We start from the raw sequence: 72089 nt of genomic DNA on the forward strand, positions 1-72089 counted from the left end.
TCAGAATAATTATCAACCGCCAAGACCGATTTACAATCAAAACCAGAATTATAACCGAAATATTCCATACAACAACCAACAAGGTCCTAGCAATCAACAAGTATCCAATAATACTTACAATCAGCAAAGACCTAATTTTCAAAACAAACCACCACAACAAACCGATGATAAAAAGCCGAATTTAGAAGATATGATGACGAAGCTAGTTGAAACTCAAACGCAGTTTTTCACATCTCAAAAACAAACAAATGAACAAAATGCTCAAGCATTTAGAAATCAACAAGCTTCTATTCAAAATCTGGAACAAGAAGTAAGTAACCTAGCAAGGTTAATAGGTGAAAGAAAACCGGGAAGTCTACCTAGTGATACAAACGCTAACCCCCGGAATGAAACAGCTAAAGCTATTACCACAAGAAGTGGTACAACACTTAAACCACCTGAAATACCTGTAACTTCTGATGAAGCTATTCCTACTCCACAAGAACCACAACCTGATCAAGAAAAGGAAAAAGAACCGGTAGTTGAAAAGGTTAATGAAAATAACACAGTTAAGGATAAACCTTATGTTAAACCATACCAACCACCACTTCCTTATCCGAGTAAAATGAAGAAAGAAAAACTTGAAGCCGAGCAATCCAAATTCTTGGATATGTTTAAACAGATAAATGTAAATCTTCCTTTCATTGATGTGATTTCAGGAATGCCAAGATATGCTAAATTCTTGAAAGATCTAATCACAAATAGAAAGAAAATGGAAGAACTCTCGGCTGTTACTATGAATGCTAATTGTTCAGCAGTGCTGTTGAATAAGATACCAGAAAAACTATCTGATCCAGGAAGTTTCACAATTCCATGTTTTCTGGGTAGTCTTAGTTCAATAGAAGCATTGGCAGACTTAGGTGCTAGTATAAATCTAATGCCGTATTCACTATACGCTAAACTAGACCTTGGAGAATTGAAACCAACCAGAATAAGCATACAACTAGCCGATAGATCAATAAAATATCCTAGAGGGATAATGGAGAACATGCTAGTTAAAGTTGGTACTTTAGTATTTCCAGTAGATTTTGTTGTTTTGGACATGGAAGAAGATTCTCAAGTTCCTCTCATATTAGGAAGACCATTCTTAAACACGGCTAAAGCAATGATAGACGTGTTCGGTAAGAAACTGACCCTAAGTATAGAGGATGAGAGTGTTACCTTTTCAGTTGATAGAGCAATGCAACAACCACAATCTGCAGATGATACATGTTATTATATTCAAACTATAGATGCACATGCAGAATTATTAGAAGAATTTCCAGAATTACAAGGAACAGGAGAATGTTCTTTAGGAGAAGGTAATGAACCAATTGATGAAGCTGAAATGTTAGCTACACTTATAGCTAATGGATATGAACCAACAACAGAAGAAATTCAAATGCTAAAAGAAGAAGACAGATATCGATATAAATCATCGATAGAAGAACCTCCGAAATTAGAGTTAAAGCCACTTCCAAACCATTTGGAATACGCTTATTTACATGGTGAATCTGAATTACCTGTAATAATATCGTCTTCTCTTACTGAAAATGAGAAATCACAACTCATTTCTGTGTTGAAAGCTCATAAACCAGCCATTGCATGGAAGATTCATGATATTAAAGGAATAAGTCCTTCGTATTGCACACATAAAATCCTTATGGAAGAAGGTCATAAAACGTATGTGCAACGCCAACGAAGACTAAATCCTAATATGCAAGATGTAGTTAAGAAAGAGATTATTAAACTGCTAGATGCAGGTTTGATATATGCAATCTCTGATAGTCCATGGGTAAGCCCAGTTCAATGCGTACCTAAGAAGGGTGGCATGACTGTCATTACAAATGAAAAAAATGAGCTTATTCCTACTAGGACTGTAACAGGATGGCGTGTATGTATTGATTATAGAAAATTAAATGACGCCACCAGAAAAGATCACTTTCCCTTACCTTTCATAGATCAAATGTTGGAAAGATTAGCCGGAAATAGTTACTATTGTTTTCTAGATGGATTTTCCGGATATTTTCAAATTCCAATAGCACCCGAAGATCAAGAGAAAACCACATTCACGTGCCCTTATGGTACTTTTGCTTACAAACGCATGCCATTTGGACTTTGCAACGCCCCTGCAACCTTTCAAAGGTGTATGATGGCGATTTTTCACGACATGATAGAAGAATGCATGGAAGTATTCATGGATGACTTTTCAGTCTTCGGTGATACATTTAAATCATGTCTAGTTAATCTGGAACGAATGCTAATTAGATGCGAAAAATCAAATCTAGTACTTAATTGGGAGAAATGCCATTTCATGGTTAAAGAAGGTATCGTTCTTGGACATAAAATTTCAAAAGAAGGAATTGAAGTGGATAGAGCTAAAGTAGATGTAATTGCTAAACTTCCACATCCCACCAATGTTAGAGGAGTTAGGAGTTTTCTAGGGCATGCCGGTTTTTACCGACGTTTCATAAAAGATTTTTCTAAAATTGCCACTCCTATGAATAAACTCCTAGAAAAGGATGCGCCATTCATCTTTTCAGATGAGTGTATCAAATCTTTTAATATTCTTAAAGAGAAACTCACTAATGCACCGATCATGATAACACCAAATTGGAATCTACCATTTGAACTAATGTGCGATGCAAGTGATTTTGCAATGGGAGCCGTTTTAGGACAAAGGATTGAAAAATGATTTCAACCTATATATTATGCTAGTAAGACGTTACAAGGAGCACAAACAAACTATACAACTACTGAAAAAGAACTCCTTGCTATTGTCTTTGCTTTTGACAAATTTCGATCATATCTCGTTCTAGCAAAAACGGTGGTCTATACCGACCATTCTGCTCTTAGATACCTATTTTCAAAACAAGATGCTAAACCAAGATTAATACGTTGGATCTTACTCTTACAAGAGTTTGATATTGAAATCCGAGATAAAAGAGGAGCAGAAAATCTCGCCGCTGATCATCTTTCTCGTCTTGAAAATCCCGAATTAGAAGTTCTAAATGAATCGGCCATACAAGACAACTTTCCTGATGAATATCTATTGAAGATAGATTATAAAGAAATCCCATGGTTTGCAGACTATGCAAACTACTTAGTTTGTGGATTCCTTGAAAAAGGATTATCGTACCAAAGACGAAAGAAATTCTTCAGTGATATAAAACACTATTTCTGGGAAGATCCACATCTGTTTAAAAGTTGTCCCGATGGAATAATACGCCGATGTGTATTTGGAGATGAAGCTAGTAAAATTTTAAACCATTGTCACACAGGACCAACAGGAGGGCATTATGGGCCTCAACTAACAGCAAGAAAAGTTTATGAAGCTGGATTCTATTGGCCTACAATTTACAAAGACGCACACCTTCTTTGCAAATCCTGTGATGCTTGTCAAAGGGCCGGAAAAATAAGTCAACGTGATGAAATGCCACAAAATGTCATCAAAGTAGGTGAAGTATTTGACATTAATAGTATAGTGGTTAGTATTCCCGCCTGTCACGCGGGTGACCCGGGTTCGTTCCCCGGCAGCGGCGCCAAAAATACTTAATGTCAAAGCAGAGGGGTATAAAATACTATTAAATTTTAGCAGGAAATACTATTAAATACGATACAATTTTACACAAGATATTTATTTATTTATAGAATGGATATACTTAAACCTTGCTACAACACTTATAGGCAGTGTACCTAATCGTACAGTAGTGTAGTTTTTAGTAAGTCCGGTTCGTTCCACAGGGAAATCTTTAAACAAAGCTCAACGCTATATTAGTTTACTTTTATTAAAAATACAAACATATATATAAGTAATATTATTATTATAAAGGGGAGTTTTTACCGTTTAATGACCGGTTTGTCGATTTTAAGATTTTAGTCGCAGTTAAAACCTAATGTAAAATATAAAATAAATACAAGACTTAAATTAAAACTTAAAGTAAATAACGATAATGAAATTGCGAATAATAAAAATGCGGTAAAATAAAATTACGATAATTAAAAAGTACGATAATTAAAAGTGCGATTAAATAACAATAAATAAAAGTGCGATAATTAGAAGTGCAATTAAATATAAAATAAAGGAAATTAAATATGAAATAAAAGAATTATGCTTATTTAAACTTCCGTAATCATGATGTTTGACGTGTTGATTTTAGTTTTATGCCCATGGGTTAATTGTCCTTTGTCCTGGATTATTCAATATGTCCGTATGGTTTTTGTCCATAACAGTCCATCAGTCATAAATATAAAGTGCGAGTGTCCTCATCAAATTATTATTATACCCGAAGTTAAATATTCCAACTAATTGGGGATTCGAATTGTAACAAGGTTTTAATACTTTGTTTAATGAATACACCAGGTTATCGACTGCGTGTAAACCAAGGTTTTACCACTTTGTTAACAATTACACCAATTACCCTTGAATGTAATTTCACCCCTGTTTTGATTATTCTAGTGGCTATTAATCCATTCCCGTGTCCGGTTAAATGAACGATTATTCGTACATATAAATACCCCGCCCATCGTGTCCGATCGAGTGTATATGGTAATTTATAGGGACGCCCAATTGTAAATCTTTATATTAACATTAACAAACTTTCATTTAGTTAAACAAATATAAAGCCCATTAATAGCCCATAGTCTAATTTCCACAAGTGTCGTTCTTTTGTCCAAACCCCAATTATGGTACAAAGCCCAATTACCCAATTTTAGTAATTAGCCCAACATCATGATTACTTCGTTTTAAATAAGCATAATAATAACTTAGCTACGAGACATTAATGTAAAAAGGTTGAACATAACTTACAATGATTAAAAATAGCGTAGCGTTACACGGACAGAATTTCGACTTACACCCTTACAACATTCGCTAACATACCCTTATTATTAGAATTATAATTAAAATTAAAATATAAATTATATATATATATATATCGTATATATTGAGAGATGAGAGAATTAGAATATGAAATTTGATCAGAATTCGGTTTGCTTTATAGCCAGAGTTGAATTTTGGGGCTCCGCGACTCGCGGCAAAATGCTCTTCAAACTCTGCGAGTCGCGGAGGTAGAAATTACAGCTCAGTCCTTGGAGTTTTCTCTGCCGACGGTTTTTAATATATATATATAATATATATATAATTAATATAATTAATTATATATTATATTATATTTATATACATAGTTAACTTGTAATTTTTAGTCCGTTGCGTCGAGCGTTAAGAGTTGACTCTGGTCCCGGTTCCGGATTTTCGAACGTCCTCGCGTACAATTTAATATCTTGTACTTTGCGTTTTGAATCTTGTACTTTTGTAATTTCGAGACGTTTCTTATCAATAATTGGAACCTTTTTGATTGTCTTTTGTACTTTTGAGCTTTTTGGTCGTTTGCGTCTTCAATTCGTCGAATCTGTCTTTTATCTTCACCTTTTATTATTTAAACGAATATCACTTGTAAATAGAACAATTGCAACTAAAAGCTTGTCTTTCTTGAGGAATAATGCTATGAAATATATGTTCGTTTTTAGTAATCACCTGAGAATAGACATGTTTTAAAAGGTCAACATAAAGTTGGTGAGATATAGGTTTAGTGCCGGCAGCAATATATATATATATAGACCACAAGATTTCGTATATAAACAGTTTAATAAAAATATTCTAAGTGGTTGAGCACTTGGTAACCATACTTAACAATTAATCACGTCGCATATTCCCTTTAATATGAAATCTTACTACACTGTACCAAGTGTAGTCACGAAACGAAGTACTGTGCAACCGTTGAATACTGGTCGTCCAGTCCGGTTGGGGTTGTCAGGCCCGATAGATCTATCAACAGGATTCGCGTTTACAATACCGCTGTAAATATTAGTTACCAAGCTACAGGGAAGTATGCCAGTGGTACAACTCAACGTAGAATATATTTTTCAGTTACTTGTGTCCATATCGTAAAACATAAAATACATGTATTCTCATCCCGAAATATTTAGAGTTTAAAAGTGGGACTATATACTCACTTTCGTCTTGAAGATATGTAATTTTGACTTGGTCTCCGATTGATATCACAAACCTAACCATATATAATATATCAATACCTTTTCTTTTTAAACAATCGTCACATATATATACTTATAATACTTTTAATAATTCCTTAGTCCGTAGTTAGCAGTTCGATGTTAGTAATTCAATTTTAAATGGTTCATTTTTAGGTGATTAATAAACCCCCAATGAAATAAATAAAAACCCCATCGTATATGTATTGGTCGAGATTAATCTTGACCCACGGTACCGGTGTTGTCAAATGACGTGTTGCGTACATAAAGTACCGGTGTTGTCAAATGACGTGTGGCGTACAATCATGGGATCTTATGATTAATCTTCTCGTATTGTTTACGGGTGATCCTGAACCATATAAAATTAAATTATGAGTACATATATATAAAATATCATGTTATTTTAGAAAGATGTGATTTATTTAATTTTTTTCCAATTAATCACGTAGCTAAATTAGTCTTGGATATCCGATTTCGTTTTGGTCATAGTTTCTTCGTTACAACTCCGTTTTCGTTGGTTCAACTTGCCACTTCCTTGGATCGAGTCCCTCTTTAAGAATATGAACTGTAAATACCTTAGTTTGTATTCGAAATCACAGGTCATAGGTCAAACTTTGGTGAAACTTATGAAGTTAATCATTTTCCATCATGTAAACAACCTTAAATGATTATTTTTCTAAAAATACTTATACTTTGAGTTAAATCATAAAATTTTTATGCGTTAACATATTCATAGTAAAAATCATTTTTCCAGAAAATAAACCTCCAATTCAAAGTTTAAGATGGTTTTTAATTATCCAACCCAAAACAGCCCCCGGTTACACTCCGACGTCGTAAAAACAGTTTTTAAGGTGTTCTTTGAAAAACCAAGTTAAACCTTGTTAAATTAGCATATATTTAAGATATATTACAGGTCTTGAAGTATTTTAAAAGTTAAGTTAGAAGGATCTATTTAGTTTGCAAACAAGTTTGAAAACATTCAAACTATGTTCTTGTTGTTAAAATTTTATACCACAAAATAAGATAGCTATATATATATGAATCGAATAAGGTTATGAACATAGTTACTACCTCAAGTTCCTTGGACAAGGTTGCTGTAAAAGAGGAGTAAGAACCTAGAACCAAAAGGGTGATGGAATTGGATGAAAGATTGGAAGTAAGTTTGTGTTCTTGGAAGGATTTCTTGAAGTGTTTTTGTATGGTTTTCTTATGGTGTTTAAGGCTTGTTTCTATGGCTAGATCTTCTTGGTTTCTTGCTGAATGGTTATGGAGTTTAAGGCTCTTGAGTGTGTGTGTGTTTTTAGCTAAAGACTTGAAGTAAAAATGAATCAAAATTTGGAAATGGATGCATGTACTTATGGTGGTGGTGGCGTGAATGATGGGGGAGACAAAGACAAAGATCACATGTTGTATTCTTGTATAATTATTGATGCTAGAGGTTAAAATGAGTTACCTCTTGGTGAGGGCAACAATAGGAGCTGATTAGGTGGTGATTTGATATGTATATACTAATAGTAAATACGTATAGAAGCTAGGTATGATACGAGTACTTATACTCTAGATATACGTATAGAAATTTTGTGAAAAATGGAATGAGTATTCAAATATAGCTATCTTTTGTGAATACACTTATATTGTTTTATGTATTTAAGTCTTTAAAAGTGATTAAATACATTACTTATACGATATATGTATAAACATTATAGGTCGTAAATATTTAAGTCAAATAACGTTACGTATGGTTATCGGTTTGAAAACTTAAGTTAGTAGTTTTAAAATATACTTATAACTTATTGTTATTGATACAAAATAAGATATTAAAACATTCTTTAATCATGTTAAATATGTATATATACATATATATGCACAAACGTATAATTATCATATATTTTATAGTTCGTGATATCATCGGTCAAACTAGACGGTCAAACGTTGTGTAAAACTCTTTTCGAAAACATAAGTCTCAACAATTTGGATTGCTTATCATGTTGGTAAGGTTTAATTTATATATATATTAATCTTATAAGTATAGAACGATCGAAAAAGTGCGGGTCATTACACCATCTATATATATATTTCGGAACAACCGTAGACACTCTATATGTGAAGGTGGGAGTTGGCAATACAGGGTCGGAGTTGATTCCAAAATATATATATACTTTGAGTTATGATCGACACTGAGACCGGTACACGGGTCACGATACGTATTAAGTAATTCAAATATTATATATCTAATTTATATATGAATTTATTGGACTATTGGACAATCGGACTATTGGACTGCTAACTTTGGACAATTAAAATGAATTAAAATATTGATTATAACATATGAAACTAAACAATTCTTCAAGTTTGCCACTTGATTCTATCTTAAACCTCATTCGTATCTTGGCGATTACAATTCGTATTCACAACTTTTCATGATTCTTGATTTCAAACGCCTCGATCGAGAAGTTGAACCAGTCGCACCTCGTCTACGGAAGAAAGATTCCTGCATATGGTTATGCACCTGAAAACTCTCGGAAACTGAATCAACACGTAGCAGTGTAAATTCCTTTAGTGTTATTATTACCCAAAAAACTTTGCAATTTCTTTCCAAATTAGCCACTTTTATCACAACTCCACTTTGACTTCTCAGTAAAACTAGTCTTATTATCATCTCGATATATACACGTTGTTCTTCCGCCATCGTTATCAGAGAACCTTTTATATCCCACGACATCATCAGCAGATATACCAGCAGCTCGTTATCTCTTCGGCGGAATCCGCAATTAGTATTTTGAAAATCTCGTAGCACTTCTCCAGTTATACCTATAATATTTATTCCCAAGAAATTCACACTTTGAATGTGAAGTTTCTGAAAACACCCTGAACTATGAAGTAGTTCTTAAAATGCTGATGAAGCAGCAAAAACTGTAAACGACTTTAACAGTCAAAAGTTTGACGATAAAGTACAGTATGTTGGTAAAGTTCAGAAAAAGAGAAGGTTGGAAACTGGAAAACGAATTGAGCAAAGTATGAAGGAGGCTGTGGATAAATCACAAAGAATAAGTTTGACTTCAAAGAATTCAAACGAGTCAGTGCCTGCTGAAACCGTTAGTAAGAACCCTACTCATTATTCTAAACCTTTCCAAATGATATTCTTCATCATCATCTTATCTTAGATATTATAAGATATCTTCATATCTTCCGTTATACATATTCTCCATATTTCTGGAGATATTTTCACAACTATTCTTATCTGGGATCATTTATCTCTCCATAACATATGCGTTACAACATAAAAGAAACTGTGTTAGTTTCTAAGTTCTAAAACCTTCAAATTTAAAATATGAATGTTTTGAAGTAGTGTTGGGAACTGATGCATGAATTAGTATAATATAATGAAACTTGATCAACTTCATTATATTACAGTAAGTCATGTTAAGTTTTTAATGGAATGTGATGATTTACAGTACCGTCATCATGTGCCATGTTACACGGCTCTTACATTCTGTCCAATTTCCAAACGTATTAGGAACATATCGTCTTGATAGTTCTATCTTTCCAAGATATTCTGGTAATTTGACAACTCAAAATCGTGACATTACCATTTCTTTCTAATAGCATTAGCTATGTTTATTTCAAATTTCATACCTACGAATTTCGGATCATTAATCGCTTGACATGAGGACGGGAAGAAGAAACGAAGGACAAAACCCCAAAATAGAAATTGGAGTATAAATAGCAGCAAATAGGAGAAAGCATTAACTGTGGATGACAATGATTATAGAAAACAAAAGCAAGGACATCGAAGTATAAGGGAAGATATAAAACCCAACAACCACTCAGAATTTACAAACCGTGTATATTGATGCAGCTAGCAATATAGAGACACGGGAGAACTAGAAACACTATGAACACAAGAGTATAGTAGAAGTAAATAGATTCTCTGGTGGTAGATGAAAAAGAAGAATGGCAGATGTGAAAATTAAGAGTATATCAAGGATCAGAATGGGATGGAGTATATTGGCAAATGTTTTAAGGTATGAGTTGAGGGAACAAGAATAGAAGATGTGAAGTATGGAAATAAGGAAGAGAAGGGGGTGAATTTATAGTGAAATATCCGACAAAGAAATTTACCGCATTAAATCAAAGGAGATCCTGAATCGTCGAAAAACCAAATCTTATTACATAAGATTTTCTTTAAATCCCTTAAATTCTGGAAAATCAATCCTAATCACGTTATCGGTTAAAACAATTCCATATTCACTCATTTCATTCTTTTGTGATAGCTTTACTCATGCGCTTCACATGATCAAATCGTTTTATCCATATCTTCCAATAATGATAAAACTCTGTTATCACCTCATATTCGTCATGAAAACATTCCTATTGTTGTTTATGACAACCTCCACCAAATTTCGGGGACGAAATTTCTTTAACGGGTGGGTACTGTAACGACCCAGGAATTTCCGACCAAATTTAAATCCTAATCTTTATATGTTTCCGACACGATAAGCAAAATCTGTAATGTTGAGTCTGGAAAGTTTGAAATCTGTATTTATGTAACCAATTACCCTTTAACTATTTTCTACGATTCACGAACCGTGTTTATAAATGCTAATAGTATTATCAAAGTAAATATATTAATATTAATATTAATAATAGCATGATATAAATATGTAACCAAATAAATATATATAAATAAGAGTATATAGAATTAATAACATTTAATTTAATTAATTGAGTTAAAAATATTAAATATTAAATTCTTAATAAATTTAAGATTATGATAAAAACCTTAAATATAAATATTACTATAAGAATGATTAAAATTATTATTTAGTTGTAATTTAAATATTATTGGTTATTATGAATAATAATTAATTACTTTTATAATTATAATTACAATTATTAGTAAAGTCATTATTGTTATTATCAAAATTATTACTAGTATTACTAGTATTAATATATTTATAATAATTAGTTTCAAAAATTAAGAAATTGACATATATATACATATATATATATATAATTACATATACAAATATTGATAAATATAAATATATATGGACATATATAACAGTTATAAAAATAATAGCTTTTATATATATAAAAATTCGTATATAGTATAGATAAAAATATAGATATAAATACGATTAGGATTCTATCTGTTTCAAATCCTTTTCCAACTATACCTAATTGATATTACTGTATCAAATTGATAGATTTACTCAATAATGTCCCAACACATGTTAAAACCCGTGATTTTCTTTTTATCTCTTCTCGTTGTCTTCTTTCCCTTCACAAAATTCCTGTCGAGTTCGTTTTCTATTATAAAAGCAATCGGGAACAACTTTTGTGATTCATTAATCATTTAAATCCATCTGATAATTATCCCTAATGCCAAAAATCGAATTAACAGGAAGATAAAAACTTATAACAGATATATCTCCATCACATCTCCCTCAAACCGCCGTCCACCATCGAGAACCCCACAACCCACAAACTTAACCATCATCGTGCTTGTAACTACCATATGTGAGCACTTGCTACTACTACTGTTTCTTTTTATATTTGTTCAACACCCAAACGAAACCCACTTGTTTTCTGTTTCAATCGAACACCATAATCTTCAAGTTTCGGTTTCATGTTGCAATATCATCGAGCTTTCACCTTACTTCATTGTGAACCACCACCTATCTTTTCTCCTATTTTTCTTCATGAATCCAAAACACCCACCAAATCACCGAATCTATTTTTTTTCCCCGCCTATTATAAATCATGAATCAAAACCCACCATTGTTGATACTCTTCACTGCTATGCGACGATGACAATTAAGTAATAATTGGCCAGCTAAAGTTTTGGAAACATGGGTGCAGTGATTATGAAATACTACCTTATTAATATTTTTATGCAAGTGGAGTTTGTTGATATTTAGTGGCCGACACATTTTAATAATTAGAACCCCACTTGAATTGATTAGGGCATGATATTATATTGTTGCTAAGTCGTTCATGTCCTCTCGCAATCCAGAAATAATTGTGGGCCGATGACAAATAGAATTGTTAATGGGCCGAGTAACTTTGTTGTTTCAATTGTCCGTTGGTTCTGGAAACTGGTATACGAACTAATTAAAATAGTTTATGTGCCAATTAAATCTTAAAGGAACGGATAGAGAGATGGTTGGAATGTTAGTGCGTCAGCCAAAGGTCGAGGGTTCGAAACCAGTCCCTGGCGGATTTTTTTTATCAACAATAAAAGCTACCACAATTAAATGGATATAGGTTTATTGCTGGGCCGAATAATTGTGTTTCGAGTTGGGCCGAGTAAATTCTACTTGTGTGTTGGACTGAAATATATGATCTGTTGGGCCACTAATTAATTAAGTGGTTAAATAATTTAACTCGGTATTTAAAACTGAAATTAGTAAGTAGAGCATGGGTATGGCGAGTTTGGTTTGTTCGAAAGGTCGAGGGTTCGAGTCTCGCTAGTGGTATCTTCTTATTTTTTTCAGCCTATTTTGAGAGGTAGTAATTTTTATCATTATTATTATTATTATTATTATAATTGTTATTATTGTTAATATTGTTAGCATTAATTATTATTATTGTTTCTAACACTATTATGATTATGAATTTTTCATTATAGGAATAATTATAACTAATAGTTATTATCATTAATATTATTTTTACTAAAATTATCCTTTTGTAATCTTTAAAAATTATTATTTTAACATTATCGTTAATATCCATATTATTATTACTAAAATAATTATAATTATAACAATAAAGGTTTTAATGACGTTGTTGAGACTATAAGTATGTCAAAAAAAAAAAAACTATATATATATAAAAGTATATACATATTTAAATTACAAAATCTAATTATATTAATATTTTCATATATAAAATGAAAATATACAAATAAATAATGAACTTATAAATTATTAATAATAAATAGATTTACTCGATTACAAATATACGTTTTAATATATATATATATACTAATGATTTAGGTTCGTGAATCCAAGGCCAACCCTACACTTGTTCACTGATGTTATATGTATTTTTACTACAAAATACAGTATGGTGAGTATATAGTCCCCTTTTAAACTCTAAATATTTTGGGCTGAGAATACATGCGCTGTTTTTATAAATGATTTAAATTATGGACACAAGTGATAAAACTAAATTCTCGGTTGAGTTGTACCATGGCATATCTCTTTATACTTGGTAACTGCTAATTACGTGAGAAGCGTAAACGCGAATCCTGTTGATAGATCTATCGGGCTGACATCCCCAACCGGGCTGGACGACCAGTATTTAACGGTTGCACAGTACTTCGTTCTCGTTACTACACTTGGTACGGTGTAGGGTTTATTTAAGAGTATGCTGCTGTGACTTTTAGTTAAGTATGGTTACCAAGTGCTCAACTGCTTTTCTATACACGAGGAGTGTATTATGTATAAACTTAAAATCTTGTGGTCCATAGTTATAACGCTGCTAGCATCAAACCTATATATCTCACCAACTTTATGTTGACGTTTTAAAGCATGTTATTCTCAGGTATGAAAGAAACCTTTCGCTGTGCATTAGCTCATATTAAGGACATTACTTGGAGTCGATCATCGCAATGGAACCAAATGTTGATGACATCGTCCAGGAGGATTAGGACGGGTTGTTAAAAATAAACACCAAAGAACTGACCAATATAAAGCACAACATCGGTTATAAATGAAGTAACTAAAAGTATAGTAACAACGGTTTACTAATTGTTCGAAACATAAAATTGACACTGCATAATAATTACATACGTAAAAGAACTGAACTGACCAATATAATTCGCAACTGATTCTAGTGTTATGTATTGAGTTGCTTGAATGGTCCGAGAGGTAACAGAATATCCAGAAGGTGATCGAAGCGAACCTGCAATATAAAAAAAAAAAAACCCAAGAATTTGTCATTGAAATTATATCGTTTTGCCTTATAAAAATCAACAACAAATATTTTATCATGAGTTATAAATTCTCAAAACAATAAATTGAATGTCGATAGTAAACAAATAGGGTTATGTGACGGGTACCAAACAAATAATAAAACAGACAATAAAGTAACGATAATCACATATATGTAACCAAATAAATGTAGAACTGAAAGTTTTGTAAAACAAATTCAATCAATTCTTTATTATTTGAGATAGATAAAAATTATTACTAACCATTGTTAGTAACATAAGGCAATGGCGTTCTGATCGAAGCTCCTTGCAGGTTCTCGAGCATGGTCATGTGAAGACGGTAACAGGGACAAACCGGTATTAGGCGAATGTAAAGATGAACAAATTTGATATGTGGGATCAAAATACATATTGTTAAAACCATAAATATACGATTCTTAACAATAAATACAATACACTTACTAATCTATACATTTCAACTTCTAAAGTAGGCTAAATGATACCTGTGATCACAAGATGACCAAAAAAATCTTCAACTGATATTCATACAATGAAATTTAAATTAAAGATAAAAGGGTACCACAAAATTAAATTAAATTGATAAAGCAAACATAGCAGAAAGCATATATAACTAACAAAGTTATTTATTAATTATAAAATGAATAAAAGAATGATTTCAGAATTAATTTTTTCATTACCTGAATTTGATGTTGGAATATGATTTTGAGTGACAACAACATTCGTTGCTGCGGTAGGTTGTTTTCCATATCCCCATCACAAACAAATTAACTTTTCCGTAGCAGGTTTAGCGTTCAATGAAACGTTAAAAGACATCGTATAATTGAAAGCTCTTCAGTTATCTCCGATCTGTAAGTGGTATAGTGAAAAGCTCTTCACTTAATTGAAATTGTAAGAAAGGAATAAAGCCTCTACGGTTTAAGAAATATACGATCTTAATAAATTAGAAACTGAAACTCCATTGTATTCCAATAGATGATGAACAAATCATACACAACTATAAAAAATTAATAACTGAAAATAGATGCGAATGAACCAAGCGAACAACCTTCAGATAATCGAACAAAATTAGGCACTGAATAAGAATATGGTGTCGAAAACTTGGATCCTTCATGAAGACAAAAATATGTAAAAAAGATGAGTGTAAACGATATTAAAAGCAAATAAAATGATTCATTAACATAGAATTTATACCGCAAGACCCATTATATTACTACCAGTAAGATACTTTATGTTATAGGTTGCTGCTTCATCTTCAAGATTGTTAGCACTACCATCTTCATCACTACCATCTTGTCCTGATTAACGGCTGGAAACCAAAACAATATATCTAAGCTTCATTGTCATTGTTCTAAAATTGTTCCTATATAAAATAAATATAAGTACTCTTGGGGACAAACGATCTTTCAAAATTACAAACAAACAATAGAAAATAAGAAAAATATATTAACTTAAAAAATGCTAATTATAGAGAAGATAGATTTGTTTTAAATAGTAGAGAAGATAGATATACAAAAATGTCTAACGTATTTAAGGTCCAAAGCGGCATCTAACACTAACTTAGCTTAGACATGGTCCATGTTAAGTAAGGATCAAATGATAAAACAAAGTTCATCTCATTAGCACGGTTAGAGTCAAATGTGAGACTTCAAAAAAGTTATTGTCACGCCATTCTATTTCAAGTCCTGATGATATTTTGTAGACTTAATTTCACGAAATTCCAGAATTTATGTACTAAAAGCATATCATAGTGTAGTTAATAGCGAGTCCCACAATTAAAAACGAAAAGGCGAGCATAAATACACTTGGAAACAATTGAAATCTGAAAAATCAAATCGGGGAATTTTATAACTATAAACTATGTAATAGAAGGTTGTATAAAGCTTACTTGGTTTAAAACATAAAAAGCACTTTGAACAGGGTAACGATCATCCATAAAGTCCAAAACACATAGAGCATTTACGTTCTAGGAGTCTACCTTGTATTCAGAAAAAAAAAGTAGAATAGATAAAACCCTTTTTTCAAGTACGTAATAACATTTTTTCATCATGAGCTAATTACTAATAGTATTGACATCCAAATACCCCAATTTTGAGGGTCAGTGAACCAAAAAATGAAGATTAACATCACATTGAATAAGATAGAGTTTGATACCAAACCATTTGATACCATTTGAAAAGAATTAAACGATACGTACATTTGCATCCTCCATCTTCAGTTGTAGAATTTTTTCTCCTGCCATTGTTAAGACCAAACTCTAATTCACAATTATGGGAAAAAAAAAATGTAATCTTTAAGTAAACACGTGAACAAATAATTTAATTAAAAATGAACTTTATCATTATATCAACCAACGCATGAACAACTGACTTAAAAATATAATGAATCGAATAATTACCTAAAATTAGTTGATCAATGTGTGAATCAAATTTGTAACGGAATTAGGCGTCAACTGCTAATGTAAGGCAATAGTTAACATTAAGACTTATAATTCTCTTCCTTAATCTCATATAATTGATAACACTGGATGTAGAAAATGAAAACGAATTGCGAAACGAATTAAGAATCAAATCATGTTACTGACTAATAAGAAACCCTAAATGTAATGACCCGCACTTTTTCGATCAATTTATACTTATAAGATTAATATTTACATAAATTAAACCTTACCAACATGATAAGCAATCCAAATTGTTGAGACTTATGTTTTCAAAGAGAGTTTTACACAACGATTGACCGTCTAGTTTGACCGATGATATCACGAACTATACAATATATGATAATTATACGTTTGTGTATATATATGTATATATACATATTTAACATGATCTAAGGATGTTTTAATACCTCATTTTGTATTAATAACAATAAGTTATAAGTATATTTTGAAACTACTAACTTAAGTTTTCAAAACAATAACCATACGTAACGTTATTTGATATAAATACTTATAACCTATAATGTTTATACATATATCGTATATATAATGTATTTAATCACTTTTTAAAGACTTAAGTACATAAAACAATATAAGTATATTCACAAAAGATAGCTATATTTGAATTCTCATTCCATTTTTCACAAAATTTCTATACGTATATCTAGAGTACATGTACTCGTATCATACCTAGCTTCTATACGTATTTACTATTGGTATATACACATCAAATCACCACCAACCAGCCCTTGTTCATGCCTTATGTATAAGGTAACTCTCTTGTTCATGCCTTATGTATAAGGTAACTACTTTTGATGTTTAGTATGACTAATTACATAAAAATACAACATGAAATTTTGTCCATGTTTTTCCATTAATCATGTTTTTATGGCCTTAAATACATCTTCCATTTTCAAATTTTACTACCTCATTTCTTTAACCAAAAACACACTCTTAAGAAACTCCATAACCATTCAGCTAAAATCCATGAAGATCTAGCCATAAAAACATCACTTAATCACCATAAGAAAACTCTTACAAAAACACTTCAAGAATCCTTCCAAGAACACAAGTTTACTTCCAATCTTTCATCCAATTCCATCACCCTTTTGGTTCTAGGTTCTTACTCCTCTTTTACAGAAATCTTGTCCAAGTAACTTGAGGTAGTAACTTTGTTCATAACCTTATTCGATTCATATATATATAGCTATCTTATTTTGTGGTATAAAATTTTAACAACAAGAACATAGTTTGAATGTTTTCAAACTTGTTTGCAAACTAAATAGATCCTTCTAACTTAACTTTTAAAATACTTCAAGACCTGTAATATAACATAAATATATGCTAATTTAACAAGGTATAACTTGGTTTTTCAAAGAACACCTTAAAAACTGTTTTTACGACGTCGGAGTGCAACCGGGGGCTGTTTGGGGTTGGATAATTAAAAACCATCTTGAACTTTGAATTGGAGGTTTATATTATGGAAAAATTATATTTCTTATGAATATGTTAACACATAAAAATTTCATGATTTAATTCAAAGTATAAGTGTTTTTAGAAAAATGGTCATTAAATGATATTTTTGTAACAAAAATGATTAACTTCATAAGTTTCACCAAAGTTTGACCTTTGACCTGTGATTTCGAATACAAACTAAGGTATTTACAGTTCATATTCTTAAAGAGGGACTCGATCCAAGGAAGTGGCAAGTTGAACCAACGAAAACGGAGTTGTAACGAAGAAACTATGACCAAAACAAAATCGGATATCCAAGACTTGTTTAGTCACGAAAATAATTGGAGAAAAATTAAATAAATCACATCTTTTTAAAATAACATGATATTTTATATATATGTACTCATAATTTAATTTTATATGGTTCAGGATCACCCGTAAACAATACGAGAAGATTAATCATAAGATCCCATGATTGTACGCAACACGTCATTTGACAACACCGGTACTTTATGTACGCAACACGTCATTTGACAACACCGGTACCGTGGGTCAAGATTAATCTCGACCAATACATATTCGATGGGGGTTTTATTTATTTCATTGGGGGTTTATTAAACACCTAAAAATGAACCATTAAAATTGAATTACTAACATCGAGCTGCTAACTACGGACTAAGGAATTATTAAAAGTATTAAAAGTATAACAAGTATATATATGTGACGATTTTTTAAAAAGAAAAGGTATTGATATATTATATATGGATAGGTTCGTGATATCAATCGGAGACCAAGTCGAAATTACATATCTTCAAGACAAAAGTGAGTATATAGTCCCACTTTTAAACTCTAAGTATTTCGGGATGAGAATACATGTATTTTATGTTTTACGTTATGGACACAAGTAACTGAAAAATATATTCTACGTTGAGTTGTACCACTGGCATACTTCCCTGTAGCTTGGTAACTACTATTTACAGCGGTATTGTAAACGCGAATCCTGTTGATAGATCTATCGGGCCTGACAACCCCAACCGGACTGGACGACCAGTATTCAACGGTTGCACAGTACTTCGTTTCGTAACTACACTTGGTACGGTGTAGTAAGATTTCATAATAAAGGGAATATGCGACGTGATTAAATGTTAAGTATGGTTATCAAGTGCTCAACCACTTAGAATATTTTTATTAAAATGTTTATATATGAAATCTTGTGGTCTATATATTTATATCGCTGCCGGCATTAAACCTATATCTCACCAACTTTATGTTGACGTTTTAAACATGTCTATTCTCAGGTGATAACTAAAAGCTTCCGTTGCAACATGTTGAATTTAAGCAAGATCTTGAGTATGCATATTTGTGTCAAAAATAAAACTGCATATCCGAGGAATTGTAATGTAAAATATGCTAGAAATCGTATTGTTATCATCACATGTAAAGTTTGTAAGTCTAAGATTATCGCTAAACGATAATCATCTTTATATTGTCTAAAGCTTGTATTAACATAAGAGTTATGGTTTGTAATGTAAAATAAATGCAGTTGTTCTTTTAAAAATGTCGCATATAGAGGTCAATACCTCGCAATGAAATCATACGTTATCTAACTCGTTCTTATGGTTAAGGACGGGTTATGACACTAAAAATCCTAAATTTTTAAATTTGATTATCATTAGCACTATAGAAACAAATTAAGAATCAGTACAATTACGTACCATGGATATATTGGTTCGAAGGTTGATCTCAAATAAACCTTCAATTACCTTCAATTGTAAAATCGTTATGGTTGATTCAAACAGAAACCTTCAATTACCTTCAACCTATATCATACGAACCTTAAAGCGGAATCGATAAAAATGACTTCTTTTCAAGCTTTAACACTCGAAATCTATAATCGGCGTTCTCCAGAGAAGCAGAAGTATCAGATGAATTGACTGGTTGGAATCGACTAACAGTGATGAGCGGAAAGGTTTTAGGGAATTTGAGGGTGATTAATGGTAAAGAGGAAGTTTAGAGAGAAACCGTAAAGAGGGAAGGAGGTAACTTTCGTTCATTATTTATCAAATTAACAAATAATAGGGTAACGGGGAAGTTATAAGAATAACTGTAAAGTTTTAAGAAGTTTAAGGGGAAGTTTTAAGGGTAAAATAGATAAATACAATTAGTCTTAACTAAGATACAATGATCCAAGGTAAATCTTAGCCATTAGATCATCTTTTTTAATGGTTGCGATTTAATTTGAAAGGGGATTTTTGAAAGTATTAGTTAATATAGGCTTTGTTTTAATAGTTAGAGAGGATTTTTACAAATGTTATATAAATCAAACAAAAATGTTAAATTCAAAATTAGAAAAAGAAAAAGATTTTTAAAAGTCAAAAAACAAAACAATAATTTTGAGACCGAAGTATACCATTGTTGTTGCAAAACATGTGTATCGGCAGGGACATGTTAGCCCTGTGTTGACTTTGTCAACTCATCCAGCGGTCCCCGGTAGCCCACTGGAGCCTGGCGAAACACCATCACCCATTTCCCCACAGCATACCATTTCCCCACAGCATACCATAGTGAGATAACCCACAAACTATGACAATGTAGGTTAAGTACTTATATATGCTCTTGATAATGCATATTAGTGATGCTCCATGAGTTATTGGCTTATTGCCATTTTAAAATTATAAAAAAGGAAAAAATAAAATAAAATTCTTCACTTATCAGACAATAAAAGTATCATATACTAATTACATTGACAAGTCCACAAGTTAGATTCAGGCTTAATGAACATCAACTTTTGTGATCACCATTTTCATCATCATCATCAAGACCACAATGATCTTTTGGATCACCACTAACCTCTGGTTCACCACTTTCAGAACCCGAGCTAGCTTCCATATCTTTTTCAGGTGAGTCGAGTTGTACACACTCAGCAACTGAGTCAAACGGTGAGTTACTCTCCGAGTCATCATGACTCCTATTCGTTGGCGTCAAATCACCTTTCTTAACAACATTAAACACAATCCCATTATGAATCCTTTCAGGTTGCAGTAAATCGCCCGCAGCAACCGTAATACTACCACTACTGCTACTATTACTGTTATTATTATGAACTCGATTAGGGCTATCTCGTTGATCCAACTCGGGATCGGGTGGCAACACTCGTAAATTCTGAAAAACTCTCATTTTCGAGTCGGTATCTAGATTCTGAACAAAGTCAACGAACTGGTCAGCGGACGTTGTTCTCATCAAGGGGCCACCGGATCTCGTCCACGTATTAACCTCGGTGGTTTCGGATTCACTATCGGAACCATCATGAGCACGGTGGGTCCGCCAATTCCGATGGAACGCTGACGTGGCGTCTGCCAGGTCATCTTCGAGGGACCCGGTTGAATTCTCGCGTGCGATACAGTTCCATGACGGGATTCGTTTTGAAGCGTTGAATCGAACTGAAGTTGTTGTACCGTGTGAAGCTGCAGCTGCTCGTTCTGCGCTGCGTTTTAACCGACGCATGTGATTTAAAATCGCGACGCACTCATCGAGTGCGAGTTCGATACCGCAATTTGCTTTTATTGCCGAGAGTTTTTCCCATGTGCATCTACGACCTTGATTAGCGGCTTTCTGAAGCTCCAAATGAGACGGATTTTGTATGATTTTTGAGTACTGGCAAAAAAAAAAAAAAAAACATTTGAGTTGCTTAACACATCGATAGCAAAGCCGATTAGGCAGCAAAAACATATAAGGAAACAGATTAAAGGTTTTTTTTAAGGTTACCTGTGCTAAGGTTGCAGGCATAACGACGGTAACGTCACCTTCCCAATCTTGAGCAAATAGTTTTGCGAGTCCACCTAACGGAAAACCGAGTTCTAATACTTGATTACATCTGTGTTTTACCTCCATTTCAACAAGATGTGCAAGCTGCATGATGAATAAACCAAAACAGAGATATTTTTAAACAGGTAGCAATTTCGACTAACGAAACGGGTCAATTAGTGTTATTTTTATGCCTAACAGGCCAAATGGGACAGAAACTTATACCCTTTTCCTGAATATCAAATGGGTCAAGTCTACTTTTTAAGAACAGCTCAATCAGTTCTTCCAAAATCCGTTTAATTATCGGTCAACGTTGGTTGATGGGTCAAATACGGATTTGTTGGTCAAAGTCAAAATTTGTCAACATATTAATATGAATTTAAACTAGAATTTTAGAGTTTTTGTACATATGAATAATGATGTTTATGTTTTTAGCCAATTATGTTAAAAATTATGTTTATGGTTTTCATCTATATTTACACATATAACTTTGAATAAAGTCATTCATGATTAATATTCGATTTCTAAAGTCCCAACCGAGTACTCCATGAGTTGCGAGTTTTGAAACCTTGGTGATTTCTACAACCGCATCTAACACACAACAGAGATATAATAAAATCCGGAAAAAGGTGTTTCAGGTCAACAGATCCAGTAAACCCGTTTCGACCTGTATCAGAAAATACCCATTATGATCCAAATAAGTTTTAACCCGTTACCCAACCCATCTGCCCATTTTGCCACCTTTAACGATTGAAAATGACAAAAATAAACCCTGCTGTTGCCTGACTGATGTTCACTCATTAACGGTTACAATATCATTTTCACTATATCGGTCACTAAGGAATATCTAATCTAATACCGATTAATAAACCAGGAAAAAATTAAAAATATACCTTTGCTGCAAAGTTGCCTCCGTACGCTCTTATAAACTCTTTGATCCGTAGTAAAGGTGCGATATGTGGATTCGCTTGACTTACAATAAAATGATTCACATTGAACAATTCTTTCAATTGAATCATCGGTAAATCGATCTCCAAACTACCGTCCCTCCATCGCCTAACCGATGTACCATTAGCTTCTTCCGGGCCCCAATGAAAAGGCGGGTGATACGGGACAATTTCACCACTCCTATCTTTCGCCATTAGTTCTTGAGCTTCAAAAAGGCCCGGGAACGCACAAGAAGCCGTCACCGCACTCCATATAACTACATTTGGTGATGTCAAGTAGTTCAAACATCTCGGGGGCTCGTGTTTTCTTGGAGAACATACAGTAATTCCCAAAACACGCCCCGTCATATCATACGCTTCTTGAAATGTAAGATTATTCGTTAAGTTTCTTAACATAACTTGCAAATGTCTAATGTCATGAAGGGCTCCTTGTGTCATGATCCTTTTAAAAACATTAAAAATTCCACCCATTTGATCAAAAAATTGCAACGAATGCCACGAATCTTCGAAGAAACTTTGAAGTTCGGGCCAAGATTTTGTAGCTACAACCGCACACATTATCGAACCAACGCTAGACCCCGCAATTATCCTAGGCATAAGTTTATGTTCTACTAATGTTTTCACGACACCCACGTGAAAAGCACCAAGAGATGCACCGCCACTTAAAAGTAAAGCCGTTCGACCAAAAGCATGTCTCGTTTCATGCATAAACGCGAGTTTTTCTTCCAAAAGTAACTCATCGGATTCAGAATCACAAACCATTCTCAACTGCATCGAAACCTCATCAATGTATTCTTTAATAAGTCTCGGTACTTGATGTCTACCCTTATGAAGCTCAGGATTACACATATTGCCTAAATTCCTAATCAAATCGGCTCGCATACAAAATATGATATCTCTAAGTGAACACTCTTGACGCCTATGTCTAAGTTCTAAAAGTTTATTCGTCACAAGCTCTTCATCGTAAAGATCACGTTCATTCAATTTAGGTGTTTCTTTATCCAACATTTTAGCAGCATGAGCCCATTCTTCATACGTTAACGCAGCCCTCATCATATTTCTCCAAAACTTACGTTTATATGCCATTTCGGCCTTCACTTTCACATTCGTATAACGTTTTAACAAAAACGCTATTAGTGTTATCATTACTAGTATCCCTTGAGGGTTTCGGGGATGTAACCATGATATAACAGGTGAAACAACATCTGATACATAAGTACTAATTCTATTGAAGTAAAATAACAACACATGGTATATTTGATGCCTTAAATGTATCATTGATTTGCAGAACAACACTCTGAAAGCAATTGTCCTGCCAAATATAGTGGATGGACCGATCGAAAACCGATCAACTGTAGCCTCATTACTAATATCCATTTCTTAAGTACAGCTTTTATCCAAAGATTAATGATCTCCAAATCACTATATCACAAAATTAGCCCTAATTTGAATCTGTTCCAATTTTCAAATCAAACTTCTTAAAATTGACTAAAATTAACTATGTTGCAGACTAAAGATCGATTGAATTCTACAAATCAAAATAAAGCTAACCTAGAAAAAATTCCAATTTCCTAAATTTGAGCTATTGTTGAATGAAATTCAAGGATCACGCAAAGATTGAAACTTTATTGAAAATTAAGGCAAATTACAACAAAACTAACCCCAAGAATTGATGATATGTGCTGAAATTGAAAGGGGATCGTGGGAGAGTGGGTAAGAATAAAACCCTAATTCAAAGTTCAGATTTTGATGAAGAGTGTGATAGAATTGAATGATTTGGCAGTGACGTTGAAGAAAGAATTGAAAATGAAGGTATGGGATGATCAAGATAACGATATATATGAATTATATATAAATAAAAATGTATGATAACGTGCACATGTATCTCGTCATTTGATTTTATTATATAAAAATGTGAGTGCGTATTCAAACAGAATATTATTCAAAGTTGTGGTTGCGGACAAGAGAAGAAATAATGTATGTCTCATCGGTGAGTGTGCAATAAGATAATAAATTTTTGGCATTGAATAAGAAATTTCGGGGTTGTGTCAAAATTAGGGCAAAATTAAATTAGGGGTTTTTTCGGAAACGGTTTGGTAGTTTTGGCGCCATTAAATATGCCTTACAACAAGTGTGCAAGTATGAACCGCATAATCGGATATTTATTGAACTCGAATTGAATCGAAATAGGATTATTTGATTTTGGTTACAAGTGTATACCATGTTGACATGAAATTGAGAATTTAAAATGTTTAAGGTTTAGAATTCTTGATCTTGGTTTATAACAAAATTGTGTAAACTAACGTTTTCATATTAATGAAAGGACTAAGTTGCAACTAAAAGACAGTGATCACGTGGATGAGAGAGTAGTTATGGTTCTTATGTTTGGGAATATAATCCCTCTCTTTTATGTTATTAGTTTCTAGCAATAGTTGTTGTATTTTGGTTTTCATGACCGAGAGTTTATCTCCGTCATTGTATGCTTCTCTTGATTGATTCATCGTTTTGATGAAGACATCGCTTCTAATATATTTTAATTTTTACGTCAAAAAAAAACATTCCATTTTAATTTTAAGATACACCCAACTTTTAATTTTTGAGAGTTCTATTTTTATTTTGCAAGTAGTGATGTAAATGAGCAATGAGGTGAGTCTTTTAGTTCAACAAATGCATTTAATCTATGTCACGGTTCTCGATTTCATATTTTGAATCTCTCGACTGTGACTCTACCCCCTCCAGTCACCAGCATCTCGTTGTTGGTCACGTAACGATGTTTTTTCTCTCCTGTTTCATTTTCATTTGTTTCCTTCTCGCCGTCTCGGTGTTTCTCAGGCGATTTCGTCTCCATTCCGGTCACAATAACTGATCTCAAGTGACGAAATCGATGGTGGCAACTGAGTATCGGGCTTCGTTGGAGATGTTCTTGGGTGATGAGTGTTAAATGTTTTTCCTCTAACCTGATTGGACAAAGGTCACCTTTTTCCAGAAGATTATTCCAATCCGCATTCAACACTAGCAAAGCAACATTCTTGGTAAAAAGAGAACCAAAAATGAGAGAGAAAGTGAGAGAGAGAGAGTGTGGAGAGAGAAAGTGAGGAGTGAGAACATTTCCGGGGGTGGCACGGAGGTAAAGCGAGGAAATTACAACGGGAAACTTCAAGATCGGTTAATGGACCTATTCGGAATCCATCTGACTTCCTTCATGTTTTTCAACTTTCCGGAAAGTTGGAATGTACCTGATTTATGGCGTTCGTTCAAGCCTCATGGGGATATTAGAGACATCTACATGGTTGGAAGAAGATTAAGAAACGGACAACGCTTTGCTTTTGCAAGATTTGGCAATGTTAGCAATGTCGATATGTTGCTTAAGTCGTTGGAAAAAATCAAATTCGACAACAATCAAATTAGGGTCTTCATAGCTACTGATCGGGACCAACAGAAAGATAATCATCATGTTCCCAACACTAAATGGTCAGACAACAATGGTCATAATGGTGTCAGCAATGCTTACCGGGATGAGAGAAAATACAATGAAGTAACACGAAAGTTCAATGGAGATTTGAGGGAGAAGTTGAAGAACAGATTTAATGAAGATTTGAGGGAAAAGTTGAAGAAAAGAGACCTTAGACACAATCATACAAAGAATAAGGATTTCAGGGATGAGAATGTCACGTTGGATAGGAAATTTAGATGGACGGTAAATGAGGCTGATCGGTCCACTCATCTATTCAAAAGAGCCATCATCGGTTCAGTAAAAGATTGGAAACTAATTCATCAAATCGTGTATCTTGGTAAAGCTGAAGGGCTAAATAATTGTATCATCAAATATGTGGGTGGTCTCGAATTACTATTTGTGTATTTGTCTACAGTCGAAGCTGAAAGGGATCTACATAACAAGAACCATATTATTCATAAATGGTGTCACAACGTTCGTCCGTTAGACAAGACATACAAACAGGAAGCTAGACTGGTGTGGATCGATATATTTGGGGTTCCAGTATTGGGGTGGAATGAAGGTGTATTCAAAAAGTGTGCATCCTTCTGGGGCGATGTTATTGACACTGACAATTGTGTTATTGATCACGACAACCAAAACCTTATATGTGGTAGTGTGCTAGTTCTTACGAAGGCTATGACTAACATTGATGATCAGGTGGATATCGATATTGGTTACGGTTTTATTCGTGCCCATGTTAAAGATGAAGATACTTTGGCAACTCGTTGAGGATAATTATGGCGAAAAGGAGGTCGGTTATGATAACCCTACAAACTCGGACAAAGAAGATCTTGAAGATGATGAGTTTATAGACGACACGTACGACAACTCCGATGATGACATTCAAAATTTCATTTATGATTCCGATGAGGATGATGATTTACCTCCGAAGAGTAACGAAAAAGGTGTTCCCAACCAACACACCGGAGATCTCAAATCCGGCAATTTCTCAGGTAACAATCAGCATAGTGGAATACCGTTAGTGGAAGACCAAGGATCCGAGATTTACGGGACAGACATTCTTTTTGAAAACTTTAATGATGATGAGTGCATTGGGCAGTCAAATGAGTCTTTCAAGGATACAACGGGTGAAAGCAACCCTAACCCCATTCAAAAAAAGTATGCCACGGTGGATTCCACAATACCAATTAATGATGAATCCTTGGTTAATTCTCCCCAGCAAAGGGCCCAAAATGGTAATAATCTTGATGGGCCATCAAAAGAAGAATTGGGCCTCAAAACAAATTTCGGTGTTGCAATGCCTGGTGGGCCAGAAAAATTTAAAGATAATATCTTGCCTAAAAGTGCAAGCCCATCCAAATTAAACTCAACTACTTCTACAGATAAAGTCGATTGTTCTGTGAGACACAGAAAGACTTCAAGGATACCTAATCGCAAGAAACATGGCGATAAGAAGAATGTTAATTGCTGTTGGACAAACATAAGAAGGTGGAAAACATCCTCACGCATGATGAAATTAAAGAGCTCGGCTAGGAAGTTGGACCCTGATCACCCAATCCGATCCAATTGCTCTTCTTGTGCAGCTAAATCTTCTTCTTCCAATGCCTGCTCAACTGAAAAAAAAGGTATCCCTTCAAACAGTCCATCTTTCGATTCTCTCAATTCTGTTGAGGTGCGTAATTACGGGCATAAACTAGGCCTTAAATGGAAGGAGAGAACTAAATCTCTCTGACTTCTCTCCCTTCCTATCTCGAATTTTCTGTCTTTAATGAAGATAATCTCTTACAACATCAGGAGTTTTAAAATTGGTAGTCGGGACAGTCGTTTCGGGTGGTGTAAAAATTTGATTCGTAAAGAAAAGCCTGATTTCTTTGCCTTACAAGAAACAAAATTACACCTTGTTGAGAAAAATTGGATCAATTCACTTTGGGGTTCATGTGATTGTGAGTTTATTCAGAGGGAGAGGATAGAAAAGTCAGGGGGTCAATTAATTATCTGGGATTCGAAAATTTTCGAGGCTATTAGTGTAATTAGTCTAGATTTTGCAATTGGCATTCGTGGCTTGTGGAAACCCTCTGGTACCAAACTAAATATTATCAACATCTACGGGCCACACAATGATCTTAACAAAAAGAAACTATGGGAAGATATCTCTGTTCTAATCGACTGCGGTATTGACGAAACGTGGCTACTATGTGGTGACTTCAACGAGGTAAGAGACAAAAGTGAACGAATTAACTGCGAGTTTGTTGATTATCGGGCACAGTGGTTCAATAATTTCATATCGAGCAACAGGTTACTAGAGATACCATTGGGCGGGAGAAACTACACTAGAGTTAGCGATGACGGGCTAAAGTTTAGTAAGCTAGATCGCTTCCTTGTTTCGGAAAATTTCTTCTCTTCTTGGCCAAATCAGTTGGCTATTGCTCTAGACAGAAATCTTTCCGATCATTGTCCAATTGTATTGAAAGATGGAGAGAAAAACTACGGGCCGAAACCATTTAAGATGTTCGACGCGTGGCTTGAAGAAGAGGATATTGATCAGGTCATCAAAGACGCATGGGCTATTCCGGTTGACAACATTAATCGAAAAGACTGCGTTTTTAGGAATAAACTCAAGAAAGTCAAGGAGGCCTTAAGAGTTTGGAGTAACAACAAGTATAAGCAGATTGAAGGGGAAATCAAACTATTGAAAACTACGGCTACTGAACTTGAATTGCAAGCAGAGACGGGTCCTTTGAATGAATCAGACTTTAATTTATGGAGGGAGTCACGAAAGCAGTGGCTTGACAAAGAGAGGATTAAAACGAACATGCTCAAACAAAAGGCGAGAATCAAGTGGGTACTCGAGGGCGACGAAAATTCAAAGTATTTCCACTCGGTCATCCGGATGAAAAATAATAGAAGCAACATCAGAGGACTGAAAATAAATGGGGTATGGAACGAGATTCCATTGGACATCAAATCCGCTGCTTTCAACCATTTCAAAACAATCTTCGAGGAACCAAGAATAGACAGACCATGTATTGAAGATCTTGTTTACCCTACTATTACCACCGAGGTCGCCGAGGCACTTGAATCAGTGTTTAGTGATAAGGAGATACATGAAGCAGCCCTTGATTGTGGTAGCACGAAAGCTCCTGGCCCGGACGGTTTCAACCTACGTTTCTACAAAAAATATTGGGAGCTCATCAAAGGCGAGCTCATTGAAGCCATTGAATGGTTTTGGGCAAATGCTGAATTCTCAAGAGGATGCAACGCATCGTTCGTGACACTTATTCCAAAAAAAGCCGATTCTCTAACTCTCGGTGACTATCGACCTATTAGCTTGATTTGTAGTTATTACAAGATCATTGCTAAGATACTGTCGAACCGTCTACGAAAGGTAATCCCTTCTCTTGTGGGCTTTGAGCAAAGTGCTTTTTTGAGAGGTAGATTCATCTTAGATGGAGCTCTTATTGTGAACGAGACTATCGACTTCTTAAAGGCTACCAAGCAAAAGGGTATACTTTTCAAAGTTGACTTCGAAAAGGCGTTTGATTGCTTAAATTGGAACTTCCTCATGGATGTGATGAAATGTATGGGATTCGGTGTTAGATGGAGAAAATGGATCTTTTCATGCCTTAGCTCATCCTCCATTTCGGTTCTTGTGAACGGGTCCCCCACACATGAATTCTCCACTAGTAGAGGGGTTAGGCAAGGCGATCCATTGTCCCCCTTCCTTTTTATTCTTGCGGCGGAAGGTTTAAATATTTTAGCAAAAGCGGCCACGGATAAAGGACTTTTCAAAGGGGTGGAGATTGGAAATGACAAAGTCCTAGTCTCGCATCTCCAATATGCGGACGACACCATTTTTATTGGCGAATGGAGTAGGGCCAATGCTTTTAGTCTTCGAAATTTGCTACAATGTTTTGAGCTCGCATCGGGTTTAAAGGTCAATTTTCATAAGAGTTGTTTGTATGGTATTGGGGTGCGTTTCGAAGAAGTCAACTTTGTAGCTAACCGCATTGGATGTCAAGTAGGGAATTTTCCTTTCATGTACCTCGGATTGCCAATAGGTACTAAAATGACGAAGCTCAAGGATTGGAACCCTATTGTTGATAAAATCAAAAGTCGACTTTCGGATTGGAAAATGCGTTCGATGTCTTTTGGAGGAAGATTAGTGCTCATCAAATCGGTTCTTAATAGTCTCCCGTTGTACTACTTCTCGCTTTTTCGTGCCCCTCCTTGTGTGTTGAAATTACTTGAGAGTGTGAGGCGCAAATTCTTTTGGGGCGGGTCGTTTTCGGGGTCAAATATTCATTGGGTTAAATGGGATAACATTATTACATCTTATGGGAATGGGGGGTTAAATATTGGTTCGTTAAAAAGTAAAAACTTATCTCTTCTGGGAAAATGGTGGTGGAGGTTTAAAACCGAAACCGATGCTTTTTGGGTCAAAATTGTTCGTAGCATTTATGGTTCGAGTGGAGGCTTGGAGTTAGGGAGTGACAATAGTCATTCCATAGCTCCGGGGCTCTCGGGTTTGTGGCGTAATATTATCAATGCAGGTGCTGAGATCGATAGTTTAAATGTTCCCTTCCGGGCATCCTTCATCAAACACATAGGCAACGGGTCTTCCACCTCTTTTTGGGGCGATCGGTGGCTTGGCGACTTCAAACTCAGGGACAAGTTTCATAGGCTGTTCAGATTGGATCGAGACAAAGAGGCTGCGGTCAGTGACAGGCTAATTATGCAGGATGATGGGCTGTCTACAACTTGGGATTGGTTACGTTCTCCATCGGGTCGAACTAACAGCGAATTACTTGAACTAATGGAACTTCTTGCAGGGTTCAGACTTAAAATCGATGAAGCAGACGGGTGGCGTTGGGCGCTTAGCTCTAACAGCAGGTTCAATGTAAAAGACCTCACGAAAGTAATTGATGAACAGGTAATCTCGGTCAGTGGTACACCTCAAGAAACGATGCGAAACAACTTCGTGCCAAAGAAAGTCGAAATTTTTGTGTGGCGTGCATCGAAGAAGCGTCTTCCGGTGAAAACTGAACTCGACAAAAGAGGTATCGATTTGCACTCTGTTAGATGCCCTCTTTGTGACGATGATCTAGAGTCGGTAGACCATTCTTTAATTTTTTGCAAACACTCCTTGGAACTATGGAATCGGGTATTTGGTTGGTGGAAATTGGGAAGCTTCTCAAATTATAGTGTTGGTGAATTACTTCGAGGTAATGCTCCGGTCTCAATGTCGGAAGTTGGGAAAAAGATTTGGCAAGGGATCGAGTGGATTTGTGCGTATTATATATGGAAAAACCGAAACAACAAAGTATTTCGTGACAAATCTTGGACATCTCCAATCGCGTTGAACGAAATTCAAGTAAAATCTTTCGAGTGGATTTCTCAAAGATCAAAAGGAAGGAAATTTGATTAGCTAACGTGGTTGAGCGACCCCAGTGTTTACCTTCATTCCTTGTAATTCGTTTGCTTGTAAATCGTTCTTATAGTTCGGTTTGCATACTCGCGAACCTCTGTGTGGTTGTGCTTTCTTTCTGTTTGTAATTCTGGGGGATTGACAAACCATCCCCAAACTGTGTAACTCTTTTGTTGAGTAATATATAGCCTTGCATTTCAAAAAAAAAAAAAAATGTTTTTCCTCTTTTTTTTCCCCGGTCCAGTTTTTCGACGATCTCACACGAGTTCAATTGCGTTGCACCGATGCTCCTACTCGTGTCTTTGAGGTTTTTGTTGTTTCTCTCGTGGCTTCATCATCGGTATCTATTACTGCGGAAGTGTTGTAGATCTCAACAGACTGACAGAGATCCTTGATTTCAAATGTTGGTGGTGGTTTTGGTTATAGGTTGTTCTTTGATTGTTTAGTTTCACAATGAGTTCACAAGTTTCATAGGTAGTTGTGTTGTTGGTGTGTCTGGTTCATTGGTTGTTAATTTTCATTTTGTTTGCCATTGTTGAATCCATTAGTTTGTAAATGTGTTTAGTTTCAAATTTGTGTTTATAAATAATGCATCTCTTTGCTGTTCAAAAAAAAAGTTTTAAACTAGGTCAAATAAATCGGTGAATCTATCAATCAATGTGGACGGGTCTAAATCAATAGCATAATACTTTTAGATCATGTTGATTTGTTTAACTTTTTTTTTTTTTTTTTTGATCATGCATATTTTTACCGTTGGATTTAATATGTCTGCTCAATATATAAGGAGGGGTTTAAGGATCTTAAAACGTGGCTCTCCGGTCCGGCTACCGTAAATAACCCTGGCCGACATGATGATGTCGGCGGGGTGGCCAAGTGATTAAGTCCACCTCTGATAACGGTCGTCGATCAAGAGGCCCCAAATAAGGTCGTAGGTACTAGCTTACGAAAGACTAACCTGTTAACCTTGAAAAGATGCTGAATGATGCTGTTTTGCGTAATGTATCTCGTGTGCAATAGTTACGTAATATGCCGTGTCTGGTAAATGATGATTAGGGTTGTATTTATAGGCAAACCCTAATTCTAGAACCGTCACAGATCACGTTAATCTCATCCATAACTGACTCCCCCGAATCACGGATATAATTATGGAAAAGATATTTACTTGACAGCTAAGCAACCGCCGTACCGGGAACAAAGGAATCAGATACAATCCGCATACCGCATAGCGCACACAAGCACACGCATACGCACACTATTAAGCGCCCGCATGCATATGAGGTGCGCATGCGGGTTGCGGTATCATTATGTCCCCCCAGTTTGATGTTATATGACGCAAGACACATGACATCAAACTATTAAGCGGAAAAAACAAGAAAACGGCTAGCATTTAATATTCCGCGTGCTCCTCGATGCCATTAAATGCCTGTCACAATCGCAGAAGCCCATTCGGCGGACATGACATAAAGTGGCAGTGTGTCAGGCGCGTGACAACCACGCGCGTACATGTAATCATACCCAACTGGCATCCACGCGCATCAATAAAGTGCTGGCCGTCGATTGCGTAACACGTGTACAGCCACGATCACACCACTCCATCCCATGACTCCCAATCTTCCCTATAAATACCCCATTTTGCAGCTCATTTCCACTTTCCTGCTTCAAGCTTCCTCGTTACGCTGCCAATTTGAATTCCGATCAAAAATCAAACATTCCAGCCACCATTTAAAGGTTAGTATTCATCCGATTACTCCTAGAAAATGACTAAAGCTAACGAGACGTATGTAGATAGCGTAGAGTCTGTTATAGAGCAGAAGCACATAGATTACTTAGTGAAACAGTATCCTCCCTTAGCCAAGTACAATCCGGTGCCACCCCTACCCCATCAGCGTGCTCACGAGCCACCGGAGAAGAAAGTGGCCATCTATGAACATGCGTTCAAGCATGGTAACTTTAGGGTTCCTCCTTCTGACTTCTTCTTAGGCGTATTAGATCACTTCAGAGTGGGATTAGGGCAACTACACCAGTATGCCATAGGCAAAATAGTTCTGTTTGAAATGTGGTGTGCCGCAATCGACAGGGTACCGTTGGTTAAAGTTTTCTGTCATCTATACCGCCTAGCCAATCACCACAAATCCTGGTTCACCTTCTTCGCCCGACAAAATTTCACCAAAACCCCAAAGTCGAATGCGGGTAACTGGAAAGAATCTTTCTTTTTCATTGACCAAACTGTAGTTGGTACCGCTTTTCCGCAAACGCTTATATGGTGCGAGAAGGTGGAAAAGGATGTGAACAAAACCCCGGTCCTTGATGACGAGGAAACAAAGCTGTTAGCGGAGTGCGCTAACGCACAGCTGGTGCACCGGTCATACGGGAACGTGATGTTGCGGCTAGGGAAGATATCCGCACACTGGCCATGGGAGGAAGTGCGTCCAGCCATAGTCGGACCGGATGGAAAGGGTAGGAATAGTATAATCACGTACTAACAACAGTTTGCTATTTATGTGTTCTAACGCATGCGTGCATGTTTGCAGAGATGAAGATGAAGAGTGTACTGACTGCGGAGGAGATTGCGGGCATCGCCTTCCGCAAACAGAATGTGAACCAGCCGTTAGAGCAGGAGAAGACTGGCGAGAATGCACCTGCCACCTCCGGCAATAAGCGCAAGGCCGCCGAAGCCTCCCAATCCCAACAGAAGAAGAAGAAACTCACTCCCAAACAGAGGGAGGACAAGCGGAACGATAACTTCGTTCCCATCGAACCCCGTTCTGCGGATCTACCTCCCCCATCCTCTGGTAAGAGTTCAGCTTTCGCGCATACCGCACATTTAAGTTTGCATTTATATAACCACTTATTAATACGCAGGGCATGCGGAAGAAACTCATCACACCCCACCGCGGGTCAATCCGAACCTCGAAGCTACTGCCGAGTCAAAGGATAAGACGATACACCTGGACTCCGAGTCCACACCAACCCCGCCACACGGTAGCTTCCGATTGGCAAACCTGGCGCAGCTCACCCAGTCATCGGCGGAAAACGCCGCAGAGCAGTCCGCCTTCCTCCAACAAATCTTCCCGGCTGAGTTCCGCAACCAACTAGCCGCACTGCCTTTTAATCAGGCGCTCAACGCCTTCGTCCAAAACGGCCTTGTCTTTTTTGGCATGGTTGTAGATCAAGCCCACCGTTCGACTAACTTGTATCAAGTGGCCTTGCAGAAAGAAACAGAGCTAGGGCTGCTGCAAGCGGGGGTTGATCAGGTGTAGAAAGACAGGGACGCCGCAGAAGAAGCGCGCAAGGCGGTGGAGTTAACCGCGGCGGAAACCAAAACTGCGCTGTTTGAAGAGAGAAAGAAAAACCGCGAGCTGGTTGGTGCGTTGACCAGTCCAAGGGGGAGGCAGAGCGTCTGCGGGTGGAGCTGGAAAGGGTGACGAGGGAAAGGGATGACGCGGTAACCAACCGCGAGCTGGCAGAGGCGGATCTGGCGAAGCTGCGCACTGCACTCCCCACCATTGCGCAAAAGGTGATGGATTCTGGGCCAGTTACCGATAAGTTCAATGCCTATGTTGACGCGGTGAAAGACCACGAAGTCAACAAGGCAGTCGTAGAGGTGATTCAAGCCTGCAGCCTCACACCACCGTACCCTGACGCTGTGCAGAAGAAATTGAAGGAGGGTACGGCTGCGGCATTGCTGGAAGCGGAGAATGCTACCACCACCATTCCTATCCCTCTAATCGATGCGTTTGCGGCGGACCCAAACATGCCGATTGATGGGTTTCTCAAGGAGGATTTTTAGTTTGTGTTTGTGATGGTTTGCGCCGTAAGTCCTATGCTTAGGCAGGCAATTGTAAATGTATTTTTGAGCCCTAAGTCCCGTGTCGGGCAGGCATTTGAAACAATTACCACTTATGTAATAACTTAATTCAATGTATATGTATCTTACTGTTATGCATGTGTAGTTTGTTTGTTTATATATCGCGAATCAAAACAAAAGGTGAACCGCATGCCCATGCGCATAGTTAACCAAAACTCATGCGTATGCGGGTATTACTGCGTAAAATAAACCAATACTTTAACAATTACCCTTTAATAATTTAGACTCGAAAGCTACTGCGTTATCGCTTTGTCATGTACTAGAGGTGCACTATAGCTGTATGGTAAGCAACGCAACTAAAAACAAGCCAATGTTTTTATGCTTTGAGTTCCTCAAGCAAACCAATGCGAGAGTAATTACGCACAAGCAAACCAATGCTTGTAATTTTTTAAGTCGACTTTGCAGCCATCTAGTCTGCGTGGCGCTTGGCTAGGGGAAAACCAATTCCCTTTGCCTGCCGTTAGCGTCTAGCCTTGTAACCAAACAGGCTTCTGCCGCACGGGGGCTAGAGGACACCCCTTAAGTAGGCAGCAACCGCATACAAAAAAGATTTAAACAACAAAAGTATGCGCGAGTAAATATTTAATTGGCATTAATCACAATTACAACTGCGACACATCCAAACGGACGGAAAATACATAGAAAAAATAACGTGCTACAATAAACTGGAGTGATCAGGTCCACCTAGCTACATATAACATTTTTTCAATAACGTCGCATGCCAAGTGCGTTTCACAGGTTTTCCATCTAATGTCTCGAGATGGTACGCCCCGGTATTGTTTGCCTTCGCTACCCTGTATGGACCTTCCCAACGGGGGCCCAATTTCCCAGTATCCTCCGCATGACTTGCGTCGTTCTGACGCCAAACCAAGTCACCGCACTTGTAAGAGCACGAACGCACACGCTGATTATAGTACTTTACAATTTTTTGCTTGTTATTTGCTTCGTTGACAGCCGCAGAGAGTCTGCGCTCTTCCAGCAAATTAAGATTTTCCCGCAAAGCTTCAGAGTTATTTTGCTCATCAAAATTTTGTATGCGGAACGTTGGTACCCCAATTTCTGCGGGTACAACAGCTTCTGATCCATAGACCAAACTGAACGGGGTCTCACCAGTGCTTGCTTTGGGTGTTGTTCTATGCGCCCATAAAACCTTCGGTAGTTCATCCACCCAACCAACGCGACCATGACCCAACCTAGCTTTGATTCCAGCTACTATATCCCGGTTGGTGACTTCGCACTGGCCATTCACCTGCGGATGCGCAACAGATGTAAAAGTTTGCTTAATATTAAGCTCCGCGCACCAGCTGCGAAAAGGGTCACCCGCGAACTGCGTACCGTTATCGCTAACAATTTCGTTTGGTATACCAAATCGACAGACGATGTCTTCCCATACAAAATTTCGCACCCTTTTTCCTGAGATTGCTGCCAGCGGTCTCGCTTCGACCCACTTTGTGAAATAGTCGATTGCAACAATCAAGAATTTGATGTTTCCTCGGCCTTTTGGGAATGGTCGGACTATGTCGATTGCCCATTTGCAGAATGGCCATGGTGAGGAGACTGGTATCATTGGATGCGCAGGTGCTCTGCTAATAGGTGCATGTATTTGGCATGATTCACATTGCTTAACTATGTGCGCAGTATCCGCGTACATGGTGGGCCAATAATATCCTAGCCACATTATTTTTGACACAATGGACCTGTGCCCCGAATGGAGTGCGCATGCACCTTCATGCACCTCGCGTACAACTTCCTCTGCCTCTTTTGGGCCAATGCACCTTAAGTGCGGTCCTAAATAATTCTTTCGATATAGGACGTCACCCTCAAGGGCATACAGCGGTGCCTTAACGCGGACTTTCTTTGCATCAGCGGAATCCGCAGGAGATGTGCCATCCCGCAGAAAAGCCACAATGGGCGTCATCCATGTTGAGTTTGATTCCTCAACTGGTGCCACTAAAGGCATCATAACAATGGATTTCGCATTGAGTTCTTCTATTAGAACTTTCTTTCCCATATGATCAAAAGCCAAGGCAGCCAGTTTGCTTAGCGCATCCGCCTTCTTATTTTGCCCACGCATTACGTGGGAGATTTGAAAAGCTTCAAATTGGTCAGCGAGGTTGTGAACAAGCGATAGATATTGCTGCATGGCTATGTCATGCGCTTCGAAATCTCCGCTGACCTGACTGCATACTAGCTTTGAATCCACATATGCGTGCAAAATTTTAACATTTAACCTATGCGCAATGCGCATACCTGCTAACAGAGCCTCATACTTTGCTTCGTTGTTCGTAACAGCAAAATTAAACCGCAGTGCGTATGTATGCTCTTCGCCATCTGGGCCTGTTAAAATTATACCCGCACCTGCACCAGATGCGCTGCACGCACCATCGGTGTACAATTCCCATGGTGACAAAGTTGGTGCAGGTGGATCCTGATGTTCTGCTGACGCCTCGGCATCCGCAGGTAATTCTGCTAGGTAATCAGCAAGTATTTGACCCTTAACCGCACTGCGCGAAGAGAAATTTATTTCATGTTCACCTAATTCAACTGCCCACTTAGCCATTCGGCCAGAAATCTCAGGCTTGTATAACACCTGAAAGAAAAATGATTGCGTTAGTCAATGCGGTAACCCCGGTCATTGCCGCAAAGTAGGCGTTTACCAACCTGTTTGATTGGTTGATCAGTTAGAACCATGATTGGATGTGCTTGAAAATATCGGCGCAAACGCCGCGCCGTATGGACCAGCGCATATACAAGCTTTTCTATCGGTGAGTAGTTTACTTCGCTTGATGTCAGCGTCTTGCTTACGAAGTAGACCGGCATTTGCATCTGAGAAAAACCTCAGTCGTTAAGTTTCTGCGATATAAATAAAGCATGTAAATTAATGGATTACCTTTCCGCGATCCGCGATGAGGACTGAGCTGACAGCTTCCTTCGATGCCGCGAGGTACAGTGTTAGCGTTTCTCCTGATACTGGCGCAGTAAGTGTTGGTAATTCTGCAAGCACCTTTTTCATCTCCTGAAAGGCTGATTCTGCTTCCTGAGTCCATACGAAGTCTTTTTTCTTCAAACAATTTTTCAAAGTATTGAAGAATGGTAACTGTCGTTCTGCGGCTTTCGACAGAAACCGCGTGATAGCCGCAAGCTTCCCCGTTAGACTCTGCACATCTTTCTTTGTCTTCGGAGATGGCAAATTATCAATGGCTTCAATCTTTTTGGGATTGGCCTTGATACCCCGCGCTGTCACCACATGACCTAAAAACTTGCCTTCCTCTTCCCCAAAACTACATTTAAGCGGGTTAAGCTTCATGTTGATCCTGCACAGAGATGCAAACGTTTCTAGGGTGTCCGTGAGCATGTCTTCTTCAGTGTTACTTTTAATTACCAAGTCGTTGACGTACGCTTCAAGATTTCTACCGATTTGGTGCTTGAATGCTGCGTTAATTACACGCTGATAGGTCGTGCCAGCATTCTTTAAACCGAAAGGCATCTTCGTGTAACAATAAATACCCTGCGGCGTATGAAAAGCAGTCTTGTCCTCATCTTCCGCAGCCATTAAGATTTGGTGATAACCCTTGTATGCGTCCAGAAAACACTTGTACCTAAATCCCGATAGTGATTCTACCTTCCAGTCTATCTCCGGGAGAGGGTAATTGTCCTTGGGACATGCCTTATTAATATCTTTGAAATCAACGCACATCCTCCAGTTACCATCGGCCTTACCAATACAGGATTTGCAACCCATGTCTGATAACGCACTTCCCGCAGAATGCTTGCTTTGATAAGGTTGTCCACCTCTGCGCACAACCAATCACTGCGGTCTAGAGCCATATGCCGCTTCTTTTGCCTAACGGGTGTCAATGATGGATTAACATTTAACTTATGTTCCGCAATATCACGCGGAACCCCAGTCATGTCTGACTCACGCCACGCGAAAACATCTACGTTTGCGGACAAAATTCCATACAATTTGGCCTTTGTTTCGGCTGACAAGCCTGCGCCGATTTTAATTCGCTTATCCGGATGCAAGCGATTTGCTATGACTGTACAATTTGCCAGTTGTTCTCCCACGCTAGGAGTGCTTATAGGCGCAACTGAGCCACACAACTCAGTTGTTTGATGTGACGCAACCGTGGCAACGCCTCCTACTGTGGGAAACTTGATCAAACCATGCACTACCGATGGTATGATGTTGAAACGCCGTATGAAGTTTCTCCCTAGCAGTGCGTTATATCGTGAAGTTGAACGAACCACATAAAAATCGACCAATTCATGCCTGATCATCTGCGGGTTCCTGTCATCCGCAAGCTCTACCATTAATTCTATTCGGCCTAGCGGCCACGAGTTTTCTCCGGAAAACCCTGATAGCGTAATATCAGGCTGGCGTAACTGCGCTTCGACTTCTGCCGGAAGGAAACGATAACAATGCTCATACATAATATCGACACCGCTGCCAGTGTCAACATGCATGCGCTTAACCTGGATTCCGCAATCAGGGATGCGACACTTGATGAAAATGGGCTCATTAATAGAATCAATTGACATTACAGGAGGGAAAGTGATTGGGAGAAGCTCCCAATCTTGGTGATCATTGTACTTTCTCCGCTGGCTGATTTTCTCTGCGTCAACCATGTTAATGGTTAAGTCGGCATTTTTCGCTTTGTCAACTTTCTGCCACGTGAAAGTCTTAGACTTCGAAGCCTCTTCTGCGGCCTTTCCCTTATCCTTCTTAGGTGGTTTTAGATGATCCAATTTGCCCGCGCGAAGCGCCTCCAGAACCCGTTCCATCAAGTTTTTACACCGATTGGTGTCGTGACCATAATCGTCATGAAATTCACAATACTTTGTTTTGTCCCGCTTACCAAATTCCGTAAGCGGAGTTGGGACCGCAAAGGTCGCGCACACCGGTTCGGTTGCCAAAATTTCTTTTGGCGTTTTGGACAAACTTTTAAGCAGCGCATAGTTCTGATTATTGATGCCGCGCTGATTATTGTTTCGATAATTGCCACTTGATTTCCCTTTATCATTCCTGATGGGACCACCGCTAGGATACCTTCCACGAGAGTTGTTTCCACGATTTTGATCGCGCGAACGATCATCATCGTCCTTCCTCTCGTTGCGTGAGCTAGCTGTTGGAATGTCATTATCTTCGCCACTCCGCATATAGTCGTGGCATTCATTAAGCGCCTCAGCATAAGTTGTTGGGACTGTATGGCGCAGACGCCTTACCAGTGTTGGATGACGTTCTGAGTTTATACCATGTATGAGTCCGGAAATCTGTTGCTCTGGTTTGAGATCTGGTATACGCAGGCACTCATTAGTATACCTTGTGAGAAATTCGCCCAAAGATTCCTTGGACTTCTGCACGATGTCATGGCATTCAATGTGAGTGCGCTTGCGTGGTCTCTGATTCTGATATTGCAGCAAAAACTTTGTCCGCAGATCCATAAACCTGGCAATACTACCCGCCGGCAACTTATTAAACCACTCACGAGCAATACCCTGTAGTGTCATAGGAAATATCTGACACGCAACCGGATCCACCCAGCCTTGAGTGAGCATTGCGCCTTCGAAACGCTGTAAAAAATCATCTGGATCGGTCAGGCCATTGTAAGTACCCAACGTGCTAGGTATCTTTGGTGCTGATGGAAACGGGTATGCGGATATATGCGGAGGAAACTTGTCAAAGGTAGTCGGTAGCTCGAAGGGTGGTTTAACAGGATCCCCTTTCAAGTTTGCAAAGAAACGCTTCATCATGTCCTGAACAAAGTCAGGTTGTGAAAATAAGTGAACCATATCAGGAGGTGCGGCCTGCATGAATTGACTTACAAGATTTGCCTGCCCTTAAACATTTTGCCAAGGTTGACCTTGCGTCTGCGGATATAACCAAGGCTGCTGCGTTAGAAAAGAGGGATAACTTGAAGACGCAGAGTACACAGGTGGCTGTAAAGGAAGCGAAACCTGTGGCGCAGATATCTGCGAAAGTTGAGGATACACAAAAGCCCAACTGTATGCGCTGTGCTTTGCTGTTGCGCTGTTATCGGCGCCCAATGAGAGTTTGCATCTGGGATGACACCAAATCCCCAACTATTAAGTAACGCCTGCGCATCCGCAGGAGTTAAAAATTGTGAAACTGGGCGCGGTGGTTGCCAAGGTTGCAACGGTGTAAATGACGAATTCTGCTGAATGCTCTGCGTATGCAGAGGTATTGAAACAGTGGTACTGTAAATAGGTACCTGGCCGCAGCAAACCACATGCGGCCCCGTTGTTCCACCACTAGTACCTGCAAAGATGACCCTTGGATCCACTGACGAAAAGTCCAGCCGCGTGGTTGTGACTGGTGAGTTTGCTCTTGGCGGTGTAACCCCGTCTGAATATATCGGCTTGTACCTCTGAAAGGGTTCGCCGGATATAGGTGGAGGGTATATCGTGTACCCCGCCTGAATAGCGGCCCCCGTAGTCATAACCGGTGTATGTTGACTACCAGACGGTGCGTTCTGAACATCTGTTTGGGTATGTTCCGATGATTCCTCGGAAGTCATGATACTGTTAAAGAAAAAATTCAAAAATTTTGTAAATAACGAGTCATACAATTCAAAACCTTAGAAGAAAAAGCAATTAAACAGTCTTGAATTAATTCGACTCTCAATGAAAGCACCACTTGATCATGCATATTTTAACCGTGGGGTTTAATATGCCTGCTCAATATATAAGGAGGGGTTTAAGGATCTTAGAACGTGGCTCTCCGATCCGGCTACCGTGAATAACCCTGGCCGACATGATGATGTCGGTGGGGTGGCTAAGTGATTAAGTCCACCTCTGATAATGGTCGTCGATCAAGAGGCCCCAAATAAGGTCGTAGGTACTAGCTTACGAAAGACTAACCTGTTAACCTTGAAGAGATGCTGAATGATGCTGTTTTGCGTAATGTATCTCGTGTGCAATAGTTACGTAATATGCCGTGTCTGGTAAATGATGATTAGGGTTGTATTTATAGGCAAACCCTAATTCTAGAACCGTCTCAGATCACGTTAATCTCATCCATAACTGACTCCCCCGAATCACGGATATAATTATGGAAAAGATATTTACTTGACAGCTAAGCAACTGCCGTACCGGGAACAAAGGAATCAGATACAATCCGCATACCGCATAGCGCACACAAGCACACGCATACGCACACTATTAAGCGCCCGCATGCATATGAGGTGCGCATGCGGGTTGCGGTATCATTATTTTTTTGTAATAATAAAAAAGAAAAACTTGGAACATACATATACTTCACTATTTTATAACTTTTTCACTTTACATTTCTCATGTTTTTGAATTCTTTAGCTACTTGTCACTCTTTTATTTTTTTTACTCCTTACCTATTAAAATGACTTTTTCTATGGTAGCAGAAAGATTGTTTACAACGTACTATTCACATAACTATTCACATACTTCATTTTCGTGAGATTGTGTATTGTTATTTTTGTTATTATTTGTATTATATAATATTTGTTAAAAATTATACTAAACACATTTTTCATCGAATCCATTTAATCAAATATTACATATCATAATAAAAATATATTAAGTAAAAATATAAGAAGAAAGATATTGAAAAGTCATACATGACAGTTATTTTGGAACGCTGAGAGTATTTTATTATGTTGACGTTACAAGCGAGCAACCGTACCAATGATAGTCTACCGGATCACTATCCAGAATACGTAACTTATTAGAAGAAAGTCATTCAAATACGGTATACCGTACCCGTTATGCCATAATTGGTCTAAACCATGTTTTTGTCAACAATACCAAACTCATCAACGGTTTGTAACCGGTGTACGAAGTACGAAGATGTTATCAGGCTACAAGCAATGCGTAAGCCTTTAAGGATATGTTTACACTTAATTCATTCACATGACAATGTGCATACGTTAGAGTTATGCCACGTAAGCCTAACATGTGCTAACATGTGAGTTTTAAAAGGTTTTGACCAAATTCCCAATGTTTGTAAACATATCATAGAATGACATTTCACCATGCTTAGGTCTATGATAGTACAAACCATAATATTTGTCAATAAATAGTATAATGCTTTTGTCATTCAACACACATAGTGACAGTCATTTATTGAGACTAATACTTTTCTCTATAAATACTATCTTTATGTTATAATATATAAATATATATATAAATGGATAGTCAATTATTGATACACAAAAGTAATATTATTGTATTACCTAAACTTGTGATATTTTTGCTATAAATAGCCATGAATGCAAGCATTAAACTTGCACCATTTCTCACACTTACAAATTGTTTCTTTCTTTTTCTCCATTATCATCTTTGTTCTTACACTTCATTATTAGCATTCTTAATCAAGAATCAAACCACAAAAGGTAGTTATAAGCCTACTGAATTATAACATCAAGAATCAAACCAATAAAGGTAGTTATAAGCCTACTGAATTATAACACGTTATCAGCACGATAATCTTAGTACTAATTATGGTTGGCTCTGCCACCTAAATGATATATGGTCGGTTATACCACCTGAATAATATATGGTCGACACTGTCGCCTAATTATCATTTATGTTACTAACATTTATATTTCTATTATCTAACATTTATATGGTCGACACTGTCACCTAATTATCATTTATATTATATAACATTTATTTATGATTGCTTACATATGGTCGACACTGTCGCCTACTTATCATTTATGTTATATTAAATTTATGTTTAATGTTTATATAATTATGAATATAAATTGACTCTAATTTATCATGTTATTTGTTTTAATTTTTGATAATAGAAAATGTCGAATCTGGAAAAGCTTAAATTTACTCCTTTAGAATCAACTGGAAACAACTACACGCCATGGGTTATAAAAGTAAAAATGCATCTTAAATCAATGGGCATTCTTGAAACCATAAATGAAAACAACACTTGTTCTGAAAAAGAACAAGCAACGGCATGTTGCTTTATTCATCAACATATTGATGAATGCTTACAAAATAATTATGTGACTGTAGAAGATCCCCATGTTTTATGAGATGGTCTCAAAAGCAGATTCAATAATCAAAGAGAAATTTTACTTCTAGCTGCTATGGATCAATGGAGAACATTAAGGTTCCAAGACTTTAAGAAAGTAAATGAATACAGCTCAGCTCTGTATAATACAGTCTCACAACTTAAATTCTGTGGACATGAAATAAGTGATGCAGACATGTTGGAGAAAACTTTCTCCACAATGAATGCTGCCAACATCACAGTGCAAAGAAATTTGAGAATGCTAAAGTTCAACACATATCCTGAACTTAATTCATATCTCTTGGTTGCAGAGCAAAATGATGAGCTATTAATGAAAAATCAGCAATCCCGTCCTACTGGTACACTTGCAATCCCTGAAGTAAATACTGCAAATAATTATAAACAGGGACAAGGACGCGGGCAAGGTCGTGGTTATAATAACCATCGCCATCATCATGCCAAAAGCCATAACTATGATATAAACCATCCTTATGGTAATGGGAATGGGCGTGGGCGTGGACGTGGACGTGGTAGTGGCCGTGGTGGTCAAAGAAATAATAATTCACGAAAATATAAATATCAACCACAAAACAAGCCCACTAAACAAGATATTGAAGAAAATTCTTATAAAAATTCTGAAGAATCTTGTTACAGATGTGGTAGAATGGGCCACTGGGCTAATACTTGCCGAACATCTTAACATCTTGTTAAGATGTATCAGGATTCGCTGAAAGGTAAAGAAAAGGAAGTAAATTTTGTGGATAATATTGATCCAACAGTCACTGAGCAACCATCTGATTTATATGAAGATTTCTTGAATTAAATTAATATGTTTCTTTTATAAATAAACGATTTAACCTTTGTCATTATGTTTTCTCAAATGTTTCAGTTCTCTATGTTTTATCAAATGTTCCAGTTCTATGTTTGATGTTTCAATTCTATGTATGTCAAATGTTTCAGTCTTATCTATTTGTGTGTAATAAACATTTTGTGTAACATTTATATACTTACTGTTTGTTTCTTATATATGAAGTTCAATATGAATTTTGCTGGAATACAACATCAATCAAGTAGTGGAGATCTCTGTATAGCAGATAGTGGTACTACACACACTATACTTAAATCTGAAAAATATTTCATTGATTTAAAACCAACGGAAGGAACTATACATACAATATCAGGTGCTGCTAACTTGATAGAAGGGATAGGAAAGGCAAAATTCATATTACCAAACGGTACAACATTTTTAATTAATAATGCCCTATTCTCTCCGAAGTCAAGCAGAAATTTATTGAGTTTTTCTGACATATACCTTAATGTGTATGATTATCAGTCAGTAACGGCAGAAAATGAGAAATATTTAAGTATCACTAACAAGAATCACGTGATTGAAAAACTGCCAAGACTTAATTCTGGATTACATTATACACATATAAATGTACTAGAAGCACATATGGTGATTAAAGAAAAGTATATTGATCCTGGTGTATTTAATTTATGGCATAACATATTGGGCCATCCAGGATCAACAATGATGAAAAGAATTATTGAATGTACACATGGACATCCACTGAAGGATAGAAAAATCCTTCATGATACAATGGTTCCCTGTATATCTTGCTCTCTTGGAAAATTGATAACTAGACCCTCACCACTTAAGGTTGAGAAAGAATCACCAATATTTCTTGAAAGAATTCAAGGTGATATTTGTGGACCAATTCATCCACCATGTGGACCATTTAGATATTTCATGATCCTAATAGACGCATCTAGCAGATGGTCTCATGTTTGTCTGTTATCAAGCCGTAATGTGGCATTTGCAAAATTTCTTGCCGAAATTATTAAATTGAGAGCATATTTTCCTGATTACATCATTAAAAAGATGAGACTTGATAATGCTGGTGAGTTTACATCTCAAGCATTTAATGACTATTGCATGTCTATAGGAATTGTTGTTGAACATTCTGTTGCTCATGTGCATACACAAAATAGTTTAGCCGAGTCACTGATTAAACATTTACAGTTAATCGCTAGACCATTGATAATGAGAACAAAACTCCCTGTATCTATATGGGGTCATGCAATTTTACATGCTGCTGCATTGATTCGCATCAGACCAAGTGCAAGTCATAAATATTCCCCCTACAACTTGCTTTTGGTCAAGAGCCAAATATTTCCCACCTTAGAACATTTGGTTGTGCAGTATATGTTCCAATTGCGCCACCACAACATACAAAAATGGGTCCTCAAAGGAGGTTGGAAATATATGTTGGATATGAAACATTTTTTAATCATAAGGTATATTGAACCTATGACAGGTGATGTTTTTACAGCACGTTTTGCTGATTGTCATTTTAATGAAACATTGTTTCCTAGATTAGGGGGAGAAATAAAAAATAAAGAAAATGATATTTCATGGTGTGAACCTCAATTAAAGTATCTTGATCCTCGCACAAAAGAATGCGAGACAGAAGTTCAAAAGATAATGCATATACAAGAACTTGCAAATCAATTGCCTGATGCATTCATAGATACAAAAAGGGTGACTAAATCATATATACCAGCAGTTAATACTCCAGCTCGAGTTGAGATTCCAAATCGGAAAACTGATAATGTAGTCACTCAAGTATCTATGCCACGTCTGAAACGTGGGAGACCAGTTGGTTCCAAAGATAAAAATTCTCGAAAAAGAAAATCAGCTGATAATAAGGTAAAAGAAAGTGTTCAAGAAGAACCACAAATCAGTACTCCTACTGCAGAGGAGATTGATTATAATACAGAAATTGCAATCAATTATGCATATTCAAAAATATTACGGAACCGAAATGAAATGAAAAATCTTGATGAGAAATTTTCATTTAATGTTGCATATGACATCATGAATAATGATGATGATCCAGAACTAACATCTATGGTTGAATGTCAAAATAGACATGATTGGGCTCAATGGAAAGAAGCAATACGAGCTGAATTAGAATCACTCAATAAAAGAAAAGTTTTCGGATCCATCATTCTCACTAATAAAGATGTGAAACCTGTAGGATACAGATGGATTTTTGTCCAAAAAAGAAATGAGAAAAATGAAGTTACAAGGTATAAAGCTAGACTTGTAGCTCAAGTTTTTTCTCAAAGACCGGGAATTGATTATGAAGAAACTTATTTCCCTGTTATGGATGCAATTACTTTTAGATACTTAATCAGCCTGCCATTTTCTAAAAATTTAGAAATGCATCTCATGGATGTTGTGACTGCTTATCTATATGGATCACTTGATAGTGATATATATATGAAGATACCTGAAGGATTTAAGGTACCAGAAGCATCAAATGCAAAACCCAAAGAAATGTATTCGATTAAATTACAAAGATCTTTATATGGGTTAAAACAATCGAGACGTATGTGGTATAACCGATTAAGTGATTACTTGATAAGCAAAGGGTATACAAATAACCTTATTTGCCCTTGTGTTTTCATTAAGAAAACAACATCCGGATATGTGATCATAGCTGTTTATGTTGATGATTTTAACATCATAGGTACAAATAAAGAGATCCATGAAGCCATTCAACTTCTAAAGAAAGAATTTGAAATGAAAGATCTCGAAAAAACCAAGTATTGCCTTGGTTTACAAATTGAGCATATGCCTAATGGTTTACTTGTACATCAAACAACATATACTGAAAAGATTTTGAAACGTTTCAATATGGACAAGGCAAACCATTAAGTACTCCTATGGTTGTTAGATCACTCAATGTTGAAGCTGATCCATTTCGTCCATGTGAAGATCATGAAGATATTCTTGGACCAGAAGTACCATATCTCAGTGCAATTGGAGCTCTTATGTATCTTACAAATTGTACAAGACCTGACATTTCTTTTGCAGTTAATTTGTTGGCAAGGTTCAGCTCTGCTCCTACCAAAAGACACTGGAATGGGATCAAACACATATTTCGATACCTTCGAGGAACTACTAATTTAGGATTATTTTATTCTAACGAATCAAAACGAGATTTGGTTGGTTATGCAGATGCAGGTTATTTATCTGATCCACATAAAGCTAAATCTCAAACTGGATATGTATTTCTAAATGGAGGTACTGCAATATCATGGCATTCTCAAAAACAAACACTTGTAGCTACATCATCAAATCATGCCGAAGTAATTGCATTACATGAAGCTACTCGGGAATGTTTTTGGTTGAGATCAATGACACAAATCATTACTGATTCTTGTGGACTAGAACGCAATAAAAGTCCAACAATTATCTATGAAGATAATGCAGCTTGCATAACACAGATAAAAGAAGAGTATATCAAAAGTGACCGAACAAAACACATTCCTCCTAGATTTTTCTCATATACTCAAAATCTCATTAAGGACAACGAGATTGAAATGAGATATGTTCAATTCAGCAAAAACTCTGCTGATCTTTTCACGAAAGCACTTCCAACTGCTATTTTCAGAACACACGTTCATAACATTGGCATGAGACATGTTCAAAAGATGTAACAACTGAAGCGATGTCTACTTGAGGGGGAGTCAACTCCATGCTGCACTCTTTTTCCCTTAGCTAAAGTTTTTTCCCACTGGATTTTCTTTAGTAAGGTTTTTAACGAGGCAGTAACTTACAGTTGATCTTCAATAAACAAAATTGCTATCCAAGGGGGAGTGTTATAATATATAAATATATATATAAATGGATAGTCAATTATTGATACACAAAAGTAATATTATTGTATTACCTAAACTTGTGATATTTTTGCTATAAATAGCCATGAATGCAAGCATTAAACTTGCACCATTTCTCACACTTACAAATTGTTTCTTTCTTTCTCTCCATTATCATCTTTGTTCTTACACTTCATTATTAGCACTCTTAATCAAGAATCAAACCACTAAAGGTAGTTATAAGCCTACTGAATTATAACATCAAGAATCAAACCAATAAAGGTAGTTATAAGCCTACTGAATTATAACACTTTAGAGAAAAAGTATTAGTGTTTGAAAAATACTATCTCTGAATTATCAATTGTTTATAAATTTGTGTGTGAAAAATATGCCTCAACTTCCCTCTCCCAACCTTTACCCTACCCCACCTCTTCCATTTCCACCTCCACCCCCTCCATCGCCACCGCCAGCTCATCTTCAGGTATCTTCATCTACTACCCCTGCTCTTTCCCCTAATCGTTCACATACCATTAATCACACTACAATTCCTAACCCACGATCTATTTCTAATCCACGATCTGTCACCAAAATCACCACGATATTTATCGGAGGATTAAATTCACATGTTATTCCTTTTTATTTATCAAATACTTTCAGCAAATTTGGTCTTATCCAACGAATATCGTTGAGAAGAGACCGCAATTTCGCTTTTATCAAATTCATTTATCGTTATCAGGCTGAAGAAGCCGAACGTAATATGAACAGAAAACTTTTTTACGATAAACGTATTTTTGTGGGGTACGCCAAAACAGAGATGCGTTTAGACCTCTCCCTATGGTACTATCTTAATTCGTTACCGGGACTACGTGGCTTCATTATCCTTCATTATGTGTTGGTTGCCATAGTCACACATTCATTATACATATTCATTATACACATTCACCATGAATATAACGAATGGATTATAAGATATATGAGCCCCCTAAATCACTTTTTGAATTAAAACTCCCCTTTCATTAGATATACAAGTTAATATGCATGTTGTACAAGTTAATATTTATAAAAATATTAGTTTTATGTTATTTAATATAAATATAAAAATAAATTAAATAATGACATGGCAGTTAAGAGGAAGATGTTTTAACCATGATAGGCAGTGTTTAGTTATAGAATTTTATGAGTTAGTTATAAGATTTAGGTGTTGATGTGGCGCTAATGTGGCAGTTAAGAGGATGAATAGTGTTAGCCACGATAGGGAGTGGCCTTAGCAAACAATACTAACAACGTTAAGAAAGTTATTAATTCTCGACAACCTGGGACTAGTTTTTAAAATTCCGACGACGAATTAAATTAGAAATTAAGAGCGTCCGTTATGTTAATTGATCGCAAGACAATATGCAAGGAGAAAGTTCTTCGGTGGCTGAAAAATAGGAATATCCTTATTAATTCTATTAGCTTATGGGGTGTTTACGCTTGTGTTGTTCATTTTAAAGACTCTGAAGGTTTTTCTAGGGCTATGCAAGGGCCAGCTTTGGATGGTGATGAGTTCTTGTCTGTTCAGTCAATGGAAGAGAGAAAAGGCATTTTCTCAAAATTCACATGGTTGAAAATACAAGGATTGCCTTATGAATGTGGCATGGTCGACAATGTCATTGCTATTACTAATAAGTATGGAACTATGTTGTGTGTAGATAGTTCAACACACAAAAAAGTTCAGTCCTGCTATTCTTACATCTTTTTGGAGTGCACAGATCCTGGTAGAATCCATGAATATCAAACTATAAGGTTTAAAAATTCAAAGACGCATAGGGTGTGGGTTGAGGAAGACATGTCACACTCTATCAATGAAGCTCTGTTTTCGGATTTGGATGTGGAATATTATAATTTTGAATTGGAACATCTACTGATTGGGAAAAACTCTTCCGAATGCTTGTCGGAAGTAGTCGTTGATGTCCCGGCTCAATCTGGTATACCCTCTCTCCGTGTCGGTCTTAATTCGAATTTAGAAAATGAAAGCGTGGTTAATCGTGAAGGGGGGAGGGGGGAGGGGGAATGTGGATGGGAAAAGGGTTGATTTTTTACCAACATCAATAAATGAAGCTGACTTTGCTGCAGACGTGTATTCCAATGTACTAAATATTTTTAATACCTTTCAATCCCATCCAAATTCAACTAGTTGTTCAAAAAGAGATCATTTGGAGCCAACTTTATCTAATCAAGTACAAAACAAGTACCTTTCTGGTAAGACTTTTTTGCTCCGCCGGTCCTTCAATTATACACGAAATTGCAATCCGAGTCCCTCAAGTTTTTTTTTGGATTTTCGAGTCCTTCAATTTGCAAAATTTTGCAATCCGAGTCCCTCTGTCTAACTTCCGTCTAAATCGGCCGTTAACCTTTGACATGTGCCAGGCATGTGAGGGTAAAACCATCTTTTTACTCTTTTCTTTGACTTTTTTGCTTCGTTGGTCCTTCATTTATACACAAAATTGCAATCCGAGTCCCTCAACTTTTTAATTCGATTTTTTATCTTTTTTTTTTATCTTTCATTCATACTTATTATTTTTTATTCGAATTTTTATCATCATCATCTCTCATCTTCTTCTTCTAACTTTCTTCCGCACTTTGCATCGCCGTCAAGGAATGGGTAGGGCTTGTCCGATTTAAAACGCTTGTTAGTTCATGTTCTTCAACATCTTGTTTGTTCACCATCGTCATCATCTTCATTGAATTATCTTTAAATCATCATCGACAGATCTGAAGTTCATTCGGATTCGAAATCAGGAAGCAAAATTTTTTTTCCTAGGTGGTTTATCCGTAAATTTTATTTTTATTCGATTTATCTATTAATTAAACAATTTCGGTATATAACTAAATAAAGAATAAATATTTCAAATAATGTATAAATTATATTTTCGATTCTAATAATTATTATAAGTTAATTACATTCTGTAAAAATTATTTTTACTGTATTAAAGGTGTACAACAATTTATATAGATTTTTCATTATATATATACTAGCCGATTCAATAATTAATACATAATAATTATTTAATTGATCAAATAAATTTATAAAAATTATGTTTTCATTAGATCTATTATATTACAAATTTTCATCAGTTAATGATAATAAAAATCGATTTTTAACTATTTATTCTTCATTTATCCTAGTTTCGGTTAATAAATAATAATAATAATTAATGAATTGTAATATAACTATATAAATTAAGTTTTGATCAGAAAAATACTTATAAACATGTTATTAAACTGATATAAAACTTTGATAAATTAATTCTCAATATTTGGAATTATTAACTAATAATTAAACCGTATAGATATAATATTGTTAAATTTTAGTTTTTAATTGTTAATAAATATAAATTCGACTTTAAAAATTATAAAATTAATATTTCATCAGATTTTGATATAAAATACTAATTGTAAACCATAAATATAAAAAGTATGAATTAAAGATAAAAATTCGAATTAAAAAGTTGAGGGACTCGGAATGCAATTTTGTGTATAAATGAAGGACCAGCGAAGCAAAAAGTCAAAGAAAAGAGTAAAAAGATGATTTTACCCTCACATGCATGGCACATGTCAAAGGTTAACGGCCGATTTAGACGGAAGTTAGACGGAGGGACTCGGATTGCAAAATTTTGCAAATTGAAGGACTCGAAAATCCAAAAAAAAACTTGAGGGACTCGAATTGCAATTTCGTGTATAATTGAAGGACCAACGGAGCAAAAAAGTCTTCTGGTAATAAATTTAAGGGTTTATTTATTTGGACCTGCACTGTTTGCTAATCGGACAACGTGCCTATTTTTATTTTTTTTTACAGTAAACATGAAAATACATTGTCATCATTTTATAATTATCCAAAATTTAGTCACCACCCTCTCTCTTTATTATCACTCCAACCCAATACAAGTAGGGATGACGCCCGCGGGTAACGAGCACGGGTTTTATATACCCGCGACCCGTCCGTCGGATTTCTTTTTTGCACATTGAGACCCGTTACCCACCCACGGGTAAAAACTATTCGTCCATACCCGTGACCCGCGGGTAACAATAATATACAACTTTTTATTAGAAAATCCAAAAAAATTTATTAATTACAAAACCATATGTACAAGCTATAATATATAATGAAGTGAAAATTAAGTTTTTTTACTTGTATATAATATTATATTTTTAATCATTATTCAAATACTAGTAAAATAGCTTTTAAAATTAATAATTGTAAGTATTAATTCGTTCGTAAATTAAAAAAAATCTCATGTATTCACGGGTCGGGTTTACCCGCTACGGGTAATATATACCCGCGATCCGCCCGCAACCCGTCGGCGGGTATAAACTTTTACCAGTACCCATGTCCGCGGGTATAAACTTTTACCAGTACCCGTGTCCGCGGGTAAGATTTAATGATTTTACCCGCCCATCACGAATCGAGTACCCGCGGGTCACGGGTGTTTTCTCACCCATTACCATCCATAAATCTTATAACTTCATCTGCCATTATTTTGAAACTCTTTCAACCACCACCACCGCACCTCTGTCACCACCTATGCCACGCCTCCGTCACCACCTCCATCCAACTCCAGTCACCACCTTCATCACCACAACTCGTTTTATATGGCCTATATGCAACCCTTTAAGCACTATGTACAAGTGTTTATGCACAATTGTACATTAGTGTGTACAAGTTTTAAACACTATATACAACCCTTAAGAATAACGCACAAGTACAAGTTTTAAGGACTATATACAACCCTTTAAGCACTATGTACAAGTGTTTATGCACATTGTACAATTTTTAAGAATAATGAAGGGAGAAATGGGTGGGGCAGGAGAGAGGGGTCAGGTATTTACACATATGATGTGAGATGTTGATGGTTTGTTCACATTGTTCAATAAGAAGAAAAATGTCACTCTAAGACCATTCACAGTGGTGATGGGTGATGGGGGCGTGATGGAGTGTTTTTGTGGGCTATAGTGTTGATTTGGCAAAGGTGATGGCGTGATGACGTGATGCAGTTTGTAGTGGTGGGCGTGATGGTTATGTGATGAGTTAAATTGGTCCCACCATTTTAATTTAATTTTCATTTAGTTTGATTTATTTTTTTTAATTTGTTTGTTCTTTATATAAAAATAATACATATTAAATAATAAAAATTTATAAAAACACACTTAAATTAATAAAATGCAAACGTTTACAATTTATTAAAGTCCTAAAAATTAAAAAGTACGATAATTTAAAAATCTTAATACAATTACTTTATTAAATTCCTAAAACTTAAAACGTAGTTCATAACATAAATTACTCGTCGTCACTTGAAAGCTCGATATAATCTTTATATTTCTCGGCCATCTTTTTCTTGAACTTTAAAGCGGATTTCCTTTCTTTCGAATCGGCGATATCTTCTAAATTAAGTTTAAATAATTTTATGACCTCCACTGCAGATCGTGTTCGTTCTTCCTCTACAATTTGATTCATAATGTTGTTTCGCCTCTCCACTTCTTTTTCCTTATTGTCTGACCATCTCGAACACAACTCGTCGTATCTTGAAGAGTTGGAAGAGTTCGTACCACGTGATGAAGTACCCGCATCAGACGAACCAGATTTTTTAGCAGCCTTCTTTGATCGTTCTCTTCCCATTGGCCGTTGAATTGCATCGGGTCCAAATAGCTCATGAAGGTTGGTTAACCGATCTTCCCCGAGATTGACTGTCTGGTTTTCTCCAACCACATCATCGTCTTTATCTTCGATTTGAAGTTGTGAACCTCTTCTTCTATGCACACCACTTCCACCAATTGCAGGTGGTGAATACCACTTCGGCTTCCTCTTCAAGAATTCCCAAACATCCTTGTAACCCCACGGCTTTGATGCTCGTTCTTGCATTTTTTCACGGTTAAATTATACACGTCATCTTCGTTTCGACCACTACGCCTTGGGTTACGTTCTTCTTCATTGTATAAGGCAGTAAAATCTTTGCACGCCTTATCCAAATGATGCCATTTTTCACTTAACTGATCGTCATTTCGTAAAAAACCTTGATCGTTATCGTTAAACTTATTACGAATTCTAGTCCAAAATTTTGGGCCTCTTTGTGAGTTACCATGAGCACCATCTTCCGAGCAATCAATCCAACATGACGCCAATCAAATTTCTTCGTTTGGAGTCCACAATTTTTTATGTTGTGGTTCTTTCGCAACCTCTTTTCCTTTTCGTTTATGACTCGAACGCACCCGAACTTGTGGTACTTGACTTACACCACGAACTTCTTCTACTTCTTCGTTATCTAAAGGTGTAAAAGTTTGTTGTGTTTGTGTCCATGGTTGCGTATTTGGAAGTTGAAATGGTATAACACCGGGTTGCGAGTAATTGGAAAATTGTGATGGTAATTGTTGTTGATAAGGTTGTCGAAATTGTTGTTGGAAGTTTTGGTTTTGTTGTTGAAGCTGTTGTTGAAGTTGTTGGTGTTGTTGTTGTTGTAGAAATTGAGTAAAAAATAATGGATTATTGAAATCATTAAAAAGATTATGTTGTGAAACATTACCAACGGGTCGAGTACCCCGAACATTTTGTGGGGAATTTGAGCTCGAACCGGGAGTATTAGGTAACCTGAAGTTGTATAAATTACCGGAACCGGGCTCATTATTTTCGGGATGTTGAGACATTATTTAAGAAAGTGGATGTATTAGAGAGTGTTTAGTAATTATAAGGTTAAAAGTTTTGTGAAGTGTTGTGATAAAATGAGATGAATATTTATAGAGATGGGTAAATATTTTTATTTACAAAATTTATGTTTTAAAAAAATTAAAATTGGGCAACGGTTGGCAACAGATATATTTGCTGTTTGGGACCGTTGCTGCAGCTTTTACCCCTCAAACACCAATCAGCATCGATCACCAGCTCCATCACCTCCCGTGATCCCTCCATCGCGCCACCACCATCACCCCGCACAGGGGCGCGATGGAGGCGCCGTACAAGCCATCACCTCCCCACCACGCTGCAATAATAATGGTCTAAAGTTAACTCTTTATCCAAGGTCATTGTCCCACCCTCTGGTTTTAATGAAATTTCAACACCCAATGGTATCACCCCACCCACTGCTGTCCCATTGGTTAAGGAAAAGAATATTTTACCCAATGAAACACCTCGTCATGTTACTACCTGCAAACGCCCTTGTTCAACTTTCCATTCTAATTTTCGAAAAGTTAAAGAATTAGAAGCACAAGAAGCTTATCCAAAACTACAAGCTGCAAATTTAACTAAAAGTGCAAAACTGAAACTAAGTAAGGCTAAGTCGGGTAACCTTAATAAAGACCCATTTGCTTCGTCAACATCAGTTGAGTCAGTCGATGACAGGTCTGATGGGTTCACTGATGTCTTGCCCTCTCACAAACAAACAAAGCCAATTGTTAAACTTATTAACCCCAATAAACAAGCCATTCAATTGAAAACATACAACGAATTCTTTAGTGTCATGAGTCACTATAATGAGCCACCCAAGTCTCTTAATAACAAACAAATTTGAGATTGGCAACTTGGATTACGTGAGACCATCTCAGGAGAAAAATTGGGGTTGTATGATTGGTCATTTGGTTGCTAGATATCATAAGAATAATAAGTGTGCAGAAATTCTTGTTCAACCTTTTCGATATAGTTCCAAATGTCAGAAATTTTGAAGGCAAAGATGTAACTCAAAATGCTAGGAAAAGTAATCTGAATTCTAAAGGTGGCAATCAAATAAAGAGGCTTTTTGATTATTCTGACCTTATTGACTTTAAAGATGATGGCCTTAATGGTTTCACCGATTACATAATGCTCCACAAATCCAAAACATGTTGTCATGTTAGTTACCATGAAGATATAATTTTTCGAGTGCGAAGAGCATGTACGGTGAGCCTCCAACACTTTCTATCAAATAGCAATAACGAGGTTAGCCTCATGGAATACGAGGGGCCTCGGTTGTAAGGAACGAAGACAATGGTTAGATGAGTGGTGATCTAATTCTAAGTACTATTATTTTGTGGCTATTCAAGATTCGTAAGTTAGGGAAGTAAAGGTCCCTATTATGAACGAAATACGGAATCAGCATGTGTATCGTTCGTTGGTGATAATGATTTATCCGATCACAAACCGCTACAAGAAGGATAGTATTCACGTTTGTTGTATGGGTGTTTTGCAACTCTAATGCTCACCTTCAACTATCGGAAAAAAATGAATTTTCTCTCTCTCCTGGAGGCGATTTGGGTGGGAATGGCGGTTTCGCCATTTGAGCCCTAATTTCGTCGTTCTTTTCATCGATCTCTCTGATTTTTCATAGATTATTGTTAGCAATTTAGCAATTAGTAAGGATCTCGTGTAGATTTGTTCTGTGATTTGTACTATGACGCCAAATAAGCGAACATCGAAACGGAGAGTAAGGCTTCCTAAAAAGTTTGGCGACTCCGTTTTGACGGCTACAGTTAAGAATAGGAATCAAACATCGGCTGAGCTAGTGAATGAATTTGAAGCTGATCAAGCTGCTAGTGGCTCCTCTTCTGAGGAGGAAATAGGTGATTTGAGATCTGTGAATGATAAACAGGAAACTGAAGTGAATATGACTGCATCTGTGAAAGATAATCAGAGTTCTAGCTCTATTAGTTTTGATTCATCTAATGAAGGTAATTCTAAGGCTAATTCTGATAATGTTTGCAATATTGATGGTAATAAATCTGCTATTCATGATATACTTGTGAATGATAGTAATAAGAAGGAGTTTGTGCATACTGTGAATACTGAGAAAGCTGATAATGATATGAATAATAGTCAAGGCTCATATGCTACTGTCGTTGGTAATACTGGTGCTAAACTGGATAGGAAATTGAACTATGTTCCTACATGTATTGACAATGATGCTAATGAATTTGTTATTTTTGAAGAGGATTTTGTGAATGAAAGTTGTCTTAAGTGGGAATTAACTGTGTGTGGGTTTTTTGTGGGATATAATATTGATAATGCTAAAAACGAACATATATTTCATAGCATTATTCCTCAAGAAAGACAAGCTTTTAGTTGCAACTGTTCTATTTACAAGTGATATTCGTTTAAATAATAAAAGGTGAAGACAAAAGACAAATTCGACGAATTGAAGACGCAAACGACCAAAAAGCTCAAAAGTACAAAATACAATCAAAGAGGTTCCAATTATTGATAAGAAACGTCTCGAAATTACAAGAGTACAAGATTCAAAACGCAAAGTACAAGATATTAAATTGTACGCAAGGACGTTCGAAAATCCGGAACCGGGACCAGAGTCAACTCTCAACGCTCGACGCAACGGACTAAAAATTACAAGTTAACTATGTATATAAATATAATATAATATATAATTAATTATATTAATTATATATATATTATATTTATAAAATAAATCGTCGGCAAACAAAGAGCCAAATGTGGGTGAGCTGTGAAAACGATCTCCGCGACTCGCGGAGTTTGAAGAAGGAATGGGCCGCGAGTCGCGGAGCCCCAAAAACTGAAACTCCCTATAAAGCCCAACGAATTCTGATCAATTTTTCATCCATAATTCAATCTCTCTCTATATATGTATATGTAAATATATTTATATTTATATTTTAATTTTAATTTTAATTATAATTCTAATAATAAGGGTATGTTAGCGAATGTTGTAAGGGTGTAAGTCGAAATTCTGTCCGTGTAACGCTACGCTATTTTTAATCATTGTAAGTTATGTTCAACCTTTTTAATTTAATGTCTTGTAGCTAAGTTATTATTATGCTTATTTAATCCGAAGTAATCATGATGTTGGGCTAATTACTAAAATTGGGTAATTGGGCCTTGTACCATAATTGGGGTTTGGATAAAAGAACGACACTTGTGGAAATTAGACTATGGGCTATTAATGGGTTTTATATTAACTAAACAATACCTTGTTAATTTAATATACAAACTTATAATTCGACGTATTTATATATAACCACATACGCTTGACTGGGTACGGTGGGCGGGATATCTATAAATACCAATAATTATTCATTTTACCGGACACGGAACTGGATTAATAGTTAATAGACTTGTTGAAACAGGGGTGAATTACATTCAAGGGTAATTGGTGTAATTGTTAATAAAGTAGTAAAACCTTGGTTTACACGCAGTCGATAACCTGGTGTATTCATTAAACAAAGTATTAAAACCTTGTTACAATTCGAATCCCCAATTAGTTGGAATATTTGACTTCGGGAATAAGAATAATTTGACGAAGGCTTTCGCTCTTTATATTTATGACTGATGGACTATTATGGACAAATCCGTATGGACATATTAAATAATCCAGGACAAAGGACAATTAACCCATTGGCATAAAACTAAAATCAACACGTCAAACATCATGATTACGGAAGTTTAAATAAGCATAATTCTTTTATTTCATATTTAATTTCCTTTATTTTATATTTAATTGCACTTCTAATTATCGCATTTTATTTATTGTTATTGTATTTAATTGCACTTTAATTTTCGTACTTTTTAATTATCGCAAGTTTATTTTATTGCACTTTTATTATTCGCAATTTCATTATCGTTATTTACTATACGTTTTAAATTAAGTCTTTTATTTATTTAATATTTTACATTTGGTTTTAACTGCGACTAAAGTTTTAAAATCGACAAACCGGTCATTAAACGGTAAAAACCCCCCTTTATAATAATAATATTACTTATATATATATTTGTATTTTTATAAAAGTAAACTAATATAGCGTTAAGCTTTGTTTAAAGATTTTTCCTGTGGAACGAACCGGACTTACTAAAAACTACACTACTGTACGATTAGGTACACTACCTATAAGTGTTGTAGCAAGGTTTAAGTATATCCATTCTATAAATAAATAAATAACTTGTGTAAAATTGTATCGTATTTAATAGTATTTCCTGCTAAAATTTTATAGTATTTTATACCCCTTAGCTCTAACTATCAAGTATTTTTGGCGCCGCTGCCGGGGAACTCTTAAACGCCGAAAGCGCAACGCTAAATATATAAAAAAAAAGATTTTTATTTTTAGTTTACTTTTATTAAAATTCACTTTTGTAAAAATACGTTTTTAATTATTCAAAAACATAAAAAGAAAACAAAAATATAAATATTTTTAAGAATTTATTAAATATTTAAGTTTTGTAAAGTTTCTTTATTTGAATTTTATAAAAATATAAGTTTTATTTAAATATTTTGTGTTTATTTAGAACATAAAAAAAAACCGAAAAAAAATAAATCTATTTTTAAGATATTTTTAAAATTATAAAGTAGTTCTATTTTTATTTTAGTTTTTAAATATAAGTTTTTATTATATAAATATTTTTATTTAAACAGAAAATATAAAACAGAATAAAAAAAACGAGTCGAATTTTAATCAACCTGTCATTTGAATTTTGGAACCCCGCGACTCGCGGAGTTTGCAGCCTCGAATACCGCAACTCGCGGAGCCTCCCTGACACACGTGATAGAACCCTAATTTCGCATTAATTACGGATTTTATTATTATTATTATTATTAATAAACCCTAATTACTTAATTATTATTATAATTAGTTTAAGTTTTTAAATTAAATTGTATTTTAAATTTTAATTAGTTTTATTATATATAAAAATTAATAGTTTTATAAAATAAATAATATAAAAATAATATTTTTATAAAAATTGTAATTTTTACAACTTTTTGTATATTTTTATATTTTGTCCATTTTTAATTGTTTTAGCGTAATATTTGTATTTTTCGCTAGTTTTTAGTTTTAAACTTAGTTTTTGCCATAGTTATTTTTAGTTCTAGATTTTTAGGCTTTGCCGTAAAATCCCTTAAGTGCTTTTTCTTTAGACTAAGATTTAGGTACTTTAGAATTTTGCGACGCCTTTTTAAGTTTTAGTTTCTTTTTAAGTTATTGCCATTTGGGATATAGTTTTTCTTGTAAGCTTTAATATTTGTAGACACCTTTTACCTATGTATCCATTATCATTCCAATTAGTAATCTCAATTTGCGATTATAATTTTAAGTTACTAATAGTAATAAGGTTGGGTTAGTCTAGTGTTTTTAAGTTCTATAAGTCACTCTTTTTCTTTCTTATTTTTATTTTTCGATCTTTTTCCGACACGCTCTTTTTCTTTCTTATTTCTCGTCATTCTAGTTTTTAGGACATAGATTTTTATTCTACTTCTTATCTAAATTTCTTAAAATTACGAAAATTTATTTTAAGTGGTTAAATTGATAGACATCAAAATTTTCTGGTTCGTAGTAATAGTTGGATTTGTACGTGGACCGGGTTATTGGAGCCAAACAGTCCTCAATTATATTGAGACCAAACGAATCCTGCCCCTCTGCTGCATCTTTTGGCTATTCGAAACGTGGGCAAAATCAGAAAAGTCTATTGATTGGATAACTTATATAATTTTTCTTTCTTTTTTTAAAAAAAACTAATAGGATATTCAGTGAATGCACCGAGCAAGACGTTCACCACCTTTTGTACGTTCACCACCTGTAACTAGATCAAGACATTTAGCAAATATTACCGCCGTTGATTTTTCTTTAGAATCATCATCCAGTCGACCAAGTACTCTAGTTCAAATATCCGATAATCCATTTTTTGAACCCGACCTCACAATTGAGAATCCGGAGAATATTCAGGGACGCTTCATAGATCCTGAACCATTAAATTTTTCTCCGGAACCACCAATCATTCAAACAGAGATTGTTGAGGAACGAACCATTAAATCAGAATCCTCTAGTGATTCCGATTCAACAAATTCAATTATGGAGAATCTGGAACCTTTAAGTATGAAAGACCGAATGAGAGCTAAACGCACTGGCCAAGGTCACGCAATTACTCATCCTGACATTAATGCGCCAGATTATGAAATCAAAGGACAAATTCTACACATGGTGACTAATCAATGCCAATTTAGTGGTGCGCCAAAGGAAGATCCAAATGAACATCTTCGTACCTTTAATAGGATCTGCACACTATTTAAAATCCGAGAAGTGGAGGATGAACAGATATATCTCATGTTATTTCCCTGGACTTTAAAGGGAGAAGCCAAAGATTGGTTGGAATCGTTACCTGAAGGGGCGATTGATACATGGGACGTTTTAGTTGAAAAATTTCTTAAACAATTCTTTCCTGCATCTAAAGCCGTAAGACTTCAAGCAGAAATTGTTACGTTTACACAGAAGCCGAATGAAACTCTATATGAGGCGTGGACTAGATTTGGAAAGTTGTTGAGAGGATGTCCGCAACATGGTTTAGACACCTGTCAAATAGTACAAATATTCTACCAAGGATGCGACATCACTACAAGGAAAGACATAGATATAGCAGCTGGTGGTTCTATTATGAAGAAAACAGAAACTGATGCTTACAAAATTATTGATAACACTGCTTCCCACTCACATGAGTGGCACCAAGAAAAAGATATCGTTAGATCATCTAAAGCAGCTAGAGCCGATTCTAGCCATGACTTAGATTCCATTTTCGCAAAGATAGATGCTGTCGAGAGACGAATGGAAAAGATGACTAAAGATATTCACTCAATACGAATTAGTTGTGAGCAGTGTGGAGGACCACATTTGATAAAAGATTGTCTCAGTATTGAATTAACAATGGAACAAAGAGAGAATATTTCATACATAAACCAAAGGCCTGGAAATAATTATCAAAATAATTATCAACCGCCAAGACCTATTTACAATCAAAATCAGAATTATAACCGAAATATTCCATACAACAACCAACAAGGTCCTAGCAATCAACAAGTATCCAATAATACTTACAATCAGCAAAGACCTAATTTTCAAAACAACCCACCACAACCCAATGATAAAAAGCCGAATTTAGAAGATATGATGACGAAGCTAGTTGAAACTCAAACGCAGTTTTTCACATCTCAGAAACAAACTAATGAGCAAAATGCTCAAGCATTTAGAAATCAACAAGCTTCTATTCAAAACTTGGAACAAGAAGTAAGTAACCTAGCAAGGTTAATAGGTGAAAGAAAACCGGGAAGTTTACCTAGTGATACAAATGCTAACCCCCGGAATGAAACAGCTAAAGCCATTACCACAAGAAGTGGTACAACATTTAAACCACCTGAAATACCTGTAACTTCTGATGAAGCTATTCCTACTCCACAAGAACCACAACCTGATCAAGATAAGGAAAAAGAACCGGTAGTTGAAAAGGTTAATGAAGATAACACAGTTAAGGCTAAACCTTATGTTAAACCATACCAACCACCACTTCCTTACCCGAGTAAAATGAAGAAAGAGAAACTTGAAGCCGAGCAATCCAAATTCTTGGATATGTTTAAACAGATAAATGTAAATCTTCCTTTCATTGATGTGATTTCAGGAATGCCTAGATATGCTAAATTCTTGAAAGATCTAATCTCAAATAGAAAGAAAATGGAAGAACTCTCGGCTGTTACCATGAATGCTAATTGTTCAGCAGTGCTGTTGAATAAGATACCAGAAAAACTATCTGATCCAGGAAGTTTCACAATTCCATGTTTTCTGGGCAGTCTTAGTTCAATAGAAGCATTGGCAGACTTAGGTGCTAGTATAAATCTAATGTCGTATTCACTATACGCTAAACTAGACCTTGGAGAATTGAAACCAACTAGAATAAGTATACAACTAGCCGATCGATCAATAAAATATCCTAGAGGGATAATGGAGAACATGCTAGTTAAAGTTGGTACTTTAGTATTTCCAGTAGATTTTGTTGTTCTGGACATGGAAGAAGATTCTCAAGTTCCTCTCATATTAGGAAGACCATTCTTAAACACGGCTAAAGCAATGATAGACGTGTTCGGTAAGAAATTGACCCTAAGTATAGAGGATGAGAGTGTTACCTTTTCAGTTGATAGAGCAATGCAACAACCACAATCTGCAGATGATACATGTTATTATATTCAAACTATAGATGCACATGCAGAATTGTTAGAAGAATTTCCAGAATTACAAGGAACAGGAGAATGTTCTTTAGGAGAAGGTAATGAACCAATTGATGAAGCTGAAATGTTAGCTACACTTATAGCTAATGGATATGAACCAACAACAGAAGAAATTCAAATGCTAAAAGAAGAAGACAAATATCGATATAAATCATCGATAGAAGAACCTCCGAAATTAGAGCTAAAGCCACTTCCAAACCATTTGGAATACGCTTATTTACATGGTGAATCTAAATTACCTGTAATAATATCGTCTTCTCTTACTGAAAATGAGAAATCACAACTCATTTCTGTGTTGAAAGCTCATAAACCAGCCATTGCATGGAAAATTCATGATATTAAAGGAATAAGTCCTTCGTATTGCACACATAAAATCCTTATGGAAGATGGTCATAAAACATATGTGCAACGCCAACGAAGACTAAATCCTAATATGCAAGATGTAGTTAAGAAAGAGATTATTAAACTGCTAGATGCAGGTTTAATATATCCAATTTCTGATAGTCCATGGGTAAGCCCAGTTCAATGCGTGCCTAAGAAGGGTGGCATGACTGTCATTACAAATGAAAAAAATGAGCTTATTTCTACTAGGACTGTAACAGGATGGCGTGTATGTATTGATTATAGAAAATTACATGACGCCACCAGAAAAGATCACTTTCCCTTACCTTTCATTGATCAAATGTTGGAAAGATTAGCCGAAAATAGTTACTATTATTTTCTAGATGGATTTTTCGGATATTTTCAAATTCCAATAGCACCCGAGGACCAAGAGAAAACCACATTCACGTGCCCTTATGGTACTTTTGCTTACAAACGCATGCCATTTGGACTTTGCAACGCCCCTGCAACCTTTCAAAGGTGTATGATGGCGATTTTTCACGACGTGATAGAAGAATGCATGGAAGTTTTCATGGATGACTTTTCAGTCTTCGGTGATACATTTGAATCATGTCTAGCTAATCTTGAACGAATGCTTATTAGATGCGAACAATCAAATCTAGTACTTAATTGGGAGAAATGCCATTTCATGGTTAAAGAAGGCATCGTTCTTGGACATAAAATTTCAAAAGAAGGAATTGAAGTGGATAGAGCTAAAGTAGATGTAATTGCTAAACTTCCACATCCCACCAATGTTAGAGGAGTTAGGAGTTTTCTAGGGCATGCCGGTTTTTACCGACGTTTCATAAAAGATTTTTCTAAAATTGCCACTCCTATGAATAAACTCCTAGAAAAGGATGCTCCATTCATCTTTTCAGATGAATGTATCAAATCTTTTAATATTCTTAAAGAGAAACTCACTAATGCGCCGATCATGGTAACACCAAATTGGAATCTACCATTTGAACTAATGTGCGATGCAAGTGATTTTGCAATGGGAGCCGTTTTAGGACAAAGGATTGAAAAACGATTTCAACCTATATATTATGCTAGTAAGACGTTACAAGGAGCACAAACAAATTACACAACTACTGAAAAAGAACTCCTTGCTATTGTCTTTGCTTTTGACAAATTTAGTTCATATCTCGTTCTAGCAAAAACGGTGGTCTATACCGATCATTCTGCTCTTAGATACCTATTTTCGAAACAAGATGCCAAACCAAGATTAATCCGTTGGATCTTACTCTTACAAGAGTTTGATATTGAAATCCTAGATAAAAGAGGAGCAATAAATCTCGCCGCTGATCATCTTTCTCGTCTTGAAAATCCCGAATTAGAAGTTCTAAATGAATCGGCCATACAAGACAACTTTCCTGATGAATATCTATTGAAGATAGATTATAATGAAATACCATGGTTTGCAGACTATGCAAACTACTTAGTTTGTGGATTCCTTGAAAAAGGATTATCGTACCAAAAACGAAAGAAATTCTTCAGTGATATAAAACACTTTTTTTGGGAAGATCCACATCTGTTTAAAAGTTGTCTCGATGGAATAATACGCCGATGTATATTTGGAGATGAAGCTAGTAAAATTTTAAACCATTGTCACACAGGACCAACATGAGGGCATTATGGGCCTCAACTAACAGTAAGAAAAATTTATGAAGCCGGATTCTATTGGCCTACAATTTACAAAGACGCACACCTTCTTTGCAAATCCTGTGATGCTTGTCAAAGGGCCGGAAAAATAAGTCAACGTGATGAAATGCCACAAAATGTCATTCAAGTATGTGAAGTATTTGACATTTGGGGTATTGACTTTATGGGTCCATTTCCAAAATCTCATAATAATCTCTATATTCTCGTAGCCATTGATTATGTATCTAAATGGGCGGAAGCACAAGCTCTCCCAACTAACGATGCACGAGTTGTAGTCAACTTTTTAAAATGTCTTTTTGCAAGGTTTGGAACACCGAAAGCTTTAATAAGTGATCGGGGTACTCATTTCTGTAATAATCAACTTGAGAAAGTTCTTAAAAGATATGGAGTAACTCATAAAATCTCCACCGCATATCATCCACAAACAAGTGGACAAGTTGAAAATACCAACCGAGCTTTAAAACGTATTCTAGAGAAAACCGTAGGATCAAATCCGAAGGAATGGTCCATTAAATTGGAGGATGCACTCTGGGCTTTTAGAACAGCCTACAAAACTCCAATTGGAACCACACCTTTTAGACTTGTTTATGGAAAAGCATGTCATCTTCCAGTAGAAATTGAACACAAAGCATTTTGGGCTTTGAAGACATGTAATCTTGATATACATGAAGCTGGACGTCTACGATTAAGTCAACTAAATGAATTAGAAGAGTTAAGACATGAAGCGTACGAAAATTAGTTAATCTATAAAGAAAGAACGAAGAAATGGCATGATAAAAGAATCAGAAGTTCAAAAGAATTTAAAGAAGGAGACAGAGTTCTTCTTTTCAATTCACGATTCAAGCTATTTCCTGAAAAATTGAAATCAAGATGGTCTGGACCATTCATAGTCAAAAGAGTTTTCCCATACGGAATGATAGAATAAATAAATTCAAATGGGATTGAATTTAAAGTTAATGGTCACAGAGTTAAACATTACATACATGGTCCGATGGAAGTTGACAATGAAGTTAATCACAATTTCAATACCACAGCTAACTAAGTGTGGGGAGAATCAAGTCTTTTAAGGATAATATGTATTTCTGTTAGAGTTAGATTGTCTGTTTTCATGTAGTTCTCGAAAATGGAACTCGAATGGTCTTTCCCTAGCAGACCCTAAAGAACTAGTCTTCTCCCCCCATTCTGAATTTTTATTTTTTTTAGGAAATGAAGACTGCCTGTGAACTAAACCATGGTCTAATGCTACACGCTTTGATCACTAAACATAATAATGACACAATTCCAAGTGAAATAGTATCAGTAATCAGAGAAAGATTGGACGTAGTCAGAAAAGAATCCAGATGCGAAGATAATAAGTTACAATTTGGTAAAGGAAAATCAAAATTCGCAGCGAAAAGAAGAGCATGACACCTAGAAAGATGTCACAAATGCGGAAAATGGTCACATGGAGGTAAATGTTCAAATAATCAAACCTATTCAAACACCGAATTTGTTACTTTATGCAGAGACGGACCGTTCATATATTTAGAAGAAAAAACACTGAATGCTCGAGGTTACGCCTATGTAGCCATGGAAAACCAATTAAACCGACTATCTTATGAATGGGATAGATCATATAACTAAGAATACTATCTCACAGGTAAGTCTGTACAGTTTTTATTTTTATTTTTAACCTTTTGATAATAAACGCTAATTTGTTCGCTATAAAGTATTAAATTGGTATTAAATGAAATTAGGTTTGGCGACCGAAATTATTGATATCATACAAAAATTTATTACATCACTGCGAAATTTAACGTTTATTCTTAAGGTATAAATATCTTTAATCAATCAACCCAAAATATTTCAAAAATTCGTCATGAGTTAAATTAGGTCTTGGAACCGAAATTACTTTACCGAAAAGAGGGGCGCATATTTTTGATAATATTTGATTGATTAAATTAGGAAAAAAAGCCAAAAAGATTTTTAATTTTATTTTTACCATGTTTTTAAAATTAATATATAAATCTTAAATTAATATTGTAAACTTTGTAAAATCAATATATTTAAAATTGTAAATATTTGAAAAATTAATATAAGTTTGGTGTGAATTTATAATATGAATTTTTAAATTAAGTTTGGTGTGAATTTTTAATTTTTAAAATATGAATTTTTAATTTTATGCATTTTAAATTTTAAGTTTGGTGCGAATTTTTAATATTAAATTTGAATTTTATGTATTTTTATTTTAAGTTTGGTGTGAATTTAAAAACAAAAATTTACTTTATATCATTAAGTTAAAAATATGATTTTTAAAATTCGTCGTAAGTTGAAGACTAGGTCGTTGAACCGAAATTGCTTTACCCGAGGGAGGGACGAGAACTTTTATTATCATTATTTTTAATCTTATTGAATTAAAGTATGCCAAAAACATTAAAAAACTAAAAAAATCTAAGCTTTTAAAACAATCGCTTGAAAAAGACAAATTTTAAAATTTTGTCGAAGGACGGACTAGGACATCGATCCGAAACGACCTCGTCCTAAATAACAAGGGAAACAAAATTTTAAAATTAATTACTTAATTGTTTTAATTAGAATAAGATATATTTATAAAAAAAAAAATACAAACTCCGCGACTCGCGGAGTTTGATGGGTCAAACACCGCGACTCACGGAGGGACCGAAATACAGAAAAAAAAATAAAACGCAAAAAACTGATCAGTTGAACACCACAACACACAAAACACTGCGATAAAACCCGCAAAAACCCGAAAAAACACCCCCAAATTCACAATTTTTGACCGTTAATCATCAAATCTTTTACTAAAATCATGTTGAGAAGGATGCTATCAAGGAATTACTCAAGAAAAACGGTAAATTTCTACACCTAAACACCATTTAATCCGAAAATTAGTGTTCTTGAGCAATTTTTTCTCCAATTTGATTTTGGTGCTTTTTAGTGTAATTATGCTTAAATTGTTTATGTATTATGCTTGTATAACCTAGATTGATGCTATTTAACATGATTAGAAGCCTTAAACTTCAAATTTTGAGTAATCTAGGGTTTGTGTTCTTGAGCAATTTGGGGCTTTTTTTGATATAAACAGGTTATGGCCGATTTTTGTCATGAATTGTTGCTAAATTAAGTAGTGTAACATGTTTAGGTAGTTAAATGATCCAAACTTTGAGCCTAAACATGATTTTGAGAATTAAAGTGGACTTTTTCATGTCTAAAATTCATGAACTTGATTTTTGAAAGATAATGCCATTTGAAACTTGTTTAATTGCTAGTAATGATTATTTTGACATGTTATTTGAGTTGAATGCTTATGAACTTGGCGAACATTTTCGTATATGCTTATTTGAAAAAGTGTAGATTTGATGAAAATATGAAAATGAGCTTATGTTTGATATAAATTGATCATGTCATTGTAATTATTTTGATTGATGATTTTGCTGACACTAATGCATATTTGGATGCACAAAAATTGTGTTTGATGTGTTTTGCAGACTGAAAGGGGTGAATCTTCATCCCAATCTCGCAATGCTCTGGCTGAGAATGCGGAACAACAGGAGGTGGATAACTACTACAAACAAGATATACCTCATCCAGTCATGACATTTTCTGATATGCACTTGAAAGATTTGCACCCGAACCTGAGATTTGACAGACTTTGGATAGATTATCCAAAATACCAAAGGGGTTTGCATACTCTTCATTCTAAAGTTGTTGAGGTACCTAGGGTCATAGAATGGGGACCATTAGAAGCTGTAGAATTGGCCGGGCCAATTAGGGAATTACTTGCACAGAGGTATGATAATTCTACTTTTAACGACTGGGTACGTTTATTCACCATGCGTAGACCTGTATATAAAGTATGGTGTGAAGAATTGTTGTGTAGTATAGAATTAAATGATCGGGTAGCTAGTTTAACCGATCGATCTTTTATTAGATTTTTGTTAGGAGGTTCGATGCGCCACATGTCTTTACTAGACATGGCTCAGGCTTTACGTATATATACGCCTGAGGAGTTAGCATCTGCCGATTGTAGAGGGTTGATACTAAATGGTAGAAAGATAGACGAAAATTTTGATACGCATGGTGTATGGAGTCAAATGACTAGCCATCACCGATTTAAAGAGGGAAATTACTCTTATTTGGATATAGATAGAGCTGAATTAAGAGTAATTCATAGGTTTTTAGCTAATTCGATTACACAAAGAGGTAAGAACAAGGAAAAGGTAAATGAACAGGATTTGTTTTACCATATGTGTATTCGAGACCCACAAAGTGCTGTAAGTATACCTTATTGTGTGGGTTATTATTTATCAGCTATGGTTAGGGGGATGAGACCGCATAGCATAATAGGAGGTGGTATATTTATTACTTTGATTTCTGAATATCTCGGTGTGGATGTAAGTCGGGGGGGGATTACTAATCGAAGAACCAGAACCCCGCGATACAATAGGTTTAAATGTATACCATGGTGCGAAAGTTTTGAAGAGGCGAAATAACGCCGCAGTACAATACCATGGTAGACATCCACAGGTTGAGAGAAACCAACAGCAAGGTAATGTAGGAGGGGGAAATGAAATGGCAGAAATGCAAAGGTTTATAGCTTCACAAGAGTTTGAAAATGCTAGACATAGAGCATTTGAAGATTGGCAAATTCATCAAAACCAAATCATAGCTTATTGCCAACATATAGGTAGAAACTATATTCCTACTCCATCGCCCATATTCCCTCCCTGGTCTATAGAGATTCAACCACCGTATCCTACGTATAACCCAGCCGAAGCATTTTATAGCACCTATGGTTATGCATGGAACCCCTACTGGTATCAGTATCATCCCTAGTCTACTTAGTTTTATTTATTTTGTAATTTGTAATGTTGATACATTTAATACTTTTTTAATATTGTAATAGTTTTTATAATTTTCTAACTTTTATTCTTAGATTTTAATAATTTTTGAATGTGGGGTAATATACCAAACTTCAAAAAATATGTATATATGTATGCAGTTTATCTTATGTACACAACAGGGTAAAACAACACATTTTCAAAGACTGGCATTAAGTTCAGCAAAAGCAACTAATTTTGACGACAAGATGCAAAATATATGTGAAATAACAACAAGACGGAATGAACAAATGATATGCACCATTTATCATTCAGCAAGCAAACACAAATATGTTTGGAAACTTTGGTAAAATTTAATCATTTTCACACAAATCACCCTCAATAATTTAAATTGTTACTGATTTCTTGCAAATGAGGGCATTGCAAGATCTTAAGTGTGGGAAGGGGTTAAATTCTTTCGGATTTTAAAATTTTTATCTTAAACACTTGGTTACCATTAAAAATACTAGTAAAGCAGTAGTTGTATTAGAACCTAGTGCTCTCTGATAATAAAGAACAGCCCTAGTCTTATATACTGACTACCCAATTCTAGTAAAATTTTTCAAAATTTTCAACTAAATGAACTCAAAATCATGTTTATACATATTTATGAACGATAAAACTAGGTTTTAACACCGAAATTATTGTTACCTCGGAAAGGACATAAATTGAGAAACAAACCAAAATGTTAAAATTCATTTAAAATGGAATAGAGGACAATAAAAAGGAAAATAAAAGCCAAGTGTGGGAAAATTTACCAAGTTATCTTAAACATATGTCACATATATCTGTAACAAATAACTGAAAATACTTTTGCTTTGGACTAAACTAAACTGTTTTACCCGATGAAAGAAAAGAAGAGATGGATCTACACGATGAATCAATTCCATCATTAAAAGAAAGTAAAGTCTTCCGAAAAAGAAACGCGCTTCTTGATTTAGGTCAGGAAGTTGTCGTCCAGACCAGTTGTAGAGTCTACGAAAAACCTTGAAAAGTTTTCTCGAAAATCAGCTGGAAATCCACGGACCTCAGCATCAAACACGGTCGCC

The 72089-nt window shown here is 35.7% G+C and overlaps 2 protein-coding genes across 2 annotated transcripts; one reads left to right on the forward strand and one right to left on the reverse strand.

Annotated features, from left to right (window-relative positions):
- Window positions 1–20510: 20510 nt before the first annotated feature.
- Window positions 20511–24461, reverse strand: LOC139876416 (triacylglycerol lipase SDP1-like). Its single transcript, XM_071863728.1, has 3 exons — window positions 22616–24461; window positions 21684–21827; window positions 20511–21572 (listed from the first exon to the last, which is right to left on the reverse strand). Exons 1-3 carry the CDS (start codon window positions 24044–24046, stop codon window positions 20700–20702), a joined length of 2448 nt encoding a protein of 815 aa, XP_071719829.1. The 5' UTR covers window positions 24047–24461; the 3' UTR covers window positions 20511–20699.
- Window positions 24462–33605: 9144 nt separating this feature from the next.
- LOC139874280 (uncharacterized) lies at window positions 33606–35341 on the forward strand. Its single transcript, XM_071861729.1, has 3 exons — window positions 33606–34008; window positions 34083–34414; window positions 35069–35341. The coding sequence occupies exons 1-3, from the start codon at window positions 33606–33608 to the stop codon at window positions 35339–35341; spliced, it is 1008 nt and encodes a 335-aa protein (XP_071717830.1).
- The last annotated feature ends 36748 nt before the right edge of the window (window positions 35342–72089 follow it).

The sequence above is a fragment of the Rutidosis leptorrhynchoides genome, chromosome 11 (assembly GCF_046630445.1).
Source record: "Rutidosis leptorrhynchoides isolate AG116_Rl617_1_P2 chromosome 11, CSIRO_AGI_Rlap_v1, whole genome shotgun sequence".
Lineage (NCBI taxonomy): Eukaryota > Viridiplantae > Streptophyta > Magnoliopsida > Asterales > Asteraceae > Rutidosis > Rutidosis leptorrhynchoides.

What these genes read in the sequence shown, in the direction of transcription:
- LOC139874280 (XM_071861729.1), top strand. Translation starts at nt 33,606, where the DNA reads ATGTGGTGTGCCGCAATCGACAGGGTACCGTTGGTTAAAGTTTTCTGT. An exon ending in AGTCGGACCGGATGGAAAGG is followed by an intron (nt 34,009 to 34,082) that starts GTAGGAATAGTA and finishes GCATGTTTGCAG; the next exon opens with AGATGAAGATGAAGAGTGTA. An exon ending in ACCACTTATTAATACGCAGG is followed by an intron (nt 34,415 to 35,068) that starts GCATGCGGAAGA and finishes ATTGCGCAAAAG; the next exon opens with GTGATGGATTCTGGGCCAGT.
- LOC139876416 (XM_071863728.1), bottom strand. Translation starts at nt 24,046, where the DNA reads ATGGATATTAGTAATGAGGCTACAGTTGATCGGTTTTCGATCGGTCCA. An exon ending in GAGGCAACTTTGCAGCAAAG is followed by an intron (nt 21,828 to 22,615) that starts GTATATTTTTAA and finishes TTCATCATGCAG; the next exon opens with CTTGCACATCTTGTTGAAAT. An exon ending in TGCCTGCAACCTTAGCACAG is followed by an intron (nt 21,573 to 21,683) that starts GTAACCTTAAAA and finishes TTTTTTTGCCAG; the next exon opens with TACTCAAAAATCATACAAAA.